General features: G+C 38.9%; 1 protein-coding gene and 1 non-coding gene across 2 annotated transcripts; one reads left to right on the forward strand and one right to left on the reverse strand.

Moving 5' to 3' along the window:
- Positions 1-5,675: 5,675 nt before the first annotated feature.
- Positions 5,676-13,161, reverse strand: LOC134299392 (uncharacterized). Its single transcript, XM_062982126.1, has 2 exons — positions 9,269-13,161; positions 5,676-6,053 (listed from the first exon to the last, which is right to left on the reverse strand). Exons 1-2 carry the CDS (start codon positions 10,895-10,897, stop codon positions 5,946-5,948), a joined length of 1,737 nt encoding a protein of 578 aa, XP_062838196.1. The 5' UTR covers positions 10,898-13,161; the 3' UTR covers positions 5,676-5,945.
- Positions 13,162-14,667: 1,506 nt separating this feature from the next.
- LOC134299799 (U2 spliceosomal RNA) lies at positions 14,668-14,850 on the forward strand. The gene has a single exon (XR_010007050.1). It is a non-coding gene; the product is annotated as a U2 spliceosomal RNA (small nuclear RNA).
- The last annotated feature ends 57,239 nt before the right edge of the window (positions 14,851-72,089 follow it).

The raw sequence follows: 72,089 nt of genomic DNA on the forward strand, positions 1-72,089 counted from the left end.
CTTTTCTTTATAATGAACAATCAAGGGAGAGGACTCACATATATATGCACAAGAATTGGGGTCCCAAAGAAATTTGAACTATATAAAATGTGATTGGGGAACTGTAGGTGGGTTTAATATCCAGGAAGCCAGCCCTATAACCAGCTGAGAGGAAATCCCCTCTTTAGAGATGTAATCAAGCTATTTGCATAAGCTTTGTCTTTTGTCTCTGGCTCCTATTATAAACCCCATAATCTCATCCTGCACCACTTCTCAAGATTTACCCTTTTCTTCCTGGGAAGATCTTCCAAAATGGCTCCATCTTCAAATAAACAAATTGCAGTTCTCAATTTTTCCTTTCACAAGGGAAACTCCATCCACCTCTGACATCACAGGATGTCCCTAGCCAATGACAGCTCAGATTCTAGCTCAACCATCCTGAGCAAATCAGGTGAGGGAGCAGATCTCCTGAATGGCTCCTAAGGGAATAAAATGTTTTGCATTGTATTGCATGTTATGTCAGTTCTTTTGGAGCAGTTACAAAGTTCTGACATCCATCGGGCCAGATGAATAAAACCTCTGTTACTACCTTCAAGCTATGTCACATTTTCTCTTACTTTTAAAGTAGCATGGCATGCCAGGCAATGAACCTACACTGCCTTCTTGTGACAGATAATTAATTTTGGTAACAGTACCATGTGTCTCTAACACAAACATGGGCAAACTTCTCCATTCCTAACAGCCAGTATTGGGATTTCTGAGAGTTGAAGTCCAAAACATCAGGAGGGCTGAAGTTTACCTATGCCTGCTTTAATATGGGTATTGTTAACAAGCTACTCCTTTAAACAATTACAGCCAGTGATGGGTTATTGGAGTGAGGATACTAAATTGTTTTTTTTTTACATTGCAGGCTTTGGATCTCAAATTAATTGAGCTTGTGGGAAAGCAGGAGCCAGCTCTGACATGAGGGATTCAAAGGCTAATGGTTTACAGACCATTAGGTTTTTCATGGAGCTTAACACCATGGTAATTTGGATGGGAATGGTTTGAAATATTCTTAAGCCTTTGCAAGATCCATGCATGGAAGTTCTTGTGTTATTAACAATTCTGTGAAGGAAATCCAGTAAGTATTCCTTGAGTATGGAGGAAAAGCTTTCCCATGTTCATTTTTCATTACATTATCATACCTGCAAAAGATGTCAAATCATGTGAGAACGTAACTTGACAACCTTGATGGCATTATTGTGATTTCAAATCTCCACTGATAGCATTGAGACTTGAAAAATAAAAGGGAAAACATTCTGATTTGGATCTGGATTTATTTGTGTTTAGACAAGACTTGATAAAATAAGTGATGCATGTGAGTCTTATTAATTTCAACATATCTAAATATTCAAAACTAAATTTGGATCCATTTCTTTGTAATTTTTTAAAATGAAGTTTTGTTTGTGGTTTTTTTCCTTCAGAGTGATGTGGGGGGGAAAAGAGGAAAACCATCACAATTTTCTTATTTTATTCTCTTGGAAATAAAAGAAGTGACAGGAGACACACTCAACAGTATAGACCAAAGGAGCAGTACAATTTGGAATGATAGCTAGCTAACACTAATGTTGCTAAATTGTGTATGGCAATGACATTAAGCCAGTCAGAAGGATTAATTGTAGTCTCTGTTCAGTGAATCCTGTAATCCTATGAGCATCAAGCATTATTAATTCAATAACAAAATGTTCACATTATAAAGGAAGGCACATAACCAAAGTACTTTTGCTGTGGCTGAAGCAGTAATTTGGAATGGGTGGAAAAACACCACAAGATGAGATTGTTTCAACTCTAAATATTTGGGGAAACAGAAACCATGGTTGGGGGGGGGGGGGGAGAGAGAGAGAGAGAGAGAGAGAAAGTTAGAGGCTGACATTAAGCAAAGACAACTGCCTCAGAAAACAGATTTTGGCAGCCTGGCCATTCAATTTCCAGCGTCCTGTTCACACAATTATAGCATTACAATTCCACTTTCATTTCCATGGTTCCATCCTGTGGGATCCTGGATTTTGTAGTTTAGGGAGGAGTATTTGAAATTCTCAGAGTACAAATCCCAGGATTCCATAGTATGCAGTCAAGACAGTGGACTCATAATGCTATAACAATATAGCGTGAAAGGATCCTGAATGTATAGAGATGGCCATCACTTTCCTGCACCCTCAGCACACATATACTAGATTTGAACCTACTGAAGGATATCACTTTGGAGCTCATCACATGTGAAAAAATAAGTGTCCTAGGACGCTTCTGCTCCAGTTCACTCATGGAGCTTTTTGCCACCCATCAGACAATGTAAACTGACTTCTGGTGGGGCTCCATGGGTGAACTTGAGTGGCAGTATGGTAGGACACTGTACTGCCAACATGATAGCCTCCCTGTTTTCCATTAGGAACAATGGGGCTACTGCTGGATTAATTATTATTATTATTATTATTATTATTATTATTATTATTTTGTGATTTGAAATCCAGCATATCTATCTTGTTTGCACAGACAGACTACAAACAGAGGCACAACTACATGGCCCAAATGATTCATTGGAACTTATGCCTCAAGTACCACCTTCCAGCAGCAAAGAACTGGTGGGATCACAAACCTGCAAAAGTATTGGAAAATGAACATGCAAAGATACTGTGGGACATCTGAATCCAGACTGACAAAGTTCTGGAACACAACACACCAGACATCACAGTTGTGGAAAAGAAAAAGGTTTGGATCATTGATGTTGCCATCCCAGGTGACAGTTGCATTGACGAAAAACAACAGGAAACACTCAGCCGCTATCAGGACCTCAAGATTGAACTTCAAAGACTCTGGCAGAAACCAGTGCAGGTGGTCCCGGTGGTGATGAGCACAATGGGTGCCGTGCCAAAAGATCTCAGCCGGCATTTGGAAACAATAGACATTGACAAAATTACGATCTGCCGACTGCAAAAGGCCACCCTGCTGGGATCTGCGCGCATCATCCGAAAATACATCACACAGTTCTAGACACAGCTAGTAATAATAATAATAATAATAATAATAATAATAATAATAATAATAATAATAATAATAATAATACATCACACACTTGGGAAGTGTTCGACTTGTGATTTTGTGATATGAAATCCAGCATATCTATCTTGTTTGCTGTGTTATAATAAAATAATAATAATTTTATTTTTGTATCCCGCCTCCATCTCCCTGAAGGGACTCAGGGCGGCTCACATGGGAATAAGCCCAATCAAATATGGGTTAAAAACATAGTTAGCAATTTAAAACATTATGTCACATAAAACCACATAAAACAACATAAACACATCTGGAGCAGTTTAGAGCCTGAGTAATAATAGTTACTGAAAATTCAGAGAGACTGGCTTTGTGCAAGGAACTCTGGGTAGGTCTTAATTGATAGTATCAGGCAGTTATAAATATGGTAAATTAAGCCATGTGGCAACACATATAATGGGAAGCATCAATGGCTGGCTGCAGCACCAGATTGCCCTGTTCCTGCCCAGATTCACCATGGAAGCTGAAGAATTGCAACACTAGTTCTCATCTATGTGATGACGTCCTTAGATTCTCCAGTACTGAAGAAAAATGTAGCAGTGATTAATAGAAGAGAGGGAGGTACTATCTTGTTCTTTGCCTTTGATAACAAAATATCCTGAGCCAGCCCTGAGTAGGAAGGTACACATTAAGAATTTTGAAAGCTCCCAGTTGGGCCCCAGAATATATGTCTCAGCTTCAAAACTTACTTTTTAAAAATGCTCAATTAGAGTAACAGTTTTAAAGCACCTTCAAAATTGTTGGATTGAACCTATGAAGCACCTACTTAGTTTCTTATTGTTCAGTTATTCTTATTATTTGGTTACTTAAAGCACAACACTGGAATGCTATAGGCTGCTGGCCTGCAAAACAGAATTAATAAAAATAAACTTAATGTCTAAGATTGCATTAGAGGCTACAAATCGTAGGAGCCCCGGTGGCTACAAATCATAGCTTTACAATAATGAAGCAATATCTCTGACCTTTGACTTCTTCTAGTGAATTGTGATGATACATTTTGGGTTGTTTTGTACAGTATCCCATTGCTCAGCCACAAAAGCAATGTTAAGACCTCAGGCCGCACCCTACCTGCCCCAAAATACTCTCCATGCTGTTTTACCTGATGAAGCAGACTATGTAATAATATATGAGTATGAATTATTTTGTATCTAATTGGACAAGTATCATCACAAGGTGGATTCTGAATGTTGTTTGTTTATTTGATGGTCAATATGTTTATCATGCTAGAGATCCTATACTTTGGGAAATGGACTTTGTCTTTTGATACAGCTGGGTTTGTTTTTCTAACAGTTGACCCCCTCCAATGTACTCAAGTAATTTGATTTGGCTTTAGGTGATAAGTTTCAGCCAAAAATAGGTATGGGTTGGAAAGGTTAGAAAACAAGGATTTATTAGGAACTGACTGCATTGAAGGAGAACATGCAACAGGGTCAATCCGTTCAAAAGACTGCAATTCTGCCAAACAAATGATTTTATTTTATACTCCTTACTTTCAGGGGCTATAACTCTCTTAAGACCATTACTTTAAAAGGTTAAATTCCCTCTTGACTCTGCCCCCCCCCCCAATTCAGCCAGTGAAGAATACATTCCTTCTCAGTTTATCGCCACGTGGTTCACCACCTAAAATGATGGTGAGCAAATTCCCTAAATTCTTTTTGTCAAGCCCTTCGGCATCATCACTATCCTTCCCTTGAATGCTTCTCAATCCACCCATCCTACTTCTGTATTGCTACGGGCAATGCAGTTGCATTTAGCTTTTGGGCTAAAACTATTTAGTTGTTTGTGATTTCCTCTATTTTTTTTCATCATTTTTAAAATGTATCTGTTATGCAATGCTTTTGACACGAAATAAATAAATAATAAATAACTTCTGTATCATCTCTCAACCCACAAGGCCTCCAAGATGATGAACAAATAAAAAACAATTTAAATAATAGAGAGAGAAAATATGTTTTAAAACACATTAAAATATTCTTTTAAAACTCATAAAAGCATTTCAAAAAAACAATTCTGGAACCCAGTTTTAAAAGAGCTAAAACATCAACAGATTTACCATATTTTAACATTTTTTTAAATTTATTTTTACATTTTACATGTTAACATCTTCTGATGAAGCCTATGAGTTTCAAAAGATAACATGATTTATTTTGCACTTTTGGGGCCGGTCGTGTGAAAGAATACTCACAAGACATATTTTTGGTTTTGTTGTGTTGCTTTGTTCTATGGCCAATCCAACTATTCCTGAAACTCAGTAGGACCAGGATGACTCAGATCTCGCCAACTTCTTTTTCCAAAAGACTTGAATATTTATGAATTTTAGTTACTGTATATACTCAAGTATAAGCCTAGTTTTTCAGCCCTTTTTTACGACTGAAAAAGCCCCCCTTGGCTTATACTCGGGTGAGGGTCCTGGTGGGCTTATATTTGGGTCAGCTTATACTCGAGAATATATGGTATATTTACGATTTTTCTCTATTATTATTGGTATTATTACATTTATTATTGTTCTCCATTATTGTTGCTACTATTACATTTATTTTACTCTATTTTTTATTATAATTATTTGTCAGGCTTACTTCAAAGGACCAGTCTGAACGCAGATCAAAGACAGCTGCTCTCAAACACAATCTTTATTGAAGAATACATGACTTTGGAAAAGTCGAGAATGACCTAATGTTTACATACATCTAATTTTATCACTTCTGATGCAACGTAATATCACACGCAAATATCATCATCAAACCCCACCTTCTGGATCACATTTCCACCAAGGTTTCTATCCCCCCCACACTACAGCAATTATAATTGTTTATACTTTCACCCCTGAGTTCCCAGGCTCATTTTATCTTCTCCCGCCAGGTGCTCGCATGTTTATGTTATGAAGTCAGATTCAGGGCTTGGAAATTCAGCCCTGGGATCTGGCTGCATGACATGGCGCCCCCGTTTTCTTCGTCCTCCTCTTCGGTTCTTCTTTCACCATAGTCCTGAAACAAATCAAACAATAACTCTATGGGTCCATTTTGTCTAAAGTCCCCATATATTTTTTCAGCAAGCTGCGATGGAAGACTGGGTGTATTTTCCCTAAACTTTTTGGCAATGCCAATTGGAAAGTCACTTCATTGATAACACCCTGTATTCTGAATGGTCCAATATATTTGGGGCCCAGTTTTCTTGAAGGTAACCCCAATTTGATGTTTTGGGTACTTAACCACACTAGATCTCCTTTATCTAATTTATCGCCTTCCACCCTCTTTCTGTCTGCGAACGTTTTATACTTTTTGTGTGCTTCTTTTAACGAAGCAGTCACTTGATTCCAACATTCTATCATTTGCGTTTTCCATTTCCCTGCCTCTGTTCCTTCATTTTCTGTCCACCTCGGCAATTGGGGTAAAGGTTGTATTTCATACCCGTAAACTACTTCAAAGGGGGTTTTGTTTGTTGCTGAATGTATAGTTGAATTAAAGGCTAGTTCCGCAAACGCCAACCACCTAGACCAGTCATTTTGTCTCATGTTAGAGTACATTCGAAGGAACTGCCCAAGCGTTTGCTGAGTACGTTCTACCGCCCCGTTTGTCATGGGGTGAAAAGCAGAACTTAAACTCCTTTCTGCTCCTAGCATTTCCAAGAATTTTTCCCAAAATTTTGCTGTGAATTGTACTCCTCTGTCACTGACTACTCTACTTGGACATCCATGTAATTTGTAAATATGGTTTATGTACAATTCAGCTAGTTTCTCAGCCGATGGTAGCTTCGTCAGTGCTATAAAGTGGGCCTGTTTAGAAAACAGGTCTAATACTGTCCAAATATAACGATGTCCTTTGCTGACTGGCAGTTCTCCCACAAAGTCCATAGCTACACATTCCCAAGGCCTGGTAGGTTCCGCTACTGTCTGTAACAATCCCATAGGCTTCCCTCCTCCCGATTTATTTCTGGCACAATCATCACATTGGACAACATGATTCTTTATGTCCTTCCTCATTCCTGGCCACCAACAATGTTTTGCTATTGCCTTTGTTGTTTTGGTAATTCCTGTATGACCAGCGCTCTGGTTGTTGTGAAAACGATGCAGAATCTTAATCCTTAATATTGCTGGGATATACAGTTTCTTGTTTACAAACCAAAATCCCCCCTTCTGGTCCCCCTTTTCTGCGTTGGACGCGATCCATTGATCTCCTTTATAAGACTGTTTTAGTTCATTTCCCCAGTTATCTTCCCCGCCGAGTTCGACAAAAGCCGTGTCCTCCTTTTGGGTTTGTGCTCTTGTCCTGACAGCTAAGCCCCATTGTTTGTCAGAGAATATTGTCCCCTCCTTTGCTGTGGTTAGGCCTTCGTGTTGAGGCATGCGTGAAAGAGCATCTGCCAAGACATTCTGTTTCCCTTGAAAAAACTTTAATTGGAAATCGAATCTGCTGAAGTATTGCGCCCATCTGATTTGTTTGGGGGACAATTTTCTAGGAGACTTTAAATACTGGAGATTCTTATGGTCAGACCAAATTTCGAATGGGATTCCGCTTCCTTCGAGGAAGTGTCGCCAGCATTCTAAGGCTTTTAATATGGCTAATGCCTCTTTTTCCCATATTGGCCAACTTTTTTCAGTTTCGCTGAACTTCCGTGACAAATATCCACAGGGTTTTAAGTTCCCATTTTGATCCTTTTGCAATAGCACTGCCCCGTACGCACAGTCTGAGGCATCGCAATGGATTATGAAAGGGCTCCTGATATCAGGGTGTTTTAGGATGGGTCCTTCAGTGAAGCATTCTTTTAAGGTCTCGAATGCCTTTTGGCATTCTGGCGTCCAACTCAGTTTGGCGCCGGGAGCTTTCACTTTTGCTGTCTCCCCTTTCCCTTTTGTTTTTAAAAGTTCTGTAAGGGGTGCGGTTATTTGTGCAAAGCCTTTTATGAAGGGTCTGTAAAAATTTGCAAACCCCAGAAATGATTGTAATTGCCTCCTTGTTTGAGGCACTCCCCATTCTTTCACATCTGCTACTTTAGCTGGATCCATAGCTAACCCTTCTGGAGACATCCGATATCCCAGAAAGTCAATTTGAGTTTTATTAAATTCACATTTGGACAGTTTTGCGTACAGCTTTGCTTCTCTTAGTCTCTGCAAAACTTCCCGGACCAATTTTACGTGCTTTTCCTTATCTTCAGAAATGATCAAGATATCATCAAGGAATATGAACACCCCTCTGTACAATAACGGGTGTAGTATTTCATTTATAAGCTGCATAAAGCAGCCGCTTCCATTTTTTAACCCGAAAGGCAAAATTTCGTATTCAAAATGGCCGAATGCGCAGGAAAATGCGGTTTTCCAAGTATCCTCCGGTTTGATCCTTAATTTATGATACGCTTCAATTAAATCCAGTTTAGTAAATATGCTCCCTTTCTTCAATACGGTAATTAAATCCTTGACTAAGGGCATAGGGTATTTATTGTCCTTGGTAATTGCGTTTAAATTTCGATAATCAATGCACAATCTTAGGGAATTGTCTTTCTTTCTCCTAAATAACACTGGAGCCCCGAGAGGAGAATTAGATGGCTTAATGAAGCCTCGAGCCAGGTTTTTATCAATGTATTTTCTCAATTCCTCCTTCTCTTGCACAGACATGGGATACACTTTTGGTTTTGGTAAGTCTGCTCCTGGGGTTATTTCAATCCCTACTTCTATATTTCTTTTGGGAGGCAATTTACTGGCCTCTTTCTGATTGAAAACATCCGCAAAGTCTCTGTATTCAGGTGGCAATAGCTGTGGGTCTATTTCCCCTGCTTCGTCTTCCTCGTCCTCCTCTTCTGCAATTTTGCTTATCTCCCATTGCATCTGCTGTTCTTTAAATGCTAAGCTTTTTCCTCTCCAATCTACTTCAGGATTTGCTTGTTCGAGCCATGGTATCCCCAATATTACATGGTATGTGGCAATAGGGGCTATCACAAAGGATATTCTTCCTCCCCATTTGCCTATTTTGCATGGAACTCCCCGTAATTCCTTTGTAGATACTTCCCCAGCAGCGACTGATCCATCTAGCTGCGAAAATGCAATTGGGGAGTCAAGTGCCATCTGCTGGCATTTCAGCGCTCCTGCTAATTCTGGGGTTATAATGTTCCTAGAACACCCGCAGTCTACAAACGCCTTGCAGGTGGCCCGATTTTCTAGCCCCGAGAGGCAAATTGGTACTACTATCATGCGTTTGTCCCGACTCACCAATCTTTCCGAAGATTCTGGGGCCTGCACCTCCTCCTCCGCACGCCTCCCGGTTGCTGGCTTGGGCTTTGGGGCTTTTGGCGGCTCCCCCTTCCGGGCCCAGCATTCCGCTGCTCGGTGGCCCGTCTTCCCACATACAAAGCATCCCGGTTTAGGTTTGTTGTCGTCTCCTCTGGAGGGAATCCCCGGCCTCCCTCCGGGTCTTTCTTGCTTCCTCGTTTCTCCTCGACCTCTCGCCACCGGTCTTTGCTGGCCGCTGCTGCTCCTGAAGCGCTTTACTTGTGCCAGGGTAGATTCGACGCGCCCCGCTAGTTGAATCCATCCCTGGAGCGTCTCGGGGTCGTCTCTGTGCGCTGCCCAGCTGAAAATCTCGGGGCGTAGTCCCTCTTTAAATAGTTCCACTTTGGTTACTTCAGACCACTCCGGTACCCTTTCCGCGAGGTGGAGGAATTCCTCTGCGTACTCGGGCACCGTTTTGTCCCTCTGTTTTATTCCTTTCAGCTGGTCTCGAGCCCTCAATTGCTCTAGCCGGTCTCTGAACCGGTTCTCCAGTGCGGCGAGGAAGCGGGGCACTGACCTCAGGCATGGGTCGCGTCTGGCATGCAATTGCACATACCAGCTGGCTGCTCCTCGCTTTAGTGTGTTGCCGATGGCTCGAACCCTGCTTGCTTCGGAGGGAAATGTGTGTGCGTTGTCTTCCATGTATCCTCTAATGCTAATTAGAAAAAAGTTCAGTTCCTCTGATTCCCCTCCGTATTCCAGCTTGAGATCTTCCCTTCTAGGCATCCATTCTGCAGCCCTTTGATATTGTCTGGGCGGCATGGGGAAGGGTTGCATCAGGTTTCCTCGGGTGGCTCCTTGGAACACGCCGCGCCCCACTCCGGTGGTCATTCTGCGCGGCTCCTGGAAGTCTGCCGCCGCTGTTGGCTCTTCCGCCCATCCGCATACTGGCCTAGCTGTAGCCCCCTCATCTCGCCTTTCCTCGTCGTACGGCACATCCTCCTCCTCTTCCTGGACCCCTCGCTCCTCTCCGCCTTCGTCTGCGAATCCACTGGACCCGATCCCTGGCCCCAGTGGCCTTTCCACCCCGACGCCCATTCGGGGGGTTGGGAGCTCTGTTGGAGACGGCGGCCTCAGGGTCCCCAGGGCTCGCTGACGCTCCACTTCTCGCGCCATGCTGTCCCGGAACTGCAGCTCCTGCCAGTATTCCTCATCTCCCTCGTCCCTTGCCGCCACGGGGCTCTGCGTTGACGCCCGCTGGCCCCTCTGGCTCCAATCTCCTTCTTTGCTTGGTTCTCTCTCGGCGCCATATCGGCTGGCCTCCTTCTGGAGATTCTCTTCCAATAATGGCACCAATCTCCCCACGGTTTCCGACAGCCTGGATAAATTAGTTTCCAGTATGGATAACCGCAGGGCCACGGTCTCCGGCATACTTCCTCCAGATCCCCAACTGGTTTCTGCAGCTGCAGAGACGCCTCTTCCGAGCCTGGGAATTCTCTGGGTCACGCCGTTCGGCTTGGGGTACCCCGTAGAGGAAGCTATGGCTTGCAGCGTCTCTTCTCTCTTCGGCCGGGCCCCTTGCAAAGGCCTCTCTGCCTCATTTGGGCTTTGATCTTCTTCCTCGCTCATTATCACTTCACTGCGAATTCCGCAGGAGGGTGAGAAATGGGATTCTCGACTTTAATGTCAGGCTTACTTCAAAGGACCAGTCTGAACGCAGATCAAAGACAGCTGCTCTCAAACACAATCTTTATTGAAGAATACATGACTTTGGAAAAGTCGAGAATGACCTAATGTTTACATACATCTAATTTTATCACTTCTGATGCAACGTAATATCACACGCAAATATCATCATCAAACCCCACCTTCTGGATCACATTTCCACCAAGGTTTCTATCCCCCCCACACTACAGCAATTATAATTGTTTATACTTTCACCCCTGAGTTCCCAGGCTCATTTTATCTTCTCCCGCCAGGTGCTCGCATGTTTATGTTATGAAGTCAGATTCAGGGCTTGGAAATTCAGCCCTGGGATCTGGCTGCATGACAATTATTAATACATACATTTATTATTTCACTCTGATCTTATTATTATTGCATTTGTTATTTTACTCTATTTATTATTACTTGTATTATTTTCCTGCATTTATTATTATTATTATTACATGTATTATTTTACTCTATGATTATTAAAAGGATACATAAGGGTATTTACATTGAAGAAGATGAGAATAATGATTTGATCAGAGTCAGAGAGTCTTATCTTAAATTTGAGCTTGATGTAAAAAAATTTAACCTACTGATGCCTCAATTAATGTAATTTTATTGGTATCTGTTTTTTATTTCTGAAATTTACCACTCACAGCTTATACTGGAGTCAATGTTTTCCCAGTTTTTTGTGGTAAAATTAGGTGCCTCGGCTTATATTCGGGTCGGCTTATACTCGAGTATATACAGTATACTTCTTTTTCTTTTCTTTCTTTCTGTCTTTCTTTCTTTTGACTTTTATTTGAGGTTTGAACATACATTTTTATTCTGAAAGTTCTAAAGGGAATGCTGCAGACACAAAGTCAAAGTCTGAGACAAAGGAAAGTGAAGCCCATTGAAATCGGTCTGTTTATGCACACTTAATTTTTTTTGGGGATATATCAAAAATAAACACATTGTTCCTTGCGTATTTCAGCATCTAGCTACTATTCTGAAGAGCACTATATTCCATGTCTACAAAGAATAAATTAGAGGAGCATATTACTTCCAGGAATTGCTATAAAGCTCTCAGTTTCCATGTTTATATAAGAACTGCAGAAACTCATATTAAGAATCCTAAATCCCAAATGAAGAACACAGCCCACATCAAAGCAAAAGCCCTATCACTCAGTTTAAATATATAATCTTAAACTTTATCAGTACAATATGGGAACATAAAATTATTTTCCTGGGAAAGAGCAATTTCTCTTGATTTCCTTGCAGATGTAAGGAGTTAGTCAATGTTGTAGCTGTCTTTGGTTTGCTGTGGTTTATCAGGTGAACCGTCCCTATGGGTTAAGCTAATCTGCCTGAATTTTTCTGCTCATTTTAACTGCTATTCAACATTTTTGATCTGACAACTTAATGCCATCCCACTAGAAAATATATGTTCTTTTGAATAACAAATGTTTTTCATATTAACAATGTGGAAAACTTCAAGGGGTGAGGTTATCTTGAGATAATCACACCCTTAGGGGATTACATGCACATAGATCATGATAATCCAATCTCAAATGCTAACTTCCTAATTGCAAGCATGCCAGCACCAACTGTAAATACATATTTCCCCCTTAATGGCTTTTTAAAAAACTGAATATAATGAACCATGTTGCGATCTTGATGTCATCCATCATTAGCCACAAAAACCTCACTCATAAAACTGAACATGCTTAAGACTATATTTAGACTCTGAAACAGAAAAGAAAAGAACATTTTAATTAGAATGTTCAGTTTTGAGATAATTTTGCATTACAAAATGCTTACTTCTAGTTCTCCACACCTCTTGTTTCTTCCCTATTGGAGCAACCATAGGCACACTCATAACCAGCCCTATCAACAGTCAGGGAGAGTGAAGAAATGGTCTCAGGTGACAGAAGGATGGGGACAGCAGCTTCATTTCACCAGTCATTCTGCCTAAGCCTCTGGTGGCATGACACAGCCTGTGTGCCACATAGCTAATTTCTCATCCTCTAACCCAGGCATGGGGAAACTTGGACTTCAACTCCCACAATTCCGAAAAGCCGAGCTGAAGTCCAAAACACCTGGAGGGCCCAAATTTCTCCATGCCTGCTCTAACCCATGGCCCTACAATGCACCATATAGTGGGGCCCTATCCAACTATCATACTCCAGGAAATAATGCCCAGCTGCTCACTGGAGGGAAGGATATTAGAGGCAAAGATGAAGTACTTTGGCCACATCATGAGAAGATAGGAAAACTCAGAGAAGAGAATGATGCTGGGGAAAATGGAAGGAAAAAGGAAGAGGGGACAACCAAGGGCAAAATGGATAGATGGTATCCTTGAAGTGACTGCCTTGACCTTGAAAGAGCTGGGGGTGGTGACGGCCGACAGGGTACTCTGGTGTGGGCTGGTCCATGAGGTCACGAAGAGTCGGAAGCGACTGAACAAATAAACAACAACAACAACAATCCAGCTCCCAATCTTGGGGTAAGATTCAGTTGCTAGCCCAGACTGCTTCTCTCTGTGGTCAGGGAGAGATCCAACAATTGTCTCATGTAGCAAAATATTTCAAGCAAGCTCTCATTACTCAAGTTGCCCCATAGCCCTTAGGTGTAATTTTTGCTACCCAAACCAAATTTGTATATCTGCTTGTTTACATTTTATTCCTTCCTTTTTCTATGTCAAATTTTAGATCATATGGATAAAAACTGTACTGACAACATTCACTGTGCTATACAAATTTTGTTGTTGTTGTGTGCTTTCAATTCAAACCTGACTTCATGGCAACTGAATTATAGGATTTTATTAACAAGATTTATTCTGTAGGGGGTTAACTTTACTTTCCACTCAGGACAGTGCAAATGTGATCTAAAGAAGCTCTGGAACCTTTATGCTGAATCTAGGGACATTGTTTACATTGCTGGAGAGTGCCACCACCCTATTGAAGTGGCACACACCCAATCACCATGGCACTCCAAGTCCTAGCTGGCCATGGAGTGGAATGCAAACTCTTCAACAATGCGGACATCTATGCCATTATCAGAATGGAGTGCCCACATGACTAGCACAAAGAAGGGGGGAATCCCCTTGTTCTTCCTGATAATTTGGGCACTTCTGACACCAGCATACACCCATGTGCAACTACACAGGGATCTAAGGAAAATAAGGAGAGATCAGCTCATTTGTATGGGTGCCTCTATTGATATCAGAATAGGGCAGGAAGAAGGAATAGAGTGTTAATGCTGATCACCTTACTCATAATATAAGCAGAGGTGTAACGAATAGCCAACAGTTCTGTGGCTGTGTGTAAGTAATAGAAACAGTGACATGGCCATGATCCATCCCCTTTCCCTATGTTGATGAATCTAGAAAAAGTATAATAGTACCGGTATCCAGTTTGGCTGAATCAGACTGAAACTAGCTGTCCAGACTACCCCACAGCCATTCCAGCAAACTTAAGAAAAACCCCTGACTGGGCAGGGCAAAATTAGTATAAACAAGAAAACACATGTATACTCACCAGATGTAGTTGTGCACCATGAAGCCAGACAGCCTTCTGTCTGTCTTTATCTTAGGGGGTTTCTTTTGCTAGTGTAAACAAGCCTTTAGGTGGGTATGGCACAAAGAAACAATAATTACATGCATGTCACAGTAATTCTTATAAAATATTTAAATACAATATTTAGATATAACTTCTCAGCCTTTTGGCTAGGATCAAGTGCAGTCTCTGTTCATGTGTAATATTTAGGTATTTTAAAATTAAATATAAAAATAAGTGCAATGTTTTCTCATTCACTGCATTTTCTTGCATTTTGCTTCTCCTCACTCTTTACCTACCAGAACAGAGAGAGATTGTAAGAGAGGACGCATCTACATTGACAACAGGTTGGTGTGGCCTACAATCAGCTCAGTGGCAACTGTAAGCCACAGTTATTGATTTCAAATTACTTGGGGGGAACCCACTTAACATGTCATTCCCCAAGGTTATACTAATTCTGGGGAAAACCAGAATCCTGAGACAGGATTGTTCCCCAAGTTAAGGCCAGTTCTAACCAGCGGAGTTTAAGATCTTCCAAGGAGGCCCTTCTCCCAGCCCCGCCACCATCATTGGCGGGGACAAGAGAGAGGGCCTTCTCAGTGACCACCCCTTGGCTATGAAACTCCCTCCCTGGCGAGATTGGATCAGCTCCTCCCTCCTGTCCTTCAGAAAGAGAGTAAAAACTTGGCTGTGAGACCAAGCCTTTGGGACAGTGCAATAAGGCAACAATAAGAAACTTTACCCTGCTGACCGGATTTGGTATGGCTAATCTGAGATGGTTTTATACAATTGATTTTAAAGTGGAGATAACTGATTTTAGTGCTTATGTATTTATAGTTTATGTTACGGCATTGAATGTTTGCCGCATATATGTTGTAGTCCACCCAGATTCCCCTTTGGGGTGAGAACGGTGGGATATAAATGCTTTAAATAAATAAATAAGTTCTTAAGGATTTATCTCCGAAAATTTTGAAAACAAAAATACCAATGAAACCGGAAATCTTTTTATTAGGCATGACAAACTTGAACTGGAGTACAAACCTGAACAAACTTTTTTCATACATTATCACGGCTACCAGAATTGTGTATGCAAGATCATGGAGGCAGAAGGAAACACTAGACAAAGAGGATTGGATAGAGAAAATTATGGATATTATGAATATGGACTTACTAACAACACTAATATCTAAATCTCAAGGAAAGACTATCAAAATGACAGATTGGACTCTCTTCAAGGACTGGTTAAAAGAAAAAAAAACAAAGATTTTACTTTGAAAAATGGAGAAGGTACTAAAGACCATCCGTGAGATCAAGAAAGAGACTTTAAAATGATAGATAGATGAAGTTTAGAAGTGTTTTTACAAGACAAGAAATTAACTTACCATTACCAAGAAGAAAGGAAGTAACAACTATTTTTTCTTTTTTCTTTTTCCCTTTTTTTCTTTTTTTTCTTCTTTTTTAATCTTTTTTTCTACTTTGCTATATTCAAAATATTCTCCCACTTTTTATGTAAAGGCAAATCTTTCTTTTATTTTCAATAAAAACTATTATTAAAAAAATTAAGTTCTTAAGTGGACCCAGCAGCAGCTGTTTTGACAGCCATTATATGCTTCCTGAGATCAGTTGGCAATGGGAAGTGAAATGGTTGTCCCCTCCCCCATGTCACCAGCCACAAAACTCCAATCACCTTCTTTGGGGTGAACAGGCAGGACGCTGCCAAGTTGCCCCCTAATTAAGGAGGCCAGGTTGGGGGAAGTTTCCCACTGAGGCGTCTTTGTGATGATGCTCTGGCTGACATCACAATTTGGATAAATAAACTTCAAAATTTCATAAATCCTAGTAATCGGACAACAGCAATTTCCACTTTCTAAACTGTCCTTTATAAAAGAATGGCAGCAGGGGGGAATCTTTTTTTATAATATCCTACCACTGCCACCAATATAAAGGAAGGAGCAAAGCGGGGAGGCTAATTATAACATATTTTCTTTTAAAATGGTAGCTGCCACCAACCTAAAATGTCTTTAGGATTTTTGTTGTTAAATGTGTCTGAGGCAAACTTCTCCCATTTCCTGCCCACACTGTTTTCACCCCAGGCTCCCAAACTGATGTTCACTATGGGGCTTTTCTGTGGTGTTTTATTGTTGTATTGCTGGAACTTTTATTAAGGCTTCTTGATGGAAAATATACACTGTGGAGGCTCTTGAAACTTGAAAATAGAATAAAAATGTATTTTCTTAAAAACAGGTAAATGATTACTTCAGAGAGGTTCATAAGCATAATTGGTTACAGACATTCTTCAGCTTAACTTAGTTGTATGTTTCAGATTACTTCACTTGGTTTCAAACAGTTCCAACCAACCAATCTATCTATTGGTCACAAAAACCCTCGTTCTATTTGCTGAGAATAGACATGAGTTCCCCTGGGTTGTTAATTAACTCTAACCTAGAGTCTTTCTATTAACCAGCCCAGTAGTGAGAGAAATCCCTTGAGTTATCTTCCTCTCAAGAGATCCAAACTGCCTGACTTAGCCTGTCAGTATCCACAGCTTTCAGTTCTCTCTCACACACACACTCTCCAAACTCCAAAACCAAACTGCTCTCTTCAAACCCTCAAACAGAACTACCTGGAGCTCTTTTTTTCCTCTGCACTCTAAGACTTGGCTCCTCCCATCTGCTCTGGTTGGCCAATCCTAGGAGTCTCTCTCTAAGCTCCTCCCCCTTTCTAACCACACTCAAGATGGCTGCCTGTCATTCCTCAACAAAATGAATGCCTGCCTCACTCACTGTTACCAAGGCTTCATTCCCGGCCTAATAGGTAAGGTTCACTACATCCTTCAACTCTTGATATGGGACGGACATTTTAAAAAGGGGAAATGCTTTAAAATATGCATCAAATATGCTGATACATCTACTCAATACGTAAGCACTGTAGTTTTTTCACCCTCTCCCAACACTTACTTCCACCCCATTTTTTGCCTGCTACATCATTAAATAAGTCATCAGAATAGCAGAGTGCTCAGGAAACCACACTTATGCATTCAGTCCTAATTGTGATTATTTATTTAGTCATTTTGTGGTCTACAGGTAGGTATTTGCCAGATCACATTGCTTAATCTGTCTACTATATACAGTAATTCTTTAGGGAGAGTGTTATTTTTCTTTACCCCATGAAAGTCATCATTTTGCTATGTTTGCTACACCCACTAGAAATTCCATCAATTGTGCTGGAAGTGTCTTTGGTGTCACATTTCTGGATGACTAATATTAAAGAATTCACACCTGATCTTGGTGTGAATACTGATGCATTTTCATAGAAATCACACCTTTTTTTTAGGAGTGTTAGGCTATTGATAAGAACATAAAAACCAGATTAGGTACTAGTTAACAGAGCAGATCAGAAGACTTCCCTACTTATCCTATCAATAAAAACTTTCAGTAGGTACAATAGAAATTCCCTGTGCACCATCAAGTATTTTCTCATTATGATGGTCAGTTACATCTCCCTTTTTCAAACAAGTGAAAATCACAGCTTAAAAATATGTCTGAGCACTGTGTTTGGGGTTCTTTGGAAAGGGACTTTTGAGTTTGATGCTCAAGTATAAAGATGATGGCAAAATGGGTTATAGATTGTTGTAATAGAGAAGCAATTTTACGTAACACCAAGTAATGAAAAACATGTAAACCAAAAACAATTTTAGTACTAGAATTGCAAATTGTTATGTAAATTGCACTCTCCAGGATTCTGTTTGCATCATTTTAAAATTTTCACTCTGTGCAAATAAATATTATTACCATACAAATTATGTTTATTCCCAAACTGCATTAATCTCAGGGTTGTTGTATGTCTTTCGGGCTGTGTGGCCATGTTTCAGAAGTATTCTCTTCTGACGTTTCGCCCACATCTATGGCAGGCATCCTCAGAGGTTGTGAGGTATGGATAAACTAGGCAAGGAAAGGAAAAAATATATATCTGTGGAGAGTCCAGGGTGTGGCAAGAGTCCTTTGTCACTGGGAAGCCAGCATTAATGTTTCAGTTAATCACCCTAATTAGCATTGGAAAGGTTTTGTCTCTTGCCTGGGAAGCATCCTTTGTTCAGTCATTAGCTGTCCTTGGGGCTCCTCTGCCCTCAGAGTGTTGGTTCCCATCTACTGTTTTGATTTTAGAGTTTTTTAATACTGGTAGCCAGATTTTGTTAATTTTCATGGTTTCCTCCTTTCTGTTGAAGTTGTCCACATGCTTGTGGATTTCAATGGCTTCTCTGTGTAGTCTGACATGATAGTTGTTGGAGTGGTCCAGCATTTCTGTGTTCTCAAATAATATACTGTGTCCAGGCTGGTTCATCAAGTGCTCTGTTATGGCTAATTTCTCTGGTTGAGTTAGTTAGACAGACTGAACAAAGGATGCCCCCCAGGCAAGAGACAAAACCTTTCCAATGCTAATTAGGGTGATTAACTGAAACATTAATGCTGGCTTCCCAGTGACAAAGGAGAGTCCAGCCACACCCTGGACTCTCCACAGATATATATATTTTTTTCCTTTCCTTGCCTAGTTTATCCATACCTCACAACCTCTGAGGATGCCTGCCATAGATGTGGGCAAAATGTCAGGAGAGAATACTTCTGGAACATGGCCACACAGCCTGAAAGACATACAACAACCCTGTGATCCCGGCCATGAAAGCCTTCGACAATGCATTAATCTTGCCTATGTATGTGTGAACTAAGAGAGAAAGTGTGAGTGAATGAGTGAGTGAATGAGTGAGTGAGTTACACATCCACCTTCCAAGTGGGCTATGCTGCTACATGAGCCAGAGGCCCACCTATTTTTTATGTTCCTAAAATTGGGGTGATAGTTGAGGGGGTTGTGGAATACAGTGTAAGGGGATTTAATCTATTCTGCAGCCCTTTTTTCTACCTTTTGAGCCATCTGGGGATCATTTTTCATTAAACAACAATTTGTTAAAAATGTGATGGCTTTGGAGGACCCACATGAGTTAAGAAGTCATCAGAAAAAAAATTGTTCAGTAGCTATAATATTTCTCCTATGGACTCCTTACACTTCACATTTATAGCACTATGATTCCACTTTAACTGCTATGGTACCATTCTGTGGCCATTTAGGATTTTCAATTTAGTCAGAGGTATTTATAATTATCAGCCAGAGAACTATGGGGAGGTATGGGGATATTTTCAAACTGTGGACCATTTACTCTGTGGCTTCAGAGGGACAACTGTTATACAACTGGGTTCTCTGTAAATGTACATCAGAAGCATTGAAATCAAACTTACATCCCTATAAGTTGTATTCAACACTTGCCCACTACACATTCATGGTATTTAAAACATGTGGCCACATTCCTATGTGTAAGTGTGCATCATATTTGCCAAAACACACAGAGGACAGAGGGTAGAAATAAGGGAACTGTCACAAGGAGAAGGTCCAGTCCACATAGATTCAGGAGTGTGATAAACACATGAAGGGTAGAACATGGACAGGATATTATCGCCTATTCTTAATTATTCCTGGAAGAAGAGGCAATGGCAGTGTCTGTGTTATGCTTTCCCCATTCACTAAGGATCTCAAGGAAGTTGTAAAACATATGAAACTTTCAGAACCAAATGGGGTGGAAACACTGTAATATTTAATGAGGACAACTTGGTTAAATATTGATGTAAAATAGAGAGCAATGATCAAAACCTATTTTTAAAAATAAAATTTAAAAACGGTAGTAGCCATTTTCAAAGGCTTTGTTGGTAGAACACAACTCTTTCTGGTCTGATAAAGACAGGAAAGATTTTTTGCTTCTATTTCTCATTTCCACAATTCCTTTGTTTTTATGTTGTTGTTATTGTAATGTTTCGTTGGTTTGTTTGCTTGTTTCCACTCTTGAAGAGAGAGATATTTGCAGCTACCAGTGATGTATTTGCAATCATGCAATTAGTAAATATTCCTTTCCATTCTTAATGGAACTGGTTTTAATATTTCAGCTACAGAAATTCTCCATTTGGAGACCAGAAAAATGTATATCAGATTTTGAATTAGACTACTGTTCCATGGGCTATCAGAAGTTAGAGACAAGGCCTTTTACAAGGTCAGTTTTCTTGTATAGATAAGAGTGTCAGTGACTGAACAGCATTTTTTAAGTCTTATTTATTTGCAGATACACAGTTCAGCCAGGAACTCACAATGAACAGCTTGTTTTGACATCAGCTTCATCTGAGAAACCCTTGATACAAGAATTCCTTCTTGCCAACTTGCCAAACCCAGCAAAGTCCAAATGCCTTACACATGTGACTATGCACAGAAAAATGGTGATCACACACTACGAGTTTCTCAACAAACCTTTTATGACTCAGATCTGGAAAATACTGTCAAACTATAATCACATTTATTGTTGTTCATCAAAATCATACTAGAAGTCCTAGGCCTATTCAGCTGTAGAAAGTATTCTCTTCTATCAAGGTTTTGTGTATGAATGTTCTCTGAAATAATGAATAGCAGAAGAATAACACTTCCTATTTATGCCTGTTGGAATAGAGTGAAGGTCTTTAATTAATATTCTCAGATCTCCAGTAGATAAAGTAACTACACCCTTCTGTGCTATCACTTGAGTTTTTTTCACACTGCACCTAACCTAACCGATGCAATTCAATGTTTTCCGTGAGCACCAAGTTTGCTGTGTCCCACAATCTATTTCAAGCCATATCACTCATGCATTAATATAAAAATTATTTGAAATTAAAATAGCAATGATTAACTTGAAGAAATCAACATCAAAAAGCATTGCTCTGGCTCCCCAGAATCTCAGACAATACTTCTTTATGGATGGAAATTAAATTATTCGGGGGCTCAAGCACAGGTTGACCTGCCTTCTAGAAGGAAGAAATATCCAGAATATTTTATAAACTGTTATGACCATTTCAAATGGCCACTGGCATCGCTCTGTTTTGTCAGGGGGTGTGGGAAATCCAGTGCCCCATATCACCCAGATCCAGTTGAGGGCAATCAGATGAGGGAAGCGTGAACACAAGGCTTCCCCCATGGATTCTATGGTAACAAAGGAGCCCTCCCCGTGTTGCCCTGGTGGCGGCATACGCCGGGTCCACCATCCTGGTGATGTGCCGGCATCATCTGATGGGAACCGGCCAGCTCAGTGGGTGACCTGGGCTAAAATTGGCTCATGCTGCCAATTTGTGATGAGATCATTAGAGAGCATTATGACTTAGGAACTTGACAGATCTGGGTTGTTGCATCTGGTGCTGTTGCATTCAGACCTTGAAGCAACATTGAAAAAATGTCCTTTACAGGTGTACTACTAGCTGTGCCCGGCCACGCGTTGCTGTGGCGAAGTATGGTGGTATGGGAAATAAAGTATTGAGGAATAGGTGGTAGTTAAGGTAAAGGGTAAAGGTTTCCCCCTGACATTAAGTGCAGTCTTGTCTGAGTCTGGGGGTTGGTGCTCATCTCCATTTCTAAGCCAAAGAGCCGGCGTTGTCCGTAGACTCCTCCAAGGTCATGTGGGATGACTACATGGAGCGGTGTTACCTTCCCACCGGAGCAGTACCTATTGATGCACTCACATTTGCATGTTTTTGAACTTCTGGGTTGGCAGAAGCTGGGGCTAACAGTGGGGGCTCTCTCCGCTCCCCCAATTCAAACCTGCGGCCTTTCGGTCCAGAAGTTCAGCAGCTCAGCGCTTTAACACGCTGCACCATCAGGGGATATTATTTCCTAAAGGTTGTGAATATACAATGTTTCTGATTGTTTTTTTGTTGTCTGTTGGAGGCAAGTATGAATGCTGCAATTAGGGAAAATGATTAGGATGTAATGGCCTTACAGCTTTAAAGCCTGGCTATTTCCTCCCTGAGTGAATTTTTTGTTCGGAGGTGTTAGCTGGCCCTGATTGTTTCCTGACTGGAATTCCCTTGTTTTCAGAGTGGTGTTTTCTGTGATATTTTATGTGCTTCTACTGTCTGTGGCCCTGAGAAAACAGAGGATTTGCCAGACTTTGATGATGGGAATACTTTGTTGGGAGGTGTTAGCTGGCCCTGATTGTTTCCTGTGTGAATTTCCCCTGTTTTCAGAGTGTTGTTCTTTATTTAGTGTTTTGATTTTAAAGATTGTATTGTTCTGTTTTATTATACCACATTAATTTTTATATATTCTGATTGTATAATTTGTATAACGATTACCTAATTTGATGTTTAATCGGCTTTTCCTGAATCCCTTCTTATTATCCAACATATTCACTTATCCTGCCGGCCTGTTTATGTTGGATAAGTGAGACTCTACTGTATATTGATAATCTTATATTATCTGCTTAGCACTGGATTATATGAGGTCCCTTCTTCACAGCTGTATAAAATGCACACTGAAGCGGATTATATGGTAGTGTGGAATCAAGATAATCCAGTGCAAAGCAGATAATATAAGATTCTAAATGGGTTATATGTGTGGAAGAGCCTTGAGTCTACACTGCCATATAATCCAGTGCAAATTAGATAATCCGTGGAAGAGGCCTAAGAGAGGCCTAAGTCTGTCTGTCCTCTCGGCTGAGTTGGTTGCTAGGAGACCAAGTGGGCAGAGATTAGCCCTGTAACTGGCAGCAATTGGATAAAAACAATGATTCCTTTCCCTCTAATTAGGACTTTATTTTTCTTTTCTTTTTGTTGTATCAACCTAGAGGCGTGGATGATGGGTTGTGTTGTCAAATTTCGAGGTTGGGGGGTGTTTAGTTTTTTTTGCTCGGTGCCGGGATTCCATCACTCATTTATATATATAGATTAGTCAAAACCATTTAGTAATTTAAATATTCCATTCGCCTCCCTGCCCTTCCCATGGTTATAGTTCATCTATCTGGATGTTTGTCATAAGAAATCAATAAGTAATTAACATAATAAGATGAGTCTTTTGGGCTATATGACCATGTTCCAGAAGCTTTCCTGACATTTTGCCTACATCTGTGTCAGGCATCCTCAGGTACCTCACAACCTCTTAGGATGCCTGCCACAGATGTGGGCAAAATATCAGGAGAGAAAGCTTCTGGAACATGGCCATGCAGCCTGAAAAACTCACAGGAACCCAGTGATTCCGGCCTTGAAAGCCTTCGACAATACATAGAATAAGATGACCCTATGAATGAGAGACCACCAAGTCACCCTAATATTAACAGCTCTACTTGCAAACTCAAGGCTTCCTTGATTATGTCTATCCACCTGTAATTAGGTCTTCCATTTTTCCTACTGCTTTCTACCATACCAAAAACATGTATTTTTAATTTATTTTGAATGAGTTGTGTCTTCCTCTGTTCAAATTATGACAGTCTTATCTAAGATGTCTTGACTTCTATGTAGAGCTCTGCATTTTGAGGAAAAGTCAGAATCCTCCTCCAGTGCCACATTTCAACTCAGCAAAAAAAAAAAAAAAAAAAAGTAAATGGCAGGAAGCAGATTAAAATCTTTGAGGTGTCAGAAGAAATTTGGTCATGGGATATCCATATATATTTTACATGATAACATAATAACATTGTTACAGTAGGGTTACCATCCTTTGACATAAATATTTATCACACCCTACTAACAGTATTCTTCTGCAGTGGTGAGTCCTGGCTTTTGCAAGCAATTGAATTAAAAATAATTTTTAAAATGACAGTTTCTGCTGCCCTGATTAAAATGGGAATGCTTTAAAATCAAAAAGTATGAAATCCAACTAATCTAGGAACATAACTGAGTCCCTCTGGGGAGATAGGGCGGGTTATAAATAAAGATGATGATGATGATGATGATGATGATGATGATGATGATTACTGCTATAGTGACATAGTTCTGCTTTTACTCTTACTCTCTCACCAAGTGAAAGGGCAAAGGGGAAGAGAAGCTAGACAAAAGGCAGAAGAAACAAGGCAATGCTAGCTAAAGTGGTGCTGGTTGTACCGGTTATTTTGCCAAGGTTTGCTATAAGTTCAAGGTTAAAAGAAAATCAAACATTCAATGAATTTTTGCTTGGGGAAAAGAGGTGCCTTAGTCATTGGAACCTGCTTTCCATGCTAGGGTTCAGCTGTACTTGATGTGAATTTAAAATAGACTGTTTCTGAGACAGTACTAGCTGTCTTTCTTCATTAGTGACTAACTGAAACTCCCTCATATAGATCTGGGGCTTAGAGAGCAGAGGTTTCAGGTCAGAAAATATGTCCTTGTGGTTGCTCTGTCTTCATTTGTCTTTGCATTGTTTAAACATGAAATGAACGATAAGCCATTCTGAAGAGCAATTGGTGGAAGAAAGGGTGGGGTTTTAAAGTATTGAACATTACGTAAAATTGTTTAGTGTTGCCATAGTATCCAACTAATGACTCCAAAACAGATTTCATACTGTAAAAAGTACATTCATTATAAGTGTTTGCATAGGACTCGTCTGGTTTTATGGTATCATCTATACTGCCATTATTTTCATCCTATTTGGTGCTATTAGAAATATCTTGTTACCGTGTTTCCCCAAAAATAAGACCTCCCCAAAGAATAAGACCTAGCAGGGGTTTGGGGGGATTGCCAAATATAAGGCCTCCCCTGAAAGTAAGACCTAGCAACTAAGGCTGCAGCAGAGTTCCATTGGGAAGCATGGCTGCAGGGCTAAAGCAGCACTCCTCATACACACCGGAGGGAGGGAGGGAGAGAGGGAGAGAAAGTGCTTGCTGGCCTTGCCTTGCCTGTCCCGCAGCCTCCGTGGCTGCTGCTGCGCTGCCGTTTCTTCCTCCGGAGACAAGGCCATGCTTCCTGGCCATGCTTGCTTCGCCCCCAAGGCTTCTGATTGGCTCCTGGAGCCAGGGCAAGGGAAGGAGGGAGGGAAGGAAGAGGGCTTTCCACTCGTCCTGCTCTTTCAGTTTCTTAAAGGTACAGGACGCATTGGGATTCTCCTCTCATCCTTATTCCTATCCTATGCCCTGAAACATTATTTTATACTATTATTCTATTGCCATATTATTATCATATTCTGTTACTATTATTATATCCCATTATTATATTATCCTATTAATATGTATTTATATCATTATATTATATTTTTCTATTATTATTATATCATATTATTATTCTATTATATTTTCATATTATTATTCTGTTATTATTATAATCCATTTTATATTATCCTATTAGTATATTTTATATCATTCTATTCCATTCTATTATTCTATTATATTATCCTATTATTATTATATTATTATGCTATTCTGTTATTATATCTCATTATTATATTATCCTATTAATACCATATTATTATCATATTCTATTATTATTATATCCTATTATTATATTATCTAATTAATATATTGTATATCATTATATTATTATTATATTATCATATTATTATTATAGTATATTATTCATCATTCATGACTACATTGAAACTAGAATAGAGAGAAATCAGCGTGGAAACCTTGTGAAACCTAAACTGCAAGAGGTACCATAGATTGTTGCACATGTAAATAATGGTAGTAACAAGAAATTCTTGATAGGATTCACAGTTTGTCTGGTTATGCTGGTTTGTGATGACAACTACTTTACAGTATATAATAAATGTTCATTTTGTTGTTCAACAATAAATGTGAGCTCTTCTTCATGGAAAAATAAGACATCCCCTGAAAATAAGACCTAGTGCATCTTTGGGAGCAAAAATTAATATAAGACCCTGTCTTATTTTCGGGGAAACAGGGTAGCATTGTGTTAGTGTGGGTTACTAGGGATACTAGTCTTCATGGCTCACTTCCCTCTCCAAAATAAATGTGTTGGCATGACAAGGTGGTTTTCTTAAGAACCCTCACATAAAATATAGTGCATACAGTGTATTGCCTCTAAATTCACACAGTCTTGAGTTTATTTTGAAATGCATATATTACAGAAAATGTTCACACGTGTTTCTATATCAGTGGAAAAAATATTCAAAATGCATTATATTAGGCAGATTTGTGGAATTTGTGGAATTTGTTTCCAAATCCATCTGAACAAATGTTTCAGGAACTGAAAAATGTGCTGTGCATTCTTTTGCTATAAAATGCAATTTTTCAAAACCCGGACAATTCAATATATATTGATTGTTTTGATCTCTAAATAATATTCTATTCCTACCCAACAATGTGCTGCCACCTAGAACCCATTTTTTTCCTTTTTTAATTTGCTATAAAATTTAAAACATATTAAAAGAAAATGACATAAAACAAATATACACTTTCACGCAAACTTTTTTTGAAAAATTAAAAGCTTTCATAAATTGGACCAAAGTTTGGGAATATATGAATAAATCAAATTTAAGAGTATCAAAATTAGAAATTGAGAGAACTCAAACCTAGCAGTTTCATCCACCCTTAATTTGAGCTATTCACTCATTTCTAAAAATAATATTTTTGAGTGAAAGAACAAATAATTTGTGTTGCTGTAGACTATACAGTGAAAAAGTAGTTACTTCAACAATGTCTAAGATCAAGGAGAGAAACACAGGCTCAGGTTGTGGTTATCAGTGTGGGAGCAAGTTGTGTTAAAAGCATGTTCCTATCAAGACAAAAAGACCAGCGTAGACTTGCCAGTGAAATGTTGAGGAAAATATATTTAGAACAATATGAGTTTGTTTTCTATCCCAAGTAAATAAGGAGATCAAGTGTCACCATTCACCAAAGTTTCAGAAGTCACTCTGGAGAGATATGCTTTCTTAATACAATTTTCAGCAAGTCCACAGTTCCTTAAACAATATGTCATATAGGAAATAAAAAATACACCGGGAATTTGATTAATTGTACTCAAACTAAAATTATGTTTTAAAATATATATTTGACTTGCCCTTCCCTATTCTTATCTATAAATCTGTGGAGATCTCTTATTCCTTGTTAATGAATTGTTGTTCCCATCCTAGTCAATGTAAAATGCATCTTATACATTTGCATTTGGAATTTGCTTTTTTAATCATTCTGTTTACAGAGTTGTCTGTGCATTTTATTTTTCTTGGATTTTCTGCGAGTTATTCTGTCCTTTCCTGTTCGCTGCATCCTGTCACATTAACAAAGGTTACTATATGTCACTTCAAAAGATAACTGACTGTGACAATGAAATTCATATCTCACCCACACTTTTGAGAATTGACACGTTCCAAATTTGATTGTCCTAGAACAAAAGTGAATGGTTCATCAAGCAAGCAGACCTGGCCACTGGGCAATTTGTTTCAAAGCTCAACATAAAACTGCTGTTGTCCATCCTCTAGGACTTAATTGTCATTCCTAACTTGAAGGTCTCTTGATAGTCTGTGAAATATAGCTTGCTGAAATAGATGCAGAAGGAGACAGAATACCTCTCAGAATGAATAAAAATGACATTAATGTACTGGGATTACTATTCTTATACCAAAGGCAGAAGGAATCATCCGCCAAGATGTGAATTATTTGGGAATTCCTAGTAAAAAGGTTGAATAATTAAAACACAACAGCATCTGTTCAGGCATTAAAGAGAATTTTTCTTAAACTTTTGCATAGCTGGATCATAAAGGCAATCTACCTGAGCTTTGTCTTCCTCCACAGCTTTTGTTGAATTTCTCTCCAAAACAGTCTTCTTGGAGGAGAATTATATACACTCTTTACTATTTATCATGTGTGTTTTCAAGTCAACAATGACCTATAGCTACCCTGTTATAGGATTTTCTTGGCAATTCTGCCTTTGTCTCAGGCAAAGTGAGTGTGATTTTCCCATGGTCATTCAGTAGATTTCCAAGACTGAGCAAGGACACAAATCCTAGTCTCCCATGGTCTTAATCCAATACTAAAGGCACTACACCACATAGCTCTACCACATAACACTAAGGGCTGAAAGGCAGGAAACCTGTTAAGATAAGATTAAAAAAATACAGTCCATGTTATCACAGAAGGGCTTTAAAGAGGGGCAGTCCCACATTTCTACTACCTGCAGAATTCAGGGGAATGTAGTTTAGGGCAGGGACTTAATTTTCAGCTACAGAGGTCCTTGCCTTCCCAAACTACATTTCCTAGAATTCTGCAAGTGGCAGAAATGTGGGGCTGTCCATTTTAAAGCTGTGGTGCAATCATGTCAAATGACTCTTGAAACAGTGATAGTTTCATGAATTATTCAGGGTTTCTCCTTTTAAGGAGCTAAATACATTAAAGTTTGAATTTAATATTATTACCCAAATCACCACCACAACTGGCACCTAACTTACATTGCCGCTTTCCAAGACACCCACTAACAAAGGCTCTGCATTCCAGTCCAATTTCTTCTTTATTTTTCAATTTGCCATTGGGAATAAAGACAGCTACAAAAGACATTCAGAGCAATTATACTGATGGATTTTCTGTGATCTATGAAGTCAAATATTTTTAAAAGTCTAGCTCCATGCCTGTGGTTCAGAGAATACTTGTATCTAAATCCAAACTTACGTTGTCTTTGCTGCCTTCCAGCAAGCAATAAATTCTGCTAAATATTGTGGGGAAAATTCTAATATTTGAATTTTATTATCATTATTAAGCTTTTGTCAGAAAGTAATGTTCTCCAGAAATATGCAAAGAACAAAGTTCTGAATTTATTTAAACCAACTTTTACTTTCTTCGATTAGATCATAGATCCTGGTGATTTATATGAAGATCATATTAAATCATGGTGGGTCCCTGGTAAGCACAAGCAGATGTGTACAACACAGGTCATAAAAAAGAACATTCATTACAGAATAATCATAACCACATTGCATGTATAAATTAATCATGCAGATCAGTAGTAAGATTTACTCTAAACTTTATTGTAAAAAACACAATGGTTTTAAAGGAACCGTGTCGGTATAATTTAGCATAAAATGCTAATGTGTGAGAGTTTTTCATTTTGTTAAACTGTTAGTGATACAGTTATATTTTTGAAGTAACAATCACATAATAAATATAGGAGTTGAAAATCTGGAAGTGGATGACCCATAAACACATCAACCAATGTTATGTAACACAAAAAAGATTAACACATTGGACAGGGGCTTGAACATTTCAGGTTCTAGTCCCTCACCTGGTGACCTAAGAAATGACAAAGACATTACTTGCTAAACACTCAGTGAGTTTTTCAATGTAATGCCACAACTTTCAAAAATAAGAGATGGGAGGGTGTGGTGATGTGATGACCCAATTCAACACATCTGTGTGAAGGTGGGGTAGGAGAAAGACCTCAGTAGTAAAGGGAAGCTCTTCTATCTCATTTATACAGAGCATCCACATTGGAAAAAGGGAATTACTTATGTTAAGCAATAATCCATTGCAGATGCATTTAAAGTTCAATAAAGCAGTTGATTATTGAAACCCAAATACACTAGTCTCATTACTTCATTCACTCAGTGGGTGCAAAACTTGCAGGAGGATAAAAAAAACAGCACTAGGAGTGGATGACTTTTTAATGAAACTGAATACTATACTACAGCTAGTGAATAATTCAGCAAGTCAAACTGTCTGTGGATAATTAAAAATGAAGAACGTACTGATACGGTGTCCTTTACCGAAGGCAGCCTTCTAGTTTTAACACTCAGGTCCCAATTCAGCTGTGCTCACAGCTGGAAAATGTGCAGATAACTCTTTTGAAAAAAAAGTAATAGCTACACAAATCACCTTTTTGTAGGCAAAGGGAAAGTGAAGGCACTAAACCCAAACCATTCTTATTCTACAAAGAATGCTTCTTCACCTTGGCCCTCTATATATGTTAGAAGACAGCCACTACAACACAATTGGGTCAGAGACAAGTGAGAACTAGGGATGCAAATTTTGTTTAGTTCTGTCCCTTCATCCAGTTTATAACCTTCCTCTATTAAAATTATCCAACCCCAAACTGAAGCCCCATTCTTTTGGTGCAAGCAGAATTCTGGGATATGTAGTTTGGAAAGGCTAAGACCTCTGTAGGACTTCAAAAATTACATTCCCCAGAATTCTGCTTGTGCCAGAAGAGTAGGGTTGCCCACATTAAAGCCCCAGTGTAGGTTAATCACATGTACTTAAATTGAAAAAAAAATCTTTAAAATCAGTGGATTGTCTGATTGCTTTCCTTTTCATTTTGTCTCACTGTCCCATAATTTGAGTGGATACTTCATGTAGTTTTTAAAAAACATTTTAAATTAAAAAACTTTTTTAAAATCCTAGAAATGAGTAGATGAGTGAATCTTTCTGAAACTTTGCAGGATTGATGCCCTTCTTATGTTGTTTCACTGTGCACTGTTTCACTCTTTGGAGGCTTTTAAACAGAGGCTGGATGGCCATCTGTCGGGGGTGCTTTGAATGCGATTTCCTGCTTCTTGGCAGGGGGTTGGACTGGATGGCCCATGAGGTCTCTTCCAATTCTACTGTTCTATGATTTTATGATTCTATGATTCTAGAAATTCAAAGGGATACCTATTTTAGTTTTTATTTTATTAAAATATTTTTTTTCTAAAAGTCAGTGGATGACTAAAACATGTTGAAACTTGGCAGACTTAAAGTCGTAAATGTTGCCTACAAGTGTGCCAAATTTCATTCTGATAACTATAGAAATGATGGAGAAATGAACCTCAATTTTTCCCATTGCCGCTAATCTTAACAATTACAAAGCTTCAGATATTCGTATTACGAATCAGAATGGGACCCCCTCCAAATCTTTACAAATCAAAGTGCAGGGCAGCAGATTATCTGAAACAAATTGCTAATAAGATTTCATTTGTTTTGTACACCTCTAATTGTCATCAGTTTAATTTTGATGATTTTTTCTGAATGCACAACACTATTTCAAACATTTATTTGCATTTCTAGAAAAAAAAATCCTTGAAATTTTAAAAAATCTTTGCAAGAGAAAGGGAGACAGACCAAGTTTCCTATCTTCACTTACTGTTTATGTCACAAGAAAGACCCAGTAGGTGGATCACAAAAATACTTTCCCATGATATGCATAATCTCCAGACCAAGATCTTTATTTTACTAGTTCATAATTGAAAAGCTAGTCTGGAAATGTTGGAATGTATGTAGATGTGTCAGGCTAAAATGATTTTGGGAAAAAGACTCAGAAAACCTATCAAAATTATAGCTTTCCAAATCCTATAAGAAGAATTAAGTCTTATCTTACTCACTGGAAGTGAGCGGTTTACAAGCTACGTTCAGAGCACAGATATAAAATTTATCTGAATTTGGTCTACTTTTCTAGCATCTGTTTTCTGATACTGCTCCACAAATCAAGTTACTTGAAGTGGGAAATTGCATAGAATTAATTGATGTTAAAATTCTTTAAAGACACCCACAGCTATCTAAATACCCTTCGCCACTGTCTGTATATCCCAGGATCTGATCCCAAGTTATCTGCTTTGAATTGGATTATATGAGTCCCTTCTGCCATATAATCTGGGATAAACAGACAATCTGAAATCAGATCCTAGAGTATAGGGAAGTTGAATGGTGATAAGACCCCTTGTACACGGCCACATAAATCAGATTATCAAAGCAGATAATCCACATTATCTGCTTCAAACTGGATTAAATGAATCTCTACTGTCATATAATCCAGTTCAAAGTAGATAATCTGGGTTTTATGACATTGTAGAAGGGGCCTAAACTGATATCTGATACATCTAGGTTAATTATATATAGGTTAATTGTTGAATACTATGTAAGATGGTCACAGTTGCAAAATGTGGCAAGTTGTGTTTAAAAAACAATTTTGATTCCTTACTAACCCCCACGAAATGTCCCATCATTATTATTAACGACATAATGATGGACGAGAGTATTTGGCAAGGTGGCACTTACATGGAGTAGAGACAATAAAACCCCATTCTAAATTGTAACAGAAGCCTGGGATTTTACAGTACTTTATACAGTAGAGTCTCACTTATCCAACACAAACGGGCCGGCAGAACATTGGATAAGCAAAAATCTTGGATAATAAGGAGGGATTAAGAAAAAAGCCTATTAAACATAAAATTACATTATGATTTTACAAATTAAGCACCAAAACATCATGTTTTACAAGAAATTAACAGAAAAAGCAGTTCAATACATAGTAATGTTATGTAGTAATTACTGTCTTTACGAATTTAGCACCAAAACATTGCAACATTTACTACAAAAACAATGACTACTAAAAGGCAAACTGCGTTGGATAATACAGAACATTGGATAAGTGAAGCTTGGATAAGTGAGACTCTACTGTAGTATTTTATCACCATATAAGATTTTTTTAGACTGTTTTAATTTAATTTAATGGTAATTTTAATGTCCTACAAGGAAATATTTATGTAACCAGTTTGGGTTATCTTACCAAAAGTTTTATATTATATTGTATGTTTTAATGAGTCCGTTAGAGAAAGGAAGCATAGAAATTTCATAAATAAATAAATAAATAAATATTTAATAAACTGCCCAAAAGCCGCCCATAGATGTAACATTCACAATGTAATGCCTTTTACTGTGATTTCTAGCTGATTATACTCAGGGCCCTTCCACATTGCCCTTTATCCCAGGATCTGATCCCAGATTTTCTGCTTTAAACTGGAATATATGAGTTCCCACTGCCAAATAACCTGGGATAAACAGATAATCTGGGATTAGATTCTGGGATATAGCAGCAAGTGTGGAAGGGCCCTCAGGAGAGCTTTTGACTTTAACGGAAATTACTTCGACAAAGTTACATTTCCCATCTTATCCTACATTTGAATGAAACCAAATGAATTGGAATTTGTTACATTCCAGGCGAAATTTCCACCAAATGTGGGAATGACATGATATCAAAGCCAGAAAAATACGACACAAGCATTAATGTAGATCTTATTCTACCTACTTGCCATTGTACTGCCATTAGCCTCATGTCTATTGAGAAAGCCAAGAGCTTTTCTATCAATTGTCAGAAATTGTATGAATACAAACATATGGTCTTCAACTAGAGTTGCAAACAGATGCTGATCTCGCATGGTAAGAACTGTTTCAGACTTGTCTCAGCTGGCATTTTAGGTCAGCCCAGTTCTGCGATTCCTCTGAAAACAAACTGAATGGACAGAGAGATTGAATGTTCCCTTTAAAAAAAATAGAGTGAAAAGATCTGGAATATTTCAGAGTTGCCACACACCCCACTCAAACCTTCAAAAAGCTGTGTATATAAATTGCTTTGTTTCAGTGGAAAACAGTTCTTCGTGTCTGTAAAACAGATGCCTCAGTTCTCTTCACAAGTATCATTTCTTAATATTCTTGGCTTTATGTTCTCTTTGTGGAAGACCAGACCTCTTCTTTCAGCAATGTATGGTGCTTGTTTGCAAACATGTTAGGTTTTTGCACACCTTTCATCTACTTTTTAAATATGTTAGGACTATATCTTGGTAATATTTTCAAATGGGATCATATATGAATGCTACTATCCAGGTCAATATCAAAATTAGTGAATATTTAACATAAACTTATGATTGTGTCCAGTTTATTACTATGTCTTTTCATTTATGGTTTTCTTACCATACAGATATGTGTGTGTTTGCATGTGTTTAGAAATGTGGTTGTATATTTCTGTGAGTTTTAAGTCCTTTTTCAAATGACAGAATAATAAGGAAATGGGATGAAATGAATTTAAGCTTGAAAAAACAAAATACTGAACAAAATAAAAAATGAGATTTATTGCCTTACCAAAAAAAGACATTCCTCAGATCTGTTATGAAAAACAAAAAAGTATGATAGGAAGTTATGCAAAAGTATGTCTCTAAAACTACCATGTGATTTCTTTGTATGTGAACCTTCAAACAAAAGTGCTTCAAATATCACCTCAGATAAAGACTGGATGGCAGCAACATAATGCTTCCCCCCCCCCCAAAAAAAATACTCACTTGATATATACTTCCAGTTTCTAGTATATGAAATACAAGTTCAGTCCATTATTTTGTTATTTTTTGGTTTGTTTTAAATTATCTTGTTTCCAGTTTCAAGTACACAGATAACAAGACAAAGAGAAATCTCTGGATCAAACCAAAGATCAATCTAGGGATGGATCTACACCAGGGGTCCTCAAACTTTTTAAGTGGAGGGCCGGTTCATGGTCCCTCAGACTGTTGAGAGGCCGAATTATCATTTAAAAAAACAAACAAATTCCTATGCACACTGCACATGTCTTATTTGTAGTGCAAAAAAACCCCAATAACAATTGTTTGTTTGTTCGTTTGTTTACTATATTTATACCCCACCCACTCTCATCCTGAAGGGGACTCAGAGCAGTTTACAAGTTGTATGTACATACAATATATTATATTATTAGCATAGCACAATATTAGCATTATATATTACTATATTGTACTATACCACTATACTGTAATATTATTAATAATATTACATTTAATATATAATATATAATTAATATTATTATACTGTATTATTATTAGTATTATATTGTATTACATTATAATATTATTATCAATATTATATGTATATAGGTACACAATATATGATATTACAGTAGAGTTTCACTTATCCAAGCTAAACAGGCCGGCAGAAGCTTGGATAAGCGAATATCTTGGATAATAAGGAGTGATTAAGGAAAAGCCTATTAAACATCAAATTAGGTTATGATTTTACAAATTAAGCACCAAAACATCATGTTTTACAACAAATTTGGCAGAAAAAGCAGTTCAATACGCAGTAATGTTATGTTGTAATTACTGTATTTACGAATTTAGCACCAAAATATCACGATATATTGAAAACATTGACTACAAAAATGGCTTGGATAATCCAGAGGCTTGGATAAGCGAGGCTTGGATAAGTGAGACTCTACTGTATTACCATAGCACAATATTAGTAAATGAAAGAACAATACAATACAATATTTAAAAATAAAAATAATTTTAACCTACATAATCCTACCAGGATTTCAATGGGAAGTGTGGGCCTGCTTCTGGCCAATGAGATAGTCAAGTTAATTGGGACTGTTGTTGTTGTGTGCCTTCAAGTCATTTCAGACTTTGGGCGAGCCTAAGTCTAAAACTATGGGCGGGGGCCAGGTAAATGACTTTGGAGGGCCGCATCCGGCCCCCGGGCCTTAGTTTGGGGACCCCTGATCTACACTATAGGATTAATGCAGTTTGACACCCCTTTAGCTGCCATAACTTAGTGGTATGGAATCCTGGAGTAATAGCTTCATAAGGCCTTTATCTTTCTCTGCTGAAGAGTGCTGGCATCTCACAAAACTACATGATCCAATAGCATTGAGCCATGAAAGTTAAAATGGTATCAAACAGCATTATTTCTACAGTTTAAATGCATCTTAGTTTAGCCATCTATTAACACCTTTTTTTGAAAGTGTACAAGCAGAACATGATGCCAATAATAGTGCAGCATTGCTTTTGTTATCATAGAGGTAGTATACAACCATGAGGATTAGTAACAATTGAAGCTATGTTATTTTATATTCTTTTTAGAGCTTTTTAGTTGTTGACTTTTTAATTTTTGTTCTTCAAAATATAGTAGCACACTCCACACTTTAAGCACTCTACACAATTTCTTTCATTTCTCATATATTTCACAGCTAAAAATGTGAACAGCTTCACTGGAAAAAAAACACATTTGAAGACTTGAAAGTTCTCATTGTGATGCTATGTTGAGATGCCTCTTTTGCACAAGCAACTCATTTGACATTGCATTTACCTAGGGAGCCAGGTTTAGATGAAATAGATATGAAAATAAATGAAAAAGGGGGGAAATGTTAGTGGATTTGAATTTATTTCCATGAAGCACAATTTTATCAGACCAGAGGATGGAAAATAGGCAAGATGTCTGGAGTATTTTTGTTATTGATGCAGTTACAAATGACCTTAAAAACAAGAACAGAATTTATAATGCAGTGTGTTTCCATGGAGCCGGAATAATCTGTAAAACAAAAATGGAAAGCTGGTCCTTTGTATTTTCAAATAAATACTTCTAGACATTGATTCCGCAGCCCACATTGATGTAATTAAAATCTCATTGAGAATTATGAAGTATATTTTCCTGAATGCATTGAATTTTGATCTTTGCCATCTGCTGAAGTGAAAACACAGACATACAGCAATTCCAGCTTGAAGACAATTTTCTTGTATGAGTTGCAGTAGTAATGTTTTGTAGGTAGTAAGCAAAAGCTGGAACTGCTGTAGATGATTGCTCACTTTTTGCCATTTTTGTTTTACAGATGACTGGGTACAAAACCAAGATTCATTAGGCTGTTGGAAGTATACCAACTCAATTTAGATGTGGATGGTTGTGTTTTTTGTTTTCCTGTATTTTTAGTCATGAGTCGCCAAGGATGTAAAATACATGTTTCAAATGAGAAGAAACACATTTCCAAACTTTTCAGTAAAATATTCTTCTCTAGGCAGAAGCCATTTTAGTTAGGATGGATAGTTTTATAGCCTTACTAAAATATATTACAAATCAATTACCACAAAAAGGCAAAAAGGAATAGGATATGAAATGAATATCTACTTTGGGTTATATAACATTTATGCACATTATAGACACATGGCAATTAATTCAGTTAAGGATGTCAGCACATGGATGAAGTTCCATGGGGCGAAGCATTGCTGCGGGTAAGACAGGGTGTGTGGTGCTGGGATTGCCCCGCTGCCCTTCCGATGGTGAATCGGAAGGGCAGCAGGGCAATCCCAGCACCACACACCCCGAACCACATGGGGAAGTGTCACCGTGCAGCTTCCCCCTACACTAGCCCTGTAGTTTGTAATGGATTATGGGAAGCCTCATGTGATGAAGCGGATAATCATTCTGAAAAGAATGCTATGGTAAGAATAATTAATTCCCAAAAAGCCTCAAAGCACATGTGATCACGCGGTTACCTAGAGCAGAACTTTAACTATTTCCATTCACAACCCCTTTTGGCCCAAGATATATACAGGTATATGGGTATATAAAATAGATATAAAATCAAACATTTACTGATAACAAATCAGCATCTGCAAGGCTTGCTAAATAAGCATCCTCTGCAGAATCCGCTATAAACACTGCACAACAGATGCCTTAATCCACACTGTATTATTTAATTGTTTTTAATTTTTTGTATTTTTTTAAACTATGATCTAAATGTGTCTCCCATGGGGAGAAAAGTGGAGTATATATAAAGTAAATAATAATAATAATAATAATAATAATAATAATAATAATAATAATAATAATAATAATAATGTGCAGTTTTCTGGCATTGTATATTTCTGCCGCTTCTGTAACTGTTCATTTGTATTTTGATTCTGTAGACCACTTGTCGATGGATGTCCAGAATCAGCAGCATCCACCGCAGTCCTGTTTATCCTGCGCGACGACCGAGCCAGTATAGGCTTTGTTTTGGTTTATTTCTCCATAATGTGAATGGGTTAGGTGCTCTTACTTCCACTCCTCAACTGAGACCTCTCTGGCTTGGTTGGACCTGCCGGTAGTTACGCTACCACCAGCACAGCTCTCAGCATCCTTGGAGCAGTTAGCCCCCCCCCCACACACACACACACACAACAAGGTGGCACCCATCGAGCTCAATGGAGGCAACACCATCAAGGCCATAAACACCTGGGCCATACCTGTCATAAGATATACTGCTGGCATCATAAATTCAACACAAATGGAACTGGATAATTTGGACAGAAAAACAAGAAAACTCATGACCATTCACTTCATCCTCACAGTGATGTTGACCGACTATATCTGCCTAAAAGATCTGGTGGCAGAGGACTCTTACTTGTAAGAAGCAGTCAAAGAAGAAGAACATGCCCTGGCAGAATATGTAAAGCAAAGTGAAGAACCTGCTTTGATTGAAGTCAAAAATTAGAAACTCCTCAAAGCACAGCAGACAAAGAATCGGTACAAGAAGACTGCACTACAAACTAAAGCTGATAGCTGGCACAGCAAAGCATTGCATGGACAGTTCCTTGACAAAATTGAAGAAAGGTTGATAAGGAGAAGACGTGGCTATGGCTCACCAATGGAAACCTGAAGAAGGAGACAGAAGGCCTGATTCTTGCAGCCCAGGAGTAAGCCATCAGAAAAAATGCAATTAAGGCCAAGATCGAAAAATCAGCCAGTGACCCAAAATGCAGACTGTGCAAGGAAGCTGATGAAACTATTGATCATATCCTCAGCTGCTGCAAGAAAATTACACAGACGGATTACAAACAGAGGCACAACTATGTGGTCCAAATGATTCATTGGAACTTATGTCACAAGTACCACCTGCCAGCAGTAAAGAACTGGTGGGATCACAAACCTTCAAAGATAGTGGAAAAGGAGCACACAAAAATACTGTAGGATGTTCGAATCCATACTGATAAAGTTTTGGAACACAACACACCAGACCTCACAGTTGTGGAAAAGAAAATAGTTTGGATTATTGATGTTGCCATACCAGATAATAGTCGGATTGACGAAAAACAACAGAAAAAACTCAGCCATTATCAGGACCTCAAAATCGAACTGCAAAGGCTCTGGCACAAACCACACTGGGTACTGTGCCAAAAGATCTCAGCCGGCATCAACACATAACAGATTTTTAATGCCAAAAATACTAATACAGTAGAGTCTCACTTATCCAACACTCGCTTATCCAACGTTCTGGATTATCCAATGCATTTTTGTAGTCAAAGTTTTCAATACATTGTGATATTTTGGTGTTAAATTCGTAAATACAATATTTACTACACAGCATTACTGCGTATTGAACTACTTTTTCTGTCAAATTTGTTGTATAACATGATGTTTTGGTGCTTAATTTGTAAAATCATAATCTAATTTGATGTTTAATAGGCTTTTCCTTAACCCCTCCTTATTATCCAACATATTCGCTTATCCAACATTCTGCTGGCCCGTTTATGTTGGATAAGTGAGACTCTACTGTACTATATAAATACAGTGAAATTCCTATGTGTGCATATACGCATCAGCGCATAACAGATTTTTTTAAAATGCTGCTGGATTTCCTTCTTTTCCCAATTGCTTATTCATGATCTATTTAATATTATAAAGTTTAAAATAAACACTTTCAGATCTCTAATGGCTCTCTGCTTCTCCTCTCTTGAAACCAGCTGGAAATAAGCTGTGTCTCTGTGGGAGCCCAAACAGCTGACTAGCTGTTTTGGGCTTTTTAAAACTGGCAGGGTTGGGAAGAAGTCTCCACAGGGGGTAAAGAGGGGAATCCCAAACTTTACATGACTGCAGGGCCACACAGTAATGGGAAAATCTGCTCTCTTTTTTTGGCCTGGAACTGGAATAAAAGAGGACCCTTTTGAATTGTGTTTCCCTCCATTGCTGTGATTGAACTCACATTAGCACAAACATCATCTGACCAGCCCCCTTTGAAACCCTTTCTATCCTGAATTATAGCTACTGTATGGAGGCGCCCTCAAAGCAACAAAGAATGTTAAAATGTACAATTTCAAACTGAAAACATATAAACATTAAAATAGAGTTAAACATATGAGTATTAAAATGGTTAAAACCATCAAGAATATATGAAATACATAAACGGTAAACACCAATCAACACCCTCAGTCTCAAAATGTTCATCTTTAAAATCTTGCCTGAAAAGAGAAGTTTTAGCCTGCCATTGGAAGGATATTAGGCAGGGGGCTATTATGGCTTCCCTGGGCAGGAAGTTCCAGAAATGAGGGGCAACCACAGAGAAGTCCCTGTCGGCATATTGATTCATCAACTGAGTTTACAATGGTGGTGGGACTAAGAGAAGAGTCTCTACCGAGGATTTGAAGGCCTGGGCATGTTTGTGCTGAGAGATGTCATTTGCCAAATAGCGTGAATCTGAGCCATATAGGGCTTTGTAGGTCATAGTTCTCCTACCTCCAACTTCATTTTCAAAAGTTCACCAGACTGGCAGTCAAATGTTACTTCATCATGGGTGAAAGGACATATGTGTGGGAATTACAGGATTTGGCCCTGGTGGTTTTCTAACTGTGTAAATGAGGATCTAAGTTTTTCTGATGTGCTTATCCGGATTTATCAGTAAACAAACAGACTGGCTTGTATGAATGACAGCTTTCCACACCACCAACCTTTTTCTCCAGTAAGGAAAAACAGGAGAATATTGGAGATATTTCTTGGATAGAGTGGGCCCTTGGGATCCATTGGTGTTTGTTTCTAGGATCTCCATAGCTACCAAAATCTATAGATGCTCCAGTTCCATTATAGACATTATAACATTAAAATGGAATTTCTTATTTAAAATGGCAAAATCAAGCTTCGCTTTTTGGATTTTCAAAACTACATCTTCAAACCCTGAATGGTTGAATCCATGGATAAGAAAGACCAGGCTATATTATATATTACTAGCTGTGCCCGGCCACGCGTTGCTGTGGCGAAGTATGGTGGTATGGGAAATAAAGTATTGAGGAATTGGTGGTAGTTAAGGTAAAGGGTAAAGGTTTTCCCGTGTAGAGTAAAATCTCACTTATCCAACATTCGCTTATCCAATGTTCTGGATTATCCAACGCAGTCTGCCTTTTAGTAGTCAATGTTTTTGTAGTCAGTGTTTTAAATTCATTGTGATATTTTGGTGGTAAATTTGCAAATACAGTAATTACCACATAGCATTACTGCATATGGAACTACTTTTTCTGTCAAATTTCTTGTATAACATGATGTTTTGGTGCTTAATTTGTATAATGATTACCTAATTTGATGTTTAATCAGCTTTTCCTGAATCCCTTCTTATTATCCAACATATTCACTTATCCAATGTTCTGCTGGCCTGTTTATGTTGGATGAGTGAGACTCTACTGTATATTTATAATCTTATATTATCTGCTTAGAACTGGGTTATATGAAGCCCCTTCTACACAGCTGGATAAAATGCACACTGAAGTGGATTATATGGCAGTGTGGAGTCAAAATAGTCTAGTTCAAAGCAGATAATATAAGATTATAAATGGGTTATATAGCTGTGTGGAAGGGCCTTGAGTCTACACTGCCATATAATCCAGTTCAAATCTGCTAATCTGTAGTTTATAGGCAGTGTGGAAGAGGCCTAAGTGAGGACTAACTGTGCCTGTCCCCTGGGCTGAGTGGGTTGCTAGGAGAGCAAGTGGGCGGAGCTTAGCCTTCTAACTGGCAGCAATTGGATAAAAACAATTATTCCTCTTCCTCTAATTAGGACTTTATTTTTCTTTTCTTTTTGTTGTATGAATGCAGAGGCATGGATGAGGGGTTGTGCTACCAAGTTTAGTGATTCTGGGATGTGTAGTTTTGTTGTTTTGTCCTAGGCTGAAATTTCATTACCCTTTTATATATAGATGTTTGTTATATTAATTCTATTAATGGGGTTCAACATGGAGGCTAAACAAACCATCCAGTTCTGGTGAACTGTGTTTATATCATGGGCAAATTGGGTTTTATAGCAGATGTTCAGGAGTTTTACAGCCCACAAACTGATATGGACCATGTTGCAATATTGGAAAGTCTAAGAAAGACTGATTTATTTATTCTTTTTTCCTGTGGGATGTTTTTCCCACTGCCCTTCCCTCCCTCCTTCTTTCTGTCTCTCACACTCTGTTCATACTCATTGTGAAGAGAGCTACAAGAAAAAATAGCTCAAAATGGATGTCAGAACAAACATTAAAGGTCATTCTACATACGTGTTTGAACTAAGGAAGCATAAGGAAGAAATTATTTCCTGAAATGTAAGGTCCAACATGCACTCTTTTAAAAAGGAGGAAAATAATAAAATTAAGAAGGGGGAAAGGCTGTGTCCTTCAATAAAATCCTCCTGATGGTTACATTTATGAGACTATGAAATAATCTCAGAAGCAAAAGCCCAATCCCCTGACAGCTCATTTCAGTCAAGGCTTGGCAAAATGTTAATAAATCATCAAGGGAGAACAATGCCATATTGCTTGGGACTTAGATTAGGAAAGCTTAATATATCATATGTCTCTTCTCTACAGGCTTTGGTTCTTACAGCCCTGTCTGTTAAAAGCCATTCGGGAAGAGAACACATTTTCTATAAAATTCACAAAATGACTTGGGAAAGAATTCAGTATCTGGAGAGCAGAATGGAGTCAAGGAGTAGCTTTGTTTATAGATAGTTTGTTTATGCAAATTAATAGCAGAAGGTTGGAGCATCATTCTGGATGAGTCATTGTAAAGGTTGCTCATAATATTCAGAATTCATATAAAATGGCTTTGAAGTTAACCCATGGTGCCCATGGTTTAGGAAGAGTAAAGGGAAAATGCATATCCTATATACAACTGGAATAATGGTAGTCTAATGAGGTTGTCAATTATGTGAATATTCCTCCATATAGGTCAAATATAGGTTTATTTCCAGGAAATAAAGCCCAACTGATCACTGGAGGGAAGGATATTAGAGGCAAAGATGACGTACTTTGGCCACATAATGAGAAGACAGAAAAGCTTGAGAAGACAATGATGCTGGGGAAAGTGGAAGGAAAAAGGAAGAGGGGCTGACCAAGGGCAAGATGGATGGATAGTGTCCTTGAAGTGTCTGGCTTGACCTTGAAGGAGCTGGGGGTAGCGACAGCTGACAGGAAGCTCTGGCCTGGCCTGGCCCATGAGATCAAAAAGAGTCAGAAGTGACTGAATGAATAAACAACAACAACAACAACAACAACAACAACAACAACAAGCAGCTCCCAACATTCATCATTATGAGTGCTGTTGTTGAAGGCTTTCATGGCTGGAATTACCGAGTAGCTATGAGTTTTCTGGACTGTATGGCCATGATCCAGAAACTTTCTCTTCTGACTTTTCACCCACAGATATATGAACCTCACTTGCCTAGTTTCCAACAGATCTCACAACTTCAGAGGATGCATGCCATAGATGTGGGTGAAACTTCAGTAAAGAATGCTTCTGGAACATAGCCATACAGCCCGGAAAACTCACAGCAACCCATTTTTGGTTCTGCTGGTTACAGCTACTGAAACTTGAAATCTCAACCCTAGTGTAGAATTACTCAGTCACTAAACATAGTAATGTAGAAACTTTATGGCCCCAATCTAAAATAGAAGTCAAACTGAATTAAACAGAAATGTGAGTGCTTTCCTATTTTTTATTTGACATGATTCTATAAAAGATCACATTTCTCATTCTTTCCAGATATATTAATTTTTGTGCAGAAAATGCTCTTTTTTCACAACAAAACCACATGCAAATTTTAATAGAATACGTTGTGCACTGCAAGGATTCTCATTAGTTCAGGTTTCAACTCTTAAAAAAACAGTTTTTCAGCCATTTTACCATATTATTTTATATTCTTTCCATCCTCAGCTATGGTGCATCCACAAAATGTATGCTTAGATTCTATCAAGCGTAGTGGGACACATAGAATCTAGAATTTCATGTGCAAGAATAAGGGCTCATTTATTGCTGATTAACTTGTCTACAAGCATTATTAAGAATCAGTTTGTAAGTTACAGTAACATTATAGCCATCACTTTATGGGTTCCTTATAATTAATTATCCATTCTGTATGAGTAGGAATTCATGTAGTTCAAGTGATTATCACAGTTGTACCTTGGAGTAATCTCACATTTCCCAGTCATGGCTGTGATGTACAAACCCATCCAGACAAAGAGTTTATGAAATGAGAATATGGAGAATTGCGTAAAGCTTCACAATATCAGTGTGATGTATTCACTGGGATGGGAAAATGTGTCACTTTCCCCACTGAAAGTTTTGATATCTCAAATGCAAAGAAACTTGTGAATTTAACAATTCATCAAGAACAAACTGAAATGAAATCCTACCTGCTTGTACTTGCCAACGTCAAAAAGTACAACTATTCACACAAAGGAGAAGATAATGTTGTATACCTCTTCTATACAAGTATAAAAATAGCTTACGAGACAAAAGAAGTGGCAACTCTAAATCAATGTCAAAAAATCAGTTGAAAACATGGATTTAGATGCTAATTTTTCACGACTGTTTTTTTTCAAAATCTCTGACCTTAGATAGACAGCTATATCCTATGATCAGTTTTTTAAAAAATAAATCTGAAATATACCTCCCTCAAAAAAATCTCAAGGAAAGCAAAATTTATGTTGAAAACTCAGTGACATGAAATTCTCCACTACTTTTTTTTTAAAGTAGGAAGGAAAATGTTTAACATTCGCCACTACTTAATCCAGTCTGAGTCATTCCCTCCATACTGGCAGATAGTAAGATGTACAACAAAGGCTACTTTTTGCAGGTAATAAATATAAGGTGTTGTCAAAGATTAAAGTCTCAAAAGGGAAGATGTTAGGAAAAACTGATAATTTAAATTTCAACAAGTTGCTCGGACCAGATGGTATTGATATCAGACTTTGGAGGGAGCTTTGTGGCTGAGTTGCCAGTAACAGCATTTAATTTGTCACTACTGGAGAACATTATTGATTCACTGAACCCATGAGAAATCCCAGAGGAGCCAAGGAGGATTCCAAAAAGAGGATTACATGATAAGAATATTCACAGCTAAAGCTACAAAATTTAGACAACCTGTCAACACGCATTCTTGAGGAACTAAGTCAGCTGCTCGCTACATCTGGTTAGGATAGGAATTTTCCCTTATGTATGTTAAAAAAGTGATTACCCATTACGGAAGGCTTTTATGTCTTCCTAAGGATCCGCCACTGACAGACAAAACAGGCCACCAAGTACAGCTGCTGTGAAACTACCTTTCCTCAACAAAAAATGTGATTCTTGTTTATTTATTCTAATTATATACTGTCCTGTACTGATTGATTTTGAGAGTGCTTTACAATCCCATTAAAATATAACATGGGGAAATAACAACCATTGAAACATCATTACAACAGCAGATGAATGAATCAAACTAGAATGGTCCTTACACAGACAGAACTTCTTAAGCTATGCTTTGAACATGTCTACCATTCTGAGATAGGTTCAGAAGGCTTGGCAATAAGAAAGCCAAAAACCCACTATATAGTTGATGTTACATTTAATAATCTGGAAAGTTTATTTTCCAGATGTAGTTGGTTTCAAAAGGGGTTGTGAAAGAAATAAAACATAGCCAAGTCAGGATCAAGAACCAGCCTAACATTTTTCAAGGGCAGCTGTCTTTTGTCCTTCTGTGAAGAAGGCAAGCTTCTTGCACATCCCAATATTTCAGCCATAAGGAAATGATTCACCTTTGACATGAGAAGAAAAATATGCTTCATTCTAAGTCTAAATCTTGCAATGTTTAAACATATTATTAAACTCTAATATATGGGTAAGCATATTATCTACATCAGCCAAAGACGAGAAGTTGTGTTGCTGGTTATTACAACAATATTTATGATTTTCCTACAATTACATGTATCTAAACATTTGGATTTTTTAAAATTAAAATACCTTCATTTGCCTCTATAACTATTTTAGAAAAAATCATTTCTGAAATACAAATATTCATATATGTACCTGAACTCTGCTCTAACTCGTTTGGAAGGACATGACTAGTATCACCCTGCTGTTTATGGGGATGGGCTTTCCAACATGTATTCCATTGGAAACTTTGCCGTGCTGAGGAACAGATGCACATTCTAATGCATATTTAAGGACACATTTTATCTTTCCTGTGGTTCTTGGTCCAACAAGTGTTACTGGAGCCTATGAGAAGCTATGATAGACAATAGCAGGAGCTTGGGTGATAAAGGCCACTAAGGGAATAACATCTATCACTTCAGCTGTAGTGTGTGAGCCAAGATTATTTCTTTGTGGCAAAGACATGATGAGTCACAGTGCCAGGGGGAACATCTAAGGTCTGGAGGTACACTAATAGACTACTACCTCTCCCTAAAGACTGTGAGTTTATCTACACTGGCTGCTTAATCTGTGTACAGCCCAAAGCATTAATCCTCTGGAGTGGTCCTTGGGGCAGTTACACACTCTGTCCCCAATCTACAGTGGCAGTGGAGCAGAGTCTTGAAGTTTAAACCTTGTGGACCATTACCTTACAATCCTTATCACCACTGCCAGACAACCGCAGAGCTGCAAGATAGCAGAAATGTCCATTCAAACAGAGAGAAACGGTGCTTTCAATGGCTAGGGGCTATCCTAGAGCTCTATGGCCATCCACTGCAATGACAGTGACACAGACCAAATCCATCGCATTTTTACATTTGCATCTCCACTTAGAAAGAAGTCCCATTAAGTTCAATATGTTTTATTCTCCTAAGTCTGTTGGACAACCCTTATTAAGACTGACAAGCACAGGGAAAAGGGGATGCCGGCAGTGACCCATGTAGACAGTGGGCACTGAACCTGGTTGTGCTGTCAATACCATGCTGAAATATGAGACTGTTATGGAGTTTCACTGAAGTTCTGGAGCATTCCTTGACTTTAGTTCATATGTGGCTAAATCTGATTAGCCTGATTTACCCTGGATATTATGCAGACGTGCAGAAGTGATTCACAGCCAGTGTAAGCTATTGAGATTCTGGAGAAAACGCTTGTGTCTAATGCTAGCCATGTGAGGAAATAGGGGATGTCAAAGGTAGCCGAATGAGGAAATAACTTAGTGAAGGGTTCTATATGTTACTTATCTATTGGTACTGCATTAACTGAAATGGAGATGAGAACCCCCCCCCCCCCAGAGTTAGACACAACTAAATGTCAAGGGGAAACCTTTACCTTTACTGCATTAAGTACTAGACATGTGCAAAAAAAATTTTCCTTCATTTCCTTCGTGCTATCGTTTCATTTCGACTGTTCGTCTACACAAAATGAATGATGACATTTTCATAGGAAACGAGAGGAGACACAAAAATGTGCTTGCTTTCGTTTTCCTTTCATTTCTGCCCTGTAACAATAAGCAGGTACTAACAGAGGGCTGCTTTCCTATTACAGCTGATGTGTACAAGTGGGTTAGATAGATAGATAGATAGATAGATAGATAGATAGATAGATAGATAGATAGATAGATACTCTGGGAATCTAACCTGAGCTTGGGAGAGGAGGAAAGCCCGTACGCATTACATTTGATGTGTGTGGAAATAGGTGTTAATGTGTGTGTGTGTATGAATGCTAGCTAACTACTCTGGGAATCTAATCTGAGCCTGGAATATGCTCTCAGTATATGGCAATTTTCACCCCTTTATCCCTAAATCTCAGTGGGGGGCGAGCACCTGAAGCCCTCCCATTGCCGCCAATGGCATGAACATTTTCGTTATTTTCGTTAACGAAATGAAAACTCGTGTCATATAGGCAGCTCATTTTTGTTAAATAATGAGACTACACGAATGAATCTACACAAAACAAACAGCAATTCCACACAAATGCACAACTTTATTAAGTACATTATAAGGCAAGTGTCTCAAATCTGGAAAAACTGTTTATTTATTTTATTTATTTATTTACAGCATTTATATTCCGCCCTTCTCATCCCGAAGGGGACTCAGGGTGGATCACATTACACATATAGGCAAACATTCAATGCCTTTTAACATAGAATAAAGACAAGACAAACATAGGCTCTGAGCGGGCCTCAAACTCATGACCTCCTGGTCAGAGTGATTCATTGCAGCTGGTTGCAGCTGGCTTGCTCTCCCGCCTGCACCACAACTACTCAAGTAAAAATGCCAGAGGTACTCTACACTGTAGGACTAACTGTGTGTGAATATGTAAAACATGACTCTTAAAGACAAAAATTCCTATTCTTATGCATGCAGGCTGAACTGAATGTGGCATCCAGAGCTACTCTTAGCATCTCCACTTAGAAGGAATCCCACTGGGTTCAATATGTTTTACTCTCATAAACCCATTGGATTACCCATAGGAAGACTGGCTAGAACTGCAGCCTTCATTAAAAAACCAATATGCCTCTAGAATTGAAGTATAATATCTGTTGCTCTGACTGATATCAAAATAAATTCCATATCAATAATTAATAGCTATTTTACTTGCCCTCTCGTATTCCTCCCATAATACTGCTCAAAAGATTCAGAGTTCTGAAATGCAATTCAGCATGTTAACTTTTTTATGCTGACAATAATTTAATTTCACAAAGAAACATACTAATCGGATTGGAACACCACAAGATCGCATTTATATTTTCATTACAATATTTGCAGAATAATGTTCAGAATATGGATGAGATACACACCATTTTCCTTTCTACCAGATGCTTAAAGGGGCCATTAACCAAAAGAAATGAAATAATTTCAAATGGATTCAAGGACAATAAAACAAAGGAAGGATTTTCTTTTTACTGTTCCTGTTTCATTCAGCATAAGACTCCTTGGAAAGAAAGATAATACTTGAAGATGCTTTGGAAAAAAGTTTGGAAATGTTACTTTCTTTTTTATATCTTTTAGGGTAACTCTACACTGACCACTTAGGTGGTTTGAAACTGATTTGGGAGAAATCAATTTTGCTATACAGGTGATTAGATTGACATGCCTGGAACAGGTTGGAAGGCAGGAAAATGATTACATTAACCATAGAGGGTGACCTCAAACCAATTCTAGAATCCATGATATTTTCCTCGCATTTCTGGCCCTGGAGGCACAAGGGGAGGAAGAGGAGAGAAAGTGATAGGAGTGGATTAAATAAATTACCTGTTCCAAGAGATCAATTGGCCCCTTGTTGCCCAACTATGCCCTTGGGGTGTTTTTTTTTTTTTTTGCAGTCCGCCTGTCCTGTCCTTCCAAGTTTTAAAATGTGCTCCAGTGTGGGCAGGTGTCTGTAATGTGCTTCACATTCTGTTGAGCCAATGTGATATGGATTACATTGGGGAGTTGCTGAAATGCATTAAGGGGGTTAACTCAGACTTTCTCTTGACTTTGTGTGATGCACTTCAAACCTTTAATACGTGATGCACTGTGCTTTGGTAATGAGCATTTTGTAGCCGTTGCAGTTTGAAGTCAGTTTCAGGCTGCATTAAATAGTCAATTTATTTATTTATTTACAGTATTTATATTCCATCCTTCTCACCCCGAAGGGGACTCAGGGCAGATCACATTATGTACATATAGGGCAAACATTCAATGCACATAAACACATCGAACCGAGACAGAGACAACAGACAGACAGACGCAGAGGCAATTTAACCTTCTCCTGAGGGGATGTTTGATTCTGACCACAGGGGGGAGCAGCTGCTTCATCATCCACTCTGATGGCACTTCCTCACTTCCTCATTCCAACGTTGTAAATTAGTTAAACTTGCCTCCCCACTTTTTATAAGTGGTACCTTATTTCCTACTTGATAGATGCAACTATCTTTCGGGTTGCTTGGTCAGCAACGAGCAGGGGCTATATATTATTTTTAATTGACGGGTGCTCACCCTGCCACGGGCTGGCCTCGAACTCATGACCTCATGGTCAGAGTGATTTATTGCAGCAGCTGTTTACCAGCCTGCACCACAGCCCAGCCCCCAATGAATAGTATGGAATGGAATGGAATGGAATGGAAGGAAAGGGAATGGAACGGAACGGAACAGAACAGAACAGAACAACTTTATTTTCATTGTGCATCGTACAAGGAAATTAAATGCCATCCCCAATCACATTATATACGGTATGTAGAATTACAAAGCAAAACACCAATCCTTCCACATTCTAGTCACTATTACATAACCCCTAATGCCACATCAATTTGAAAGCATAGTCACAGCTCTAGGATAAAAGCTATCTCTTAGCTTATTTTGTCCTTGCTTTTATTATCATCCTATACCGTCTGCCGGATGGTAATAATTCAAATAAAGAATATCCAGCATGAGATGGATCCTTAAGAATATTTTGAGCTTTCTTAAGGCAGTGGGAATTATAAAGTTTCTCAAAGAGGGGAGAGGACAACCAATAATTATCTGGGCAGTAGTTGTAATCGTTTGGAGTGCCTTCCTATTTGCCACTGTGCAATTAGCAAACCATACACAGATGCAATAGGTTAGAACACAGTCTATAACACAGCAGTACAAAGTCACCAGCAGTTTTTCATTCAATTGTCGTTTTTTAAAATAATCTTCATTGAATATTTTCTAAAATCTTTAAAAACCAAACATTTGGAGATAAAAAAGGGAGAAGAGAAAAAGAAAGAAAGGGGGGGGGGGGGAAGGAGAGTGAAAAGAAAGGAGATAGAAAAAAAAAGATTAGTAATAAAAGAAAAGAAAAGAAAAGCATGAGTTATATTGGTCTGAAAAAAATTCTCTGGTCCTGAGTTGACCTCTGGGCATCTTCCTTGGAGTTTCCTCCTTTTCCTTCATAACGTTTTCCTTTCTGTTTATTTCTCCCTTTCTTCTGTTATTCAAAATTAAGGTGTGTATTCTATCAGTCATATAATTATATATTTCCCTGTTTCAAATATTTTGTTATCAAGCTCCAGTCTGTTTGCTTCTTTGTCTTCTCGTTGTCCCTTGCTATCAGATACGTTAGCCTATCTATATTTCTTATTTCCATAATCTTCGCCATCCAATCTTCCCTTTTCGGTATTTTGATTTTCCCCTATAGTCTTGCAAAACATATCCTTGTAGCTGTTGTTAGCAAGAAAAGTAATTTGTCTATATTAGTATCAAATTTTTGTTCAGTCATGCCTAGTAAAAATATTTCTGGTTTGAGTGGTATTTTTATCTTCAGTATCTTTTGTATCTTGTTATGTATTTCATTCCAAAAGGTTTTTTTTTACTTTTTTTACATGACCACCACATGTGGTAGAAAGTTCTTTCCACTTCTCCACATTTCCAACATTTTGAGTTTGTGTGTTTATAATATTTTCCCAATTGTGTAGCATCATGTACTACCTCTGCATCATCTTTACCCAGTTTTCCTTTAGGTCATATGAACATATATATTTTAATTTTTATTCCAAATTATGTACCACTCCTCCATTACAATTGATCTCTCAATGTTTTCTGCCCACTTAATCATACACTCTTTCACTCTTTGGTTATTTAGAAGGCTCAGATAATATAATTAATATAAAATTTAATTAAATAAACCAGTCAATTAAAATCCCTTAAAACACGCTAAAATACTCAAATATTACAGTACCCTCTGGCTTACTCCTAAAATGGGTTCACACAGGAATCCTCTAGCACCACTTTCTGGGTTCGTCCTTCTAGGAAGGAATGGAACTACTGTAAAACTGTAAGGGCCCTTTTAAGTGTTAACGGTAAATATTTAATAATACCCCTGGCTGCTGGATAATATCATCTCTGTGTGTTTCCCAATGCACTGAGCTAATAAATTGGAGAAAGTATGCTGGATTCAATGGACTGATGCACCAGAAGCCTGTTTCGATTTCCATTTTTTATCTGCTTTCCTTTAGCAATGTATGGACTGATCCACCAGAAGCCTGTTTGCTCTGTAGCTCTATAGAGCATCTTAGGAACACTTCACATAAATGAAACCATAGTAATACAACTGCATGAACAAGGCAAATGGATGAACTAAACTACAGCAGCCTGGATTAGAACTGGAATGTACGGTAATTGTGTCAGTTGCCCCGATGAGCCTAGAAAGAATTTTAACCACACTGTTCCATTCCATTGTCTGTTTTTTTCCCAGACAAGGACCCAAAACCTCTTTATGTTAAACTTTCCTGAACAGTTCTCAAGAACCTACTGAACTTGACATGGGTGCCAAAGGCTGTGCTCTCAGTTGTCACAAATAGAACTATGCCTAGTGACACACTGGTGTCAAGTTCGTTGAAGAAGAAGAGGTTGAGGCCAGCACAGGGAGATAAAACTTTGACACTCCTAAATCTTTCAATTTAGAACAAGACAGAAGTAGACCATTCATGACACCTATGTCAAATTGTTTAAGTTCATACTGAGGATAGAACAGATTCAAGGAAAGGGATTTCCTACAGCTAGATTCTGTCAAGCTAAATACACAAGTCAACATGGGAATTGAAATGGAAGTGAGCACTGCCTTGCCTCTGTACTTTTTGTGGTAATAAACATCAGAAATGCTGTCATTAGGAACAATGAAAGGAAATGCCTTTGGTTCATCTCAATTGTGACAGTATATCAGTATCTCCAGCCAAGAAGAAAGAAAAAAGAACAACTCATGAAATTATATATCTCTTTTGATTGAGTTCCAAGAGGCATTCATGGCAAGTGCAATTAGTCTATATAGAAGTTAATTGCTTTCTGCTTTGCCCATCCTTTTTTCTCCATCTGAGTTGCCAACAAACCCTCTAAACTCCAGGCTTAGCACATGTGTCATGCTCTGTCGCTACTCACTATGCTGCTGAAACATTCCTGTCCTTGGCAAGGAACCACCAGACTGATGAGACTTTGGCTTAATCCAGAAGTGCAATGTGGCTTTGCTCTAAGTAAAAATGTACAATAGAGACAAAAACACTGGAGCAGCAAATGCATCCCACCTGTTAAAAAGAAGGTTTGGAGGATTATGGCATTAGACTACTGGAATTTCAACATTTCCATACCCAGTGATGAATAAAATGAACCATATTATCACAATGCCACTTGATGCCATTGAAAATGTCAGTTTACCATTTACTTAAATAATTCCCATTGATGCAAAAGTGGTGGTGGTCTTTCACTCAAATGTAAAACTCATGTAAGTAGGTTAGATCCAAATATTCCCTTCCATTTTTGGAAGCGAGCCTTTCAGTAAGGTTTAGTCCAGTGGTTGTCAACCTGTGGGTCCCCAGATGTTTTGGCCTTCAACTCCCAGAAATCCTAACAGTTAGTAAACTGTCTGGGATTTCTGGGGATTGTAGGCCAAACACCTGGGGGCCCACAGGTTGAGAACCACTGGTTTAGTCATAATGTGATAAGACTCAGTGTTGCCTCAGGTGTGGAAAGCCTTACGCGGAATTAATTAAGTACAGCAGAATCTTACTTATCCAACATAAACGGGCCAGCAGAACGTTGGATAAGCAAATATGTTGGATAATAAGGAGAGATTAAGAAAAAGCCTATTAAACATCAAAATAGGTTATGATTTTACAAATTAAGCACCAAAACATCATGTTATACAACAAATTTGACAGAAAAAGTAGTTCATTACACATTAACGCTATGTAGTAATTCCTGTATTTACGAATTTAGCACCAAAATATCACAATGCATTGAAAACATTGACTACAAAAATGTGTTGGATAATCCAGAATGTTGGATAAGTGAGACTCTACTGTAGCTAGAATGTTTAGAGAAGAGAAGAGAAGAGAAGACTGTGGACTTCATTGTATGAAGCCGCTATTCCATGGCAGCAATGCAATGATAAATAGCAGATACATACCAGGATTGACACCTTCAACATTGCACATCTTCTACCTATGTAATTGTGCTGATTCAACAATCCATGGTCCTGTGGTCATACTTTTCCATACTCTCGTAATCCTTCCCTCCCACACTTCCACTGTCCTGTATTTTTAAGAGTAATTTCACAATTTCAGCAATGAAAATAAAAAAGGTAAATAATAAATATAACTGTAAAACATTCAATAAGCAGAAAACTAACAGCTCAGGAATAGCATAGGGAGAGTGGAAGAGGAGGACACTCCTGCATTTCTGCTGGCACAGAGTGGAACAGGCTCATTGCAAGAAGATAGATGATGGAAACATTGTGGGATTGTAAGCTATTGACAGATTTCAGCCATCCACAGTGCAGGGAGGAAGGAGACAGTTGGATATGGACAGTGAAATGCAACAGGAACTGTCACCAAATCTGACAGTCCTGTTTCAATGCTGGTTTGCCTATCTCATGTGAAACAATCATGTGTAGTGACACAATAGTCATTTTTAAATAACTTAAGGGATGTCATGCAGTAAGTTTGTTTTCTGCTACTCTGGAGATACGAGTAGAACCAATGGATGTCAATTGCAAGAAGAGAGATTCTATTGGTACATTAGGAAGATTTTTTCCTCATTTTGTCAGGATTGCCAACAAACCATCTAAACTACTGGGCCAAACAGTTTACAGAAAACCTACACACACAGATAGGAACCTGAATAAAAACTCCAACCATCATCCAGGTCAGAAAAAAAGCACAATTAAAGCCCTAGCAGCCCATACAAAAAGAATCTGCGAACCCCACCTCCTCCAAGGTGAACTGAACCATCTAAACTGGGCTCTACAGCCCAATGGAGACTCCACCAAAGACATCAGAAGAGCTGAAGAAGAGTAAATACAAAGAGTAAATACAAAGATCCACCCAGAGGGAAAGTGTTTTTACCATACATCAAGGGAACCACTGACCACATAGGGAAGCTGATGAAGAAACACAACTTACAAACTATCTACAGACCCATAAAGAAATTTCAACTAATGATACGTTCAGCAAAGGACAAGAGGTATCCTCTCACCTCTGTAGGAGGCTACTGTATACCATGTAGCTGTGGACAAGTCTACATAGGGACCACCAAATGCAGCATTGCCCAAAGACAAGTCAAAGAACATGAAAGGCACTGCAGACTAACTCAGCCAGAGAAGTCAGCCAAAGCAGAGCACTTGATGAACCAATCTGGACACAGCATATTATTTGAGAACATGGAAATGCTTGTAATAGCCACCATGCCATACTACACAGAGAAGTCACTGACATCCACAAGCATGTGGACAATTTCAACAGAAAAGAGGAAACCATGAAAATGAACAAAATCTGGGTACCAGTATTTTTTTTTTAAAAAAACTCTAATATCAGAACAGTAAATAAGGAACAACACTCAGAAGACAGGGGAATTCCAGACAGGAAACAATCAGGGCCAGCTAACACCTCCCAACAAAGATCTCCCCAGGCAGGAAGCAGCCAGGCTTTGAAGCTTCAAGGCTTTTCAATGCTAATCAAGCTGGCCAATTGCAACATTCACACTTGCCTCAAACAGACAAAAGTTCTTTCTCCCATCCAGACATACCACAGATATATAAACTTCACTTGCCTAGTTTCCAACAGACTTCACAACCTCTGAGGATGCCTGCCATGTGGGCAAAACGTCAGAAGGAAATGCTTCTGAAACATGGTCATACAGCCCGGAAAACTCACAGCAACCCAAACAATCTAAACATTATATAGAATACTGATGCAAAAAGAGAAAGACTCAGAATATGATAGTCTCTCCCACATAGAAGGTCTTCAAACAGAGCTTGGCTAGGCCTTTCTTAGGAGTGCCTTGGCCATGTATTTCTTCATGGAATAGATTCGACTTGATTGGACTTCCAACCTGAGGTTTCTATTACATGAGCATAGATTATGAAACCTTTCCTAATACTTCAGAATTTACAAGTAACACAGAACTACAGCCAATTTTGGTTCCTTGACAAAACTCTGATATGTACAATATGTACAACATGTTTATTTGTGGTTCTGCAAAACTTCATTCATCATTATACACCTAAATAACATAACATGTGAGGGAGCTCCAAGATATGCAGAAACATTTCACTATGAAAAAATTTAACATGGTAGTGAAAACTATGTCTGGGTTTGAATTGCTATAAATACTTATACTGGGTGGGGACTATAAAAATGTATTTTGAATGTAGATATTTAAAAAAACCTGTAAAGAGAATACATAAAAACACATAAATTATGAACAAGAGCCATCATGGCAGTCTTGTGAGGTCTACCAGGCCTATAGCTGGACACCCCACTCAAAAAGGAAAAAAAAAACAAGTCAATTTAGCTGGCCTGTTAGCTTTTAAAAAACTAAAATGCTGACTGCTTTATTTAATTACTAGCTTGCGGACCCAGTGGTACCTGGGTTTATAGAAGGCGGCATTGTTTGTTTTGGGATGTTAGGTAATATCACTGAAGTTTGGTCCATATCCGTCATTGGCCAGGTCAGTGCTGTCTGGATAAGGGTGAACTACAACTCCCAGATTCCCAGGGCAATCACCCCCAAACCCTGCCAGTACTTGCAGTTGGTAATGTTGGGTGTGTGTGCCAAGTTTGCTCCAGATCTGTCATCGGCTGGGTTCAAGGCTCTCTGGATAAGGGTGAACTACAACTCCCAGATCTGAGGTCAGTGACTCTCAAACCAGGCCTGTATGCACAGTTGGCCATGTTGGGTGTGTGTGCCAAGTTTGGTCCAGATCTGACACCAGCTGGGTTCAGTGATTTTTGGATGCAGATGAATTACAATTCCCAAAACCAAGGTACATTCGCCTGCAATATATTCAGTTGGTCATGGGGCTTCTCTGTGCCAAGGTTGGTCCCAGTCCATTGTCTGTGGGTGTCACAGTTTCTCTGGATGTAGATGAACTATAACTCCCAAAATCAAGGTCCATTCCCACTAACCCTGGCAGTATGTTCAGTTGGTCATAGGGCTTCTCTGTGTCAAGTTTGGTCCCAGTCCATTGTCAGTGGGGGGTCACAGTTTCTCTGGATGTAGGTGAACAATAACTCCCAAAATCAAGGTCCATTCCCACTAACCTCTGTAGTATGGTCAGTTGATCATGGGGCTTCTCTGTGACAAGTTTGATCCTGGTCCATTGTCGGTGGGGGTCACAGTATCAGTGAAGGTACTGCAAGTCCCATTATCAGTGGCCGAGAGGTGAGCATTGTACCAGAGTAGATTCCAATTTGGCTAATGAGGGTAATCTGACTCAAAACCTGTTGAAACCACCAGGTTTTTAATTCCTTTCCAAAAATGTGATCGAGGTGACCCCCCCCCCCCCCCAGGACTTTGTAAAAGATAGTTCAAAAATCAAGACTTTATGTTCTATATTCCATATATTTATAGTAGAAGGTGATTGAGACTTTTTACTGGAGTTTACTGTGGATTATCCCTGCACTCTGAGGCAAGAGATAACAACTTCATGAATTGTAAAATCATGCTGCTAAAACTCCACTTTTATGAATTTCCATGCTGGGTTCTCCAAATGTTATGAACTTCATTCTTATCAAATATTTTCAATTGTTTATATCATTCATGATTCCCCTTTATGCAATGTAACTCACTTTTATGGATTCTCCCTTATTTCCATGAAATCTATCTATCTGCCTATATGTATTTGTACTCTTTGGAATCCCCGGAAAATATGTATTTTTCCCAGCATGGTTTATATTCCAACTTTATTTTATTTTTCATTTTATTTCATATAATTGTCAAATCATGAAATCAAATAGGAAATATTTTGAACTCAACCTGAACCCCAGAACTTATCCCATTTCCTATGACCCAGGCTTCCTTTCCCAAAAACAAAAGGATAATCTGCCACCGCTAAACCCAATCAAATTCAAATTGCATGGACAATATAGGGCTTGAGTCGCCGAATTCGGAGTTTGCTGACCTAAAGGTGATTCGCCCCAAGGCAAACATTGTCATAGCTCACCCAAAGAAATATCCAGGACACCTCAGGAAGGCGCCCTGCAGAGCCTGTCAATATGGCTCATCACCACCCATCTTTGCTTCCATCTCTGACACCCCAAGGCATATCTAAAATCTATATACGTGACAGAAACCTGGACACCCTTGATTGCTGCCATTAATAAATTAAGCACCCTTTAGAAATCGGTCTAGCAGGACTTAATCCGCCAGTTCCTGTCCTGTCACCTCATTGTTTCAATAACTCCCGCCTTCTCTTTCCTGATTGGCCCGAGTAGAGACAAAAGGCAGCTTCCTATTGGGCCAACGGAGCAAGGCGGGAAACGAAAGCCCGCCTCGTTCAACCTTCTAGCCTATCAACGATCAGATAGGCGGGGGAGCAGGGCGGGAAATTCAAAGGGCTGTCAGACTGAAATTTTGTATAAATATGGCTTTATTTTGATTGTATGGTACCCTAGTAGACCGAATGATCGCTACTAGAGTCCTCTTCAGCTGAATTGCTCAATAAAGACTCCTTGGTGGATTTTCCTTCAACTTTGGCGGACCTTCTTCATTTCGGCTTCAGGTTGTATTGCGGCTCGTAATTCTCCTTTTGGCTTCGCCAAGGTCCGTTCTCTCAGGACCGGATCGGGTCTCTCCTTAAGGGCCCGATCCCCTAAAACGCAGTCGACAACAAAAGTGGGCAACGTGAGGACCAGTCTTATCTCTTTAGGGAGTTCATTCCAGACCCGGGGGGCCACTACCAAGAAGGCCCGCTCCCTTGTGACCACCAGACACGCTTGGGATGGCAGTGGGAGCGAAAGGAGGGCTTCCCTGGCTGATCTCAAGGCCCACACCAGCTCATAGGGGGAGATGTGATCACGGAGATAGGCAGGGCCCGAGCTGTGTAGGGCTTTATAGGTGATGACCTGCACCTTGAATTGGGCCCGGCAGCTTATCAGCAGCCATGGAGCTGCTTTAATAGGTGTGTTGTATGCTCCCTGAAGCCAGCTCCCGTTAAAAGCCTGGCTGCCGACCTTTGAACCAGCTGGAATTTCTGGACCGTCTTCGCGGGCAGCCTTACGTAGAGAGCATTACAGTAGTCCAATCTGGATTGAGTTGGGGAATATGTGTAACTCCTGGTATTGTTAGATTGTAATTCCCATCTTCTTAAACCAACTCTGCCAATCCTGAGGAATAATGGGAGTTGCAATCAATAATATCTATGAAGCCACATGAATCCTGTCATGTACATTTGGGTACTGGCTGGCTATTTTTGAATTTTCCACCCTCCAAGTGGATTTGACGGGAGGAAAAATTTGAGAGAGCAGATCTAAGAACCATTCCACAATGCCCCTATATCTCAGGATCTGATCCCAGATTATCTACTTATCCCATTTTATCTGGCAATGGAGGCTCGTATAATCCAGTTCAAAGCAGATTTGTCACGACAATGGCACACCTGGCATTCCCGCACATGATGTAGGATTTGTGCTCTATTGCCCTGTAGGTCTTGAGAAGAGCTCAAGTATAGAATTCTGCCAGAAGTCAAACACAGAAATTCAGCTTAGTTTGCAATAGATTCACATGCATAAAATATATTTTTAAAAGGTTTTAAGGCTTGACATGATTTGTTCATCCAATAAAAAAGAGTTCTGGTTGCCTTATTACATCAGTCAAATTGGCAAGATCTGAATCAATTCCCTTCAGGGTCAAGAGGTTAAAAACTGAGAGAAAATGAGCAGGTGAAGCAATTGTTTTAGTATGTATTTCTTGTATCTTTCTCAAGGTTGTGGTTTTTTAGGGAGAGGGGCACTAGCATTTTAAGACTTAAGTGATTCCATGTGTTACTTTGCCTATGTCTTAATTATAATATAATACATTTTTGAGAGAATTTGGATTTTTTAGAAGACAACAGCTATTATCTTAAATAATGACTGAAGCAAAATACATGTTTTTAGATTGTGTACTACCTTATAGATCTAAATGCTATAGGTAGTACACAAGGTTGTCTAGTTTGACTTGCACCTAAATCTTCATGCCTCCTATTTACAGCAATTGGAAATGAACATGTAGACACATACACAAGGTTTGACAGAATTGTATGAAGTGTACAAGTATAGTAATCTCTCAGAGAGAGATCATACCTGTCAAATGTCGGATAAATAGTTAGAATCATAGAATCATGTTGTATTATCACACTATACTTTAAAGAGTCCGGTCAGCCTCACATCGATACCAGGCAAGATTCTGGAAAAGATCATTAAGGAAGTGGTCTGCGAACACTTAGAAACAAATGCGGTCATTGCTAATAGTCAACACGGATTTACCAAAAACAAGTCATGCCAGACTAATCTGATCTCTTTTTTTGATAGAGTTACAAGTTGGGTCAATACAGGGAATGCTGTGGATGTAGCGTACCTGGATTTCAGTAAGGCCTTTGACAAAGTCCCCCACAACCTTCTGGCAAACAAACTAGTAAAATGTGGGCTAGACAAAACTACGATTAGATGGATCTGTAATTGGCTAAGCGAACGAACCCAAAGGGTGCTCACCAATGCATCGTCTTCATCATGGAAAGAAGTGACAAGTGGAGTGCCGCAGGGCTCCGTCCTGGGCCCGATTCTGTTCAACATCTTTATTAACGACTTAGACGAAGGGTTAGAAGGCACGATCATCAAGTTTGCAGACGACACCAAACTGGGAGGGATAGCCAACACTCCAGAAGAAAGGAGCAGAATCAAAACGATCTTGACAGACTAGAGAGATGGGCTGAAACTCACAAAATGAAGTTCAACAGGGACAAATGCAAGATACTTCGGCAGAAAAAATGGAATGCAAAGATACAGAATGGGGGACGCCTGGCTTGACAGCAGTGTGTGCGAAAAAGACCTTGGAGTCCTCGTGGACAACAAGTTAAACATGAGCCAACAATGTGATGCGGCAGCTAAAAAAGCCAATGGGATTCTGGCCTGCATCAATAGGGGTATAGTGTCTAGATCTAGGGAAGTCATGCCTTCTATTCTGCCTTGGTCAGACCACACCTGGAATACTGTGTCCAATTTTGGGCACCACAGTTGAAGGGAGATGTTGACAAACTGGAAAGCGTCCAGAGGAGGGTGACTAAAATGATTAAGGGTCTGGAGAACAAGCCCTATGAGGAGCGGCTTAAAGAGCTGGGCATGTTTAGCCTGCAAAAGAGAAGGCTGAGAGGAGACATGATAGCCATGTACAAATACGTGAAGGGAAGTCATAGGGAGGAGGGAGCAAGCTTATTTTCTGCTGCCCTGCAGACTAGGACACAGAACAATGGCTTCAAACTACAGGAAAGGAGATTCCACCTGAACATCAGGAAGAACTTCGTCACTGTGAGAGCTGTTCGACAGTGGAACTCTCTCCCCCGGGCTGTGGTGGAGGCTCCTTCTTTGGAGGCTTTTAAGCAGAGGCTGGATGGCTGGGGTGCTTTGAATGCTATTTCCTGCTTCTTAGCGGGGGGTTGGACTAGATGGCCCATGAGGTCTCTTCCAACTCTACTATTCTATGATTCTATGATTCTATGAGTAGGCATAGAGTTAGCATCCCATTTTAATCCTATGGCACCCCCTGCAGAATTTGGGGTTTGTAGTTTAGGGAAAGTCCTTTCCTGATGGCACCATCTGCAAGCTCATTATTCACTTTTATTATCCTTTTCCCTCTCCCTGGGCTCTGTCCTTGAACTTATGGCATGGGCATCAAACTCCTTCTGTTTTCTACCCATAGTTTTGTAATCCCATATGATCTCCTGAAGGCTATGTCTTGCAGTAACATTGGTTCCCACATATACCAAAAGAAAAGGGTATGTCTATGGGCTTGACAAGCCTTGTCAGCCAAGGTATGTTTCATCTCCAGGGAGACAGCACACCTCTCAAGTCATCCTGTCTAGTCTTCAAACCATTGCTTTTGTTCCTCTCATCCAGCAGTTCCCTACCATCACCACCCATCCCTTTGGGTTTGGCAGTGGCCTTTCCATGTGCAGAATTTTCCAGGAGCACCTTCACATTCTCTGAGGACTAGTTTTGTTGCACTTCCTCCTGTTCTGCACCATCGCTGGTGTTGGAGGCAGCTTTGAATTGATTTTGGAGCTCCACATTCATGGAATAATGCCTAGTTTTTCTACTTTATGTGTCACTTCCCTCCAGTATCAAGCTCCTGTCTTTAGGAAGTGACCTCCTCCTCCTCAGAGGCATCCCTTGTGTTTCTCCTCTAAGACAGTCTGCTCATCTGTGCCCAAGACAACCTCTTTCTCCTTAATACATTGGAATGCGGTTACATGGGCCTCAAGGCACTGGACTTTCTCTTCTAAAAGGGCCACTAGTTTGCACTTGCTGTAAGTAAATACCCAGATTCTTTTTTAATTTTTTTTAATATGTATATTTTTATTGAAGTTTTACCTTATAAGATAGAGTAAATTAACATTGAAAGAGTGAGAACATTTGATTGTATAGAAAGTGGGAAAACTGAGATTTAAAAAGGATCAAAAAGGGAGAGAGAGAAGACCAAAAACTGAAAACAAAGCTAAAATGTCCATATTTATATAAAAAAGAAAAAAAACCTGAACAAATGGCGATATAAAAATGCAAAGTACTTGGCAAAGAAATACACCAAAAAGCAAAGGCAAAAAGCTCACTGTTTCACAACCTGTTCACAAGCCACCAGCAATTGTGAACTGTAGTTCTTTTTTTTTCTTCATCATGACCTTTTTTTTTTTAACAGAAGGAAGTTAAACGAGTGGTGAAAATTAAAATTTATAATAGTCAAATTTGAAACCCCCACGTTGAAATAGGAATAACAGACAGATCACTGCTGAAGCCACACGATAAACTCTTCACTTTGATGACAACGGCTACGAGAATAGTTTATGCACGAGCCTGGAAATTGGAGGAAACACCAGAAATGGAGGAATGGATCATGAAAGTGACGGAGGTGGCTGAGATGGACATTCTGACAGGGTATCTCCAGTCAAAAGACCCTTCCGAGTTTAGGAAAATCTGGGAGCCCTTCAAAAGGTTTTTAGAAGGAAGTAAATACCCAGATTCTTGAGCAAGAGCACAAATGCACCACAGCTGTGATGCTTGAGCTCCATCAGCTTGAATTTTTAGCAGTCTAAAGTAAAGAATGGAATGGAAATCTTGCTCTCTCCAGCCAAAAAAACACCTTTTTGGTAAGTTTTGATATGCTGAGCTTCAGGAACTAGTGCTGTACCTACATAGAAAGCTAGTGACAATGGCATTTCACCTAACAAATCTTTGATTTCCTTCCTTTGACCTTTTTCTCCTATGCAGGTGCCTTTCCCTCCTGAGACCAGTTTTTCACTCCGATGTTCTGAGGCTTCACCAGAACAACAGAACCTTAATTAGAAAGCACCGAAGAAAATCTTCACTCAACACAAATAAACAGCCTTCCTCAAAAAAACAAAAACAAAACAAAAACCCACCACAAATGTAACCCACCAAGTTCTCCCAACAAACTCTCCCAAATTACTCTTTGGATTAGAGAGGTTTCCCAGAAGCAACCTTTGTGCTGTCTCTTCTGCCACACCCATGCCAAACACTCCTATTTGTTTTATGATTTGGGAGCATGCACACGTGTGTGTGATATTGCTTGGTCAGATTTGTTCCAATTTTCATCTGTCAAAGGCTGGTGGGTACCTTCACAATTTCAGGTGCATAAGTCAGGTGAAGGGCATTTTGGTATTCATCCAATACGGCTCCTCTGTGTGCATATGAAAATGCAGAGCAGAAGACCCCACTAAACATGACATTAATTTATGGACAGGAGAATAAAAGAAAATAGCAAGGTTCAATGTCATGAAGGGCAAAGGAAATTTTGTGTATGTATTTCACATCACCAAACAGAAGAAATGTTTGCCCTTTCCAATCTTAGAATAAAGCACAGAAAAGTGAATAGATGAATTTGCTTAGCTAATGAGAAGACAAAATGTATGCCAAATCAAGCAGGGAGGGAGATACTGATTTGTGATAGTTAGAAGACACATTCATCAAGCAGCATGGAAGTGATAAAATACTAATTAAAAGTTGGTGTTTTTCCTTTGGATTTGGATCACATTATCTTTTATGATGGGAGTTTTATAAGGAAATCTATCAATTAAACCTCCGTCATAATGCAACATTAGTAAGACTTGGTCTTAATTTCCACTGTGAGGAAAATAAACTTTTTTCCTGTTTTACTTTTCTCATTTGCAAGACATTCTGATCTGAATTTTAATCTACAAAAAGGGATCTGAAGTTTTTTTTAAAAAAAAATAGGGAGATGAAAACAACCTTTCCTTTAGACAGGATCTCTGCATCAGGGACAGCAATGAAAGTGAGCAATCAAATTGCACTTTTAGTTGAGTGCTCATAGCAGTCTTAGAAACAGAGTTCAAGTGTTAGACTATGATAATCAAGCATATGAAAATAATAATAATAATAATAATAATAATAATAATAATAATAATAATAACAACTTTATTTTTATATCCCGCTCCCATCTCCCCCAGGGGGACTCAGGATGGCTCACATGCCCTCCTTCTTCACCTTTTCAGCAACCTATTTATCAGATAAGTGCTGGTCTTGACCTATAAAGCCCTAAACAGTTCTTGTCCAACTTATCTGTCCAAACGTATCTCCTCCTATGAGCCATCGAGAACTTTCAGATCAATTGGGGAGGCTCTGCTCTCAGTCCCACCTGCCTCGCAAGCATGGCTGGTGGGGATGAGAAACAGGCCCTTCTCAGTGGTGGCTCCTCAGCTGTGGGACACCCTCCCTAGTAACATTAGGCAGGCCCCACATCTTTAGGGCTTCAGGAAGAATCTAAAGACATAGTTATGTGCACAAGCGTTTAATGAATAAGCTCTATGGCTCGACACGGTCCGAACTAATGTGTATGCGCAAGGTTCCTGGATGAATGGATTTAAGCACTTTATATATTTTAAGCTTTGTATACTGTTTTTATTAATTAATGCTCACCTGTTTTAAATGTGATATGTTTTATTTTATTGAATTCTGTTATTGGCATTTAATTTTGCCAGATTTTGTAAGCCGCCTTGAGTCCCATCGAGTGAGAAAGGCAGGGTAGAAATGCTGCAAATAAATAAATAAAAAATTTCTTCAAAGGGTTCTCATTTTGGGATTTCCTTTCGTTCCATAGTAATCAACAATGATCTAACATACAGGCCATGTTCAGTTATTCCAAATTATTTAATTGGCAGAGAACCCATTTATACAAATGCATTTTCCCATACTTTTCATCACTATTGTTTTGTCATCTGGAAATAATAGAAAGCATTGCAGTAAATTTTGCTAGCTAAGAAGAAGATGGAGGGAAATGGTGAGGGTGGTTTACACGCTATTTTGTGGTATGCTAATTTTAGCCTGTTTTAACCAAAATGATCATTTCTTGGTAAACTTTGATTTGACTTTCCCGTGAAAAGCATGCTAAATTGGTGTTAAAAGCAATTGCGCTTCGTTTATATGTTTATCCACATGATGGCATGAACAGAAGCCAAACATATGGCTCCTACAATAAAGCAAACTCGTAAATGGATCCCACACACATACACCACAAAACATACTTGCTAACAGACACTCTTTGTAAGAAAAGGCCACTTACTAAAAATGTATCTGCCATCCCTTTTCTGCTCACATTTTGAAAAATATTCTGCCATTGCAAATTTCACCACCAGGCAGAATTGCCTTTCTATGAGTTGCAGTTTGTTTCATTTACAGACTTTTTAATAACTATTTCAATCTGCAATTGTCAAGAAAAGAAAGAGCTCATTTAGCAAACCATACAAGACAGCAAAGACCAATAAAACACTGACAACATGTCTGCCCTCTATAACAGGATGCCATTTTTCATTGAGAATATTGTCTCCAAGCCCTAAAAAGACATTCCATTACAATTCATAACAAGTCTCAGATGTTGAATTCTGCAGATCAGCCATGAAGCATGAATGCAACTTCCCATCTACCCCTTCATCTGAAAGGGTTGATATAGTTATTTGTGATGGAATCATAGCTTTACCAAAGGGCAGGTCAATCTGAACTTCCACAGGGGAAAATCTATGCGCTATGAACAAAATTCTTCCATGTCTTGCTATGAGGAAGGAATGGGCTCAAATACACCTGGGCATTTGGCCAAATCCAAAAAATGAAATTTGGAGAAGGTAGCTTGATGTGATAGCTTTTGAGTCTAGAATGATGATGATGATGATGATGATGTGCTTTTTTGGATTTAAGTGTAGAAGAGGCATGCTTGATAAATATTTTCAATCCAGAATCAACCCGACATAAACTTATCTCTGAGCCACTGAACCTGGCATCTAGAGATGTAGACATGGGGCGGGAGACAAATTTTGAGTATTGCCTCTCAAATGAGTATTTTGTTCTCCAACAAAACTTTGATTTTCATCCCACTGCAGAAAATGAAACACCAAAAATAATCCACGTCTAGAACTCGTATATTTGCTGTTGGCAGTAATTTAATCACACCAGTCCTTCTCATGCTAATGCAGAGTGCATCTATATTGTAGAATTAATGCAGTTTGACACTACTTCAACCATCATGGCTCAATGCTATGGAATCATGGGAGCTGTAGTGTTACAAGGCCTTTCTATTCTCTGGCTCACCAGATTACAAACCTAGGATCTCATGGCACTGAGCCATGTCAGTTAAAGTGGTGTCAAACTGCATTAACTTTACAGTATAGACTTACCCAAAGAGAAAGAAATATTCCAAAGTATGATTATAAATCATTAATGAAGATGGGCCCAATGGGTCTTCCAGTTATGAAAGGCTTGGCATGTGAAGTCTCCTTAGAGGTAGAGCAGGTACTGAAGGCTCTCAAACTGCTAGCAGTGCCTCAAACTGAGGGCCCTTTCAGACAGGTTCTGATCACAAGTTTTCTGTTCATCCCAGATTATATGGCAGTGCGGACTCATATAATTCAGTTTAAAGCAGAATTGGGATCAGATCCTGGAATACAGGGCCTGTCTGGAAGGGCCCAGAGGTTCCTGTCCAATGGTCAGAGTCCCAGCTTCATTTCCATGACCACAGGAACAGAAGGAGCCATGCATGAACTTCTGATCTACCAGCAAAGAGCCTGCCTACCTGCTCATAAGATTACCTGGAAAAAGGCATGTACCCAGAAAGGAGCCTAGCTGAGATTTAAAGAAGCATGGAGTCTCCGGCATCTATAGAAGTTGTCTGCATGAGATAACATCAGTGAAAAGGAGTCTTATTTGAAGGGACAGTCCGTGTCTATGTGTACGAATACAGGGCATCCACAAGGTAGGATTACCGTCAATGTATTTGATTAACACATATGTTTTGTATAAATTTCCTGCAGTTTGGCTCACAACCAGTGATAGATGACAGTCTATAAAATGACATGGTAAAGAATTTGGAAATGTTCCAATAGATGTAGTTCTTAGTTGTTTTGTCTTTCTTTTTCTTTTCTTTTTTAAAGAAAATGAAAGTGGATCATATTTCTTGCTGTTTGTTCCAGACACACAGAAACTTCCCAAAGCTTGTTGCTAAATAAATTGGACAAAATTATTCATGTCCTACAGAATAAAAGCCCAGGTGAAGACACAAGGGAGCTAAAAAGCAAACTGGGGAAAGATGATCTGGTAAGATAGTTCTGTATCTATGAACTTTTGCTGACCTTTCCTCTTACAGCTGTCAACAATAATTAAGGAACTGGAATAATACTTTGGCAAATGGGTGTGAACAGGACATTCTAGTTAAAGCATTTTCCAAGTGATAAAACTGATAGTCGTAGAAATGAGACTACACTGTCAGGTCTTGTTATTTAACTGTGTGGGCTTATATGAGATAGCCAGTAAGAAACAGAGTAATTTATTAAAAAACCAAGTTTTATGTATTTATTTTTCAAAAATTAAATGAGTTTTTTCCAAGATCCCACCATTGTGGGCCAGAACGTCCTCCTCTGGCAGTGGCATTTCTGATTTACGGCAAGAATTTTATTATTTAAATTACATAAACATGTTGTTATTTTGTTGTTTGTCTTCAAATTATTTCTGTCTTTTAGTGATTCTAAGACAAATCTACCACTGCCTTTTCTTGACAGAATTTGTTCAAAAAGATTTGCCCTTGCCTTCCTCTGAGGATACCAAAGTCACCTGGTAGATTTCTCAGCAGCAGCTGCTGCAACATTTTATTCCCATAGATTTTCTTGCAGTTCCAAGACATAGCAGAAAAATATATTCCCTTCTCCTCTTTTCCTTGTAAAAACATAATATGCAATACATAATGCATCCATGGAAATATAGTTTTTGCACTCTAACATTAAAATCACATAATCCAAAAATCAAAGTCCAGAGGCATTCCAATATCAATCTCTATTGCACACAATTTCTGATCATTCATTGTACTGTGTAGTGAACCTTACCTATTAGGCCTGGGATGAAGCCTTGGTAACAGTGAGTGAGGCAGCCTCCATTTTGTTGAGGAATGCCAGGCAACCATCTTGAGTGTGGTTAGAAAGGGGAATGAGCTTAGAGAGAGATTCTTAGGATTGGCCAACCAGAGCAGATGGGAGGAGCCAAGTCTTAGAGTGCAGGGGGAAAAAAGAGCTCCAGGGGAGTTCTCTTTTAAGGTTTGAAGAGAGCAGTTTGGTTTTGGAGTTGGGAGAGTGTGTGTGTGAGAGAGAACTGGAAGCTGTGGAAACTGACAGGCTAAGTCAGGCAGTTTGGATCTCTTGGGGGGAAAGATAACTCAAGGGATTGTCTCTCACTACTGGGTTGGTTAATAGAAGGACTCTAGGTTAGAGTTAATTAACAACCCAGGGGAACTCGTGACTATTCTCAGCAAATAGAGCAAGGGTTTTTGTGACCAATAGATAGATTGGTTGGTTGGAACTGTTTGAAACTAAGTGAAGTAAATCTGAAACATACAACTAAGTTAAGCTGAAGAACGTATGTAACCGATTACGCTTATGAACCTGTCTGAAGAAATCATTTACCTGTTTTTAAGAAAATAAATTGTTATTCTATTTTCAACTTTCAAGAGCCTCCACAGTGTATATTTTCCATCGAGAAGACTTAATGAAAGTTCCAGCAATACAACAATAAAATATCACAGAAAAGCCTCATAGTGAACATCAGTTTGGGAACCAGGGGCAGAAACTTGCCCTCATGTTTTTTTTAAGAGTTTGAAAGATACCTGGTGGATAGCCAAGAAATCATTACAAATTGTCTCAGGAAGAATGGATTGAGCAGATATAGGTGGTAACAACAGACAAAGCCCAAAGACTGTAATCATGAGAACTGACACTTCTTAAGACCAGCCTGAAAGAGCCACAAGTCATCTGACCTAATAAAACCTATTTTCAGTAGCTACCCTACAATTGTGAAATTCTATGCGGCTGGATCTACATTGCCCTATATCCAAGGATTTGATCCCAGATTACCTGCTTTGAGCTGGATTATATGAGTCTACACTGCCAGATCATCCTGGATAAGCAGGAAATCTGCTGTGTTGTCGAAGGCTTTAATGGCCGGAATCACAGGGTTATTGTATGTTTTCTGGGCAGTATGGACATGTTCCAGAAGTATTCTCTCCTGACCTTTTGCCCAAATCTATGGCAGGCATCCTCAGAGGTTGTGAGGTATACCTGAGGATGTCTGCCATAGATATGGGTGAAACATCAGAAGAGAATACTTCTGGAACATGGCCATACTGCCCGGAAAACACACAACAACCCAGATAAACTGCTATCAGATCCTGGGAGATACGGCAGCGTTGAAGGGGCCTGCCTTGAAAGGTACTTCAAAGTCCAAGTATGAATTTGACAATATTGCATTTGAAATATAGTACAGTAGAGTCTCGCTTATGTAACCTTTGCTCATCCAATGGTCTGCATTATCCAACACAGTTTGCCTCCCACCCGGATCCACAGCTGTTTCTCTAGGCAGGCAAGGATCACAGATTTTAAAAAATCTTCACAGGACTGAACTTTTTACGGATTTGCCTTCCGACAATGTTGTTATTGTAAGTTCATTTTATGCAATTCTATCTTTATTTGTAATCAATTTTTTAGTAGTCAATATTTTTGTAGGCAATGTTTTCAATACATTGCAATGTTTTGGTGCTAAATTTGTAAATACAGTAATTACTACATAATGTTACAGTGTCTTGAACTGCTTTTTCTGTCGATTTGTTGTAAAACATGATGTTTTGGTGCTTAATTTGTAAAATCATAATGGAATTTGATGTTTAATAGGCTTTTCCTTAATCCTTCCTTATTATCCAACATTTTCGCTTATCCAACATTTTGCCCACCCGTTTATGTTGGCTAAGCGAGACTCTACTGTATGTACAAAAACATTTGGTTGTAAAGCCATATCAGAGATGGAGGTTTTATATTGTATTATGCTTTGATTGTTTTTGAAATGGTTCTGTTTTTAATTACTGATGCCTACACTAAATCCCTAAGGTGGACTAGAAATTTGAAAAATGAACTAATCAAATCAATATTTCAGAAGTAATCATTGTATTTCTATGCCCTCTTTTTATCTATGTAGTATAGAAGAAGCATCCCTCCCCCCAAAACAGATGATCAGGGTACAATTTGGAACAGCATCTAGGAACATCTAAACACTAGTGCATCTAATTTGTTTTTTTTTAAAAATTATATAGATTTGGAGGGGGCTGGGGGGTAGGAATAGACAAGCATGACTGAAGAAATAAACATTCACTATTCATTCCAGCATCTTGAAAAGAGTTACTGTCACTGAAACTTTTTTAAAAAATCTATCATTCCTTCAATGTCCATAAGCAGTAATTAGTCATTCTCTGAGTGCACATTTAGCTTGGACTTTGGAAGGATGTCAAGCTTCAAACATATTGAACACCTAACAGCAGCATCGCATTGTTAATTTTATTCAGTGCATTCTGTTGCTTACTTGCTTTTTCTTTTTGAAAAAAGCTGAATATATCACTTGCTCCTGAGCTGCAGTTCAACTTTTGAATCTGGAAATTTATGATCCCAGAAGAATTGGTGTGCCTAGCATGATGAGAAATGTGGGATGTATATTTATATGACCCAAAGAGCCAATTTGAAAGAACTGAAGGAAGCAAAGAGCTTAGGCAGGCTTCTTGAATATTCCCCACAAAACCAAGCACTGGAATGGAAGACATACAGTACGTGATGCCTCTTTTTCTCTTTAATTCTGGCAGTGCCTAGCTGACCTGAAATCAAAGAGAATGCTAGATTTGTAGTATGGGAATATGCGCTAGGAAACTAATTTTGCTTGGCTACTATAAAAAATTTCTGCAAAGATTATTATTTGTGAGAGCTGCATTTGGGAAGGAAATGGCTCTACTTCATATGTATTAGTGGTGACTCCAAACAATCTTCCATGAACTTCCACGAACTCTTCCCACATAAGAAAAATAAATATTTTCAGTTTCATCTTTCCTCAAATCCGCAAAGCTTTGCACATAAGCTGCCCAGATTTAAAAACCTACTGACCACAGAAGATGCAAGGATGTCAGTGTTTTCTGAAACATGCTCTTTAGACCCTGCCTTTTAGAAAAATGAACTTTGAACATTTGATAGAAGGAAAACACAAGGGGGTGGAAAGAATAATGCATATGATTAAGAAAAATCCAAAGATAAATTTCTTATAAGATTAAAGTAAAATATGTTGTCGAAGGCTTTCATGGCCAGGATCACAGGGTTGTTGTATGTTTTCCATTGGGCTCTGTCCAGGAAGTGTCCTAGGACGGAGATCAGACTTCATGTGATAAGGTCCTAGGACAAACCTATCACAGGGTTTTCTTGATAAAATTCGAAATGCAACAATGCTTAGAACCGATGAGTGAAGAATGCCTCATAGTGAGCAGAATAGGGTGAGATATACCCATTCACTTTCCATGCAGCCAACGCTAGTAGTGCTATAGACTTTATTTGCGTATCTAAGGAACTCCAGCCAGCATTCACATCCTTAGAAGTTATCCCCAGAGTGGACAGCGATCACCAACCTCTAACAGTGAGATGCCTCCTGCAGACTGACCTTAGAAGACCTATACTCAGCTCCAACCAGGAGACCCAGATATTGGAATTACAATATAACAAATGACTTAGATAGAAATTTGTTAATTTAACCCACCTAATGGACATCATCAACTCCCCAGAAGTCGGCATTCTCAAAAAAGAAATCCAGTTGGAGACAAACAGTATAGAGGCTGTTTTTGATGCCTATAATTCTTTAATCAGTGGCTTAAAGGGGGTGCTGACAGAGAAACCTAATAAAAAACCTCCACTGACCACTTTGAATGCCAATAAGTGGTTTGATCAGGAATAATAATAATAA

The sequence above is a fragment of the Anolis carolinensis genome, chromosome 5, assembly GCF_035594765.1.
Source record: "Anolis carolinensis isolate JA03-04 chromosome 5, rAnoCar3.1.pri, whole genome shotgun sequence".
Classification (NCBI taxonomy): domain Eukaryota; kingdom Metazoa; phylum Chordata; class Lepidosauria; order Squamata; family Dactyloidae; genus Anolis; species Anolis carolinensis.

Bases quoted from the DNA above. Each gene is read 5' to 3' on its own strand.
- LOC134299392 (XM_062982126.1), bottom strand. From the start codon at position 10,897: ATGAGCGAGGAAGAAGATCAAAGCCCAAATGAGGCAGAGAGGCCTTTG. The intron at 6,054-9,268 runs GTGAGTCGGGAC...GATTTGTTTCAG, and splicing joins CAGAATCTTCGGAAAGATTG to GACTATGGTGAAAGAAGAAC.